The sequence below is a fragment of the Budorcas taxicolor genome, chromosome 13 (assembly GCF_023091745.1).
Source record: "Budorcas taxicolor isolate Tak-1 chromosome 13, Takin1.1, whole genome shotgun sequence".
In the NCBI taxonomy this organism is placed as follows: domain Eukaryota; kingdom Metazoa; phylum Chordata; class Mammalia; order Artiodactyla; family Bovidae; genus Budorcas; species Budorcas taxicolor.
Genome location: NC_068922.1, coordinates 53,633,941 through 53,694,888, shown reverse-complemented (window position 1 = coordinate 53,694,888; position 60,948 = coordinate 53,633,941). Strand labels below are relative to the sequence as shown.

The following is a 60,948-nucleotide window of genomic DNA, read 5'->3' as shown; positions in this document are numbered from 1 at the left end:
GAGTAGTTGGGAACCGGAGGCACAAGAAGCTCCCCCTTCCCTGAGGCCCTTTCCGCCTCCTCTGCTTGTCCACACTGGAGCAGGTGTGGCTGCACTTGTGGGCAGGGCGCAAAGCTCTTGGGCAGATGTGCATCCTGTTCTCCCAGGGACCCTTTGGAGCTGCTTCTCTCAAGGCATGTCCACTCTGGGGCAGAGACAGGGCAGAGCCCTCTGTGGGGTGGGGTCAGTCAGTCCTTCGCCTGGAAATCAGAGCCAGAGAAGCCTGGGTGATCCCTCCTTAGTTCACTGTGCCCACCCTGGGGTCATGACCTGCAGGATTTGGGGAGGTAGTCACTGTGTATGCCCTGATGCATCCAAGGCTATAACTTTCCCCGTATAAGTCTGCATGTGTGGCATGTCAACCCCTCTGTGTGGGTGTGTCTATGTGACCACGTGTGTCAAGACATCAGGGTGTCAGGGTGTGTCTGTGTCCCATGCTAGGTGGGAAAGATGCCTGTTGTATGTTAGTACCCAGGTTGTCCAGGTCTTAGTGAATGTGTGTCCAGGCCACAGGGCAACATGTGACGTCGTGTGTATTCTGTGTGGGGAGTGCACTATGCCTGGTGTTTCTGTGTGCTAGGAGGTCACAGGATGCTGGGACCCTGTGTCACTGTGTTGTACATCTGGACACAGGTGTCTGTATGTCTCTGTGTTGGTGCCTATGTGTCCAGGCTGCAGGGGCCTATTAGTATTTGTGTGTGCCTGGTTGCTGTGTGGGTACGTATGGGGGCATGTACTGTGACCCATGTGTTTCTTATGTCAGGGCATTACCTTCTGTGAGGGGCTAAGTGGGGACCCCCCCAAAAAGACAGCCATTTCAGGTCGCTGGAACCAATGAGTGGGACCTTATCTGGAATGAGGGGTTTGCAGACGTGATTAAGTTAAGGATCTTGAGATGACAAGATCATCCTGGCTTATCCACATGGGCCCTACCTCTCAAGACAAGTGTCCCTGTAGGAGAGAGATTTGACACAGAGGTGATGGGACCCCAGAATTCAGGATGGAATGGTATGTCCATAAGCCCAGGGATCCCATGGGGCAGCGCCTAGAAGCTGAGAGAGACAAGGAAGTGTTCTTTTGTGAGTCCTGGAAGGAGTGCTGCCCAAGGATTTCAGACTTGTGGCCTGTAGTACAATGAGAAAGTTTGTTTCTGTTAAGCCTCCTTGTTGTGGTCATTTGTTAAGGCAGCCCCAGGGACCTAACACACCTGTGTCTGTGTCTGGGTGCAGCCCAGACAGGCAGCCAGGGTCTTGGTTGGGGTAAACAGGTGCTCAGCCAGGGTGGGACACCACTGCCCCCTAGTGGCCCCAGCTGGAGGCAGGTGCTCAGGGCACCTCCTCCTCCCAGGCCCAGGCTTGTGCCCCCTACCAAGGCTCTGAGCAGCACCCCACATGCCTGGATGGTCTCAGTCAGACAGCACACTCCGGGCACTTGAGAACCAAGTTTATTTCTGATTCTTTTGTCAGAATATAAAAACGCAAAACAAGGAAGACAAGACAGGAGCACAGTGAGGTTGAGGGGGCAAGACAAGGAGGCAGTAGGGGAGAGAGGAAGGATCCCTGGAAAGGGTCATGTCATGATGGTATGAGGTGGCTAGGGATATTCAGGGCAGCTGGGAAGGACGAGGGGCTTCCCATGGTGGGTGCACAGGGTGGGAGGCACCAGGCCAGTTGTTCAAATTCCATGTGAGACCCGCAACAACCAACCTCCCATCCTGAGGGCAGCTCAGGGCACAGCTTAGGGGCTCATGGCTCAGCACCAACTAACCCGAGGCTTTCAGAGTCCCCTTGGGGTGTGAGTGGACAGAGGAACAAGAGGTGGGGGCTGTCGGGACCACCCTAGCTCTCCCTCTGCTCGGCTGCACCAGTCCCAAATCTGGGGCCCTCTGACCCACTGAATGGTTGCATGGGTCTCCATTCATGCTTGCATGCTGGCTGGGGCCCTCTGACCCACTGAATGGTTGCATGGGTCTCCCCTGGGTGGGCAAGGGGTGCTACTGTCAAGAGAGCTCTTGTGTGGATCCAGGTTTCCTGGAATGCCCACCCATGATTAAGCCTGAAAGGCAGTCTCCATGACCCTGGGAGGACAGAGCCATCCCACAACCTAAGGCCAGGACATAGCTGAGCCTGGTGTTGGTGCTAAGTGTGGTCCTCCTTGTGTCTGTCAGGTCTTGGGTGTGAGTCCCAGTCCCCATGAGTAGATGGAACATAGTAAGGGTTTCAGAAATGAGTGAGAGCACTTGACATGGTGCCCGGCAGGACCTGTGTTGATAACCACTCTTTAGGTGGGAACAGGGGAGGGGCACACACCAAAGGGAGCCTTGGCAGTTCATCCCACCTGTGCAGGCAGTCCTCTCAGGGCTGGGGAAGGGTGTGAACGGGGCAAGGGGGCAGACCTCTGGCCCTGGGAGAGGGCAGGGTGCCTAGAAGACGCATGACTCAGCAGGCAGTGGAGGGAGGACTTCAACGTGTGTGAAGGGAATATAAATAAACAGGCTCCCTGGGAGTCTGGGGGGATGTCCAGATCTGCTCTGGCTCCAGGTGGCTGCCCTGCATGCCGCCAGCAGCACCAGGGGGTGGGCCTTGGCTCAGGTCCTGGTAGGAAGGACCCCACCTGGTAGGCAGCCCCTGCCTACCCGCTCACCCCACTCCCAGGCAAGCCCGGAGCGCACAACCAGAGATGGTTGGCGATGGCGATGCTGGTCCCACCTGTCCACTGGGCTAGGCTTGGCCACGCAGGGTCTGAGGGGCTGCAAGGCCAGCTCTGCTTCTTCCTCACTGGGGCTCCGGTCACAGTGCTGGGGTCCGGATTTCAAGCCTAGGCAGCAGCTAGGACATGTTTCCGAAGGAAGCTAAGAGGTGGATGGGGGTAAGGAGAGTCGGGGGCCTCTGGCATTGTCCCTTTTGCCTGGATGCAGGATGGCCCTTACTGAGGTCCCGGGCCACCCTCCCGAGGTCAGTGTGCCCACCCTGCACTCCAGGGCTCCTCCAGGCCCAGTCCCCCACCCCTAGGCCTGTCTGAGCAGGTTGGCTCTCTTGGCTCCTCCCACTGACCTTGGCTGAGCAGCTGCAGGCTCCGCCCCTCCTCGCGCACCTGCAGGTGCAGCAGCTGCTGCAGCACCTCCTGCCGCTGTGCCTCCTGCGCCAGCCCCATCCGCTGCAGCTTCTCTGCGTTCAGCCGCAGCAGCGCCCGGCCTGTGAGGGAGGGAAGAGGAGAGGGGTGGAGCCCAGGTCACCATCCACGGGGCTTCAAGAGCAAAGGCAGAGACAGAGGAAAACATAGGTGGGGTGGGCAGAGACAGAGACTCGGAGATTCAAAGAGACAAGGCAAGAGAGGGAGAGAGGTGAAGGGACGGTAAGGATGAATGGAGACTGAGCAGAGCAAAGCCAGGTAACAGCAGAAACAGAGGGACTGGGCGAAACGACGACCCAGAGGAAGAAACCGAGAAAGAGGGGATGGGGGAGGAGCCCCACGCCCCTGCCACACCCTAGTCCCCACCCCCCCCAGGCACCAGTGATGGCGTGCTGAGAGAAGGCCTCCACATAGACGAGGTAGTTGTGGGGACAGTGCTTCTTGAGCCACTTGCAGACGTCCTGCTGACTCCACAGGACCACGGGCCTCGTCAGGCCACCCAGGGATGGACTCGTGTGGTATAGGCCATAGTGGTCAGAGTACAGCCGGCCCTGTGGGGAGAGGGGTGGCTGGTGGAGAGAGGTGGCGAGCAGGGCAGGTACTGAGGTGGGTATAGTGGGTGGGTGGGTATAGTGGGTGGGTGGGTACCTGGGGGGCCTCGGTGCCAGGCTGCTGCAGGAGCTTGACCGGCCGGCCGCCAGCCGCCCTCTGGCTTCGGGAGTCGTGCCACGTGAGGCTAGTACCCGGTGTCCGAGGCAGGGGGCAGGGGATGTTCTCGGCCGACACCGTGTGATCCAGGAGGGTCCGGCAGAAATTGAAGTGGGCAGTGGCTGCAGAGTAGGGGTGCCTGGTCACAGGGGTCAGGGACAGGGGCTCATCTCCCTGTGAGCTGGCTTCCCGCCGCTCAGCCCATCTTCCCTCCACTGAAGGGGAGAAGCACTTTCCCAGCTATGGGTTCACCAGTACCCACAGTCTGTGCTCTGGTTAGCTGGATGGATTTTTTTTTTTTTTAAATTTGGCTATGCTGGGACTTAGTTGCAACATGTGGGATCTAATTCCCTAACCAGGGATTGAACCTGAGCCCCCTGCATTGGGAGCACAGAGTCTTAGCCACTGCACCACCAGAGAAGTCCCTTGTTGGATTCTGTTTAATTAGAGTGAGACATGCCTGCCCGGGAGTTTCACACTCAGAGCCAGGTGAGGCACTAGCTAGGGTCAGCCCTGACCCCTCCTTGGACTGGCATAGCCACATCCAACCACGGTGTGCACACAGGACTTGCCTGCGAGGAAACGCTGGCCCGAGCACCCTGGAAGCCCCTGTGTGGTGGTGAGACCCCTATGGCTGGGCTGCCTGCCCACATTGTCAAAGGCACCCAGTCCCTGCAGCCCTCCCTGGCATTCCTTCGAGGCTCGGCCTCTTCCTGCTGTGCTCACTGGCTGTGACTCATGAACAAGAAGCTGAACTCAGGGCAAGCCCACAAGGTTCCTGTTGCCCCCTGATCCCCTGCAGGCCCCCAGCCCAGGGCAGCTCCTGGCACTCCTGCACTGGTCAGCACAGACATGCAGGCTGCAGCCACGTGCTCAGGGACCTTAGCTGACACCTGCTTTTTCTTCCCACACCAACTTAATTATACTCATCACATTTTAGTTTTATGGTCATTTCTGTGCTGGTTGCTGACACAAGTCAGGGGAGGGCAGAGCCCCTCCCAAAGCCTTGCACAGGTCTTTGGACACAGGAAGTGTCCAAAACATTGTGAATGACTGAGTGGATGGATGTATGGTATCCACAAGTCAACAGCACCCTGGGGACAGACAGAAAGCAGGGCCCAGCCTGCCCCATTTTCCAGCATCCAGGCCTTGACTCAGCAGGCAGGATGGGGATCCCAGGCCGGGGTCCTCCACCCACCCTGTCAGCAGGACGGGGTGAGAAACACTCCTTATGACAGACACGGCTCCTCACCCCACTGAGGGTTGGGCTTCGGTGATGTGCCCAGAAGGTTTCAATACTGAGGGAAACCCACATTCTTCTCCCACTCTTTCCTTCCCATTCCTGCAACTTTCTGGAACTGGATGGCCACCGGTAACTCTAAATTTGAGGTCTAGGGTCAGACAGAGGGTGTGGCCAGTGTGGCCGCTGGCTAGCCTAGGTGGGTTCTAGTAGGGAGGAAGGAGACTCATTCTAAGCCAGCATCCTGAGGGGATGGGCGCTCGGGTCTCAGGGCTTCGCCTGGTGTGGCCTCTGGGCGGGATAACCAGTTGGAAGTCCCTGCCCGCGCTGCACCTGTCTTGGGCCAGCCAGGCCCCGCCCATTTCCTCCCCACGCCGCGGGAGGGCTCTCCGTCCGTCATCCGTCGGTCGGTCAGTCCCTCCCTTCCAGCCCCAGTGTCAGAATTCCAGGAGGAAATGGGGCGGGGGCTCCCGAGCCGTCCATGGCATTGGCCCCCTCTGGGCCCCACTGCAGGGGCCGAGAGAGATTTACTCCGCGCGAAGAAAAAGGTGACCGCAGAGCGGTGCTAGCGTGGGGACAGGAGCCCCGGGGGGTTACCTCCGCCAAGGCAGGGCGCGCAGACCCCCAAGCCCTGACCGCCGCCCCCGCAACCCCCGCCCTCGACTCAGCGCGGGACAAAGACGTTGGGGACCCGGTTCGGCCGGGACGCGCCTCCTGTTCCGACCGCGGGGGCCGTTCAGAGTACGCCAGGACCCGCCCCTGTCCTTCTGGTCCTCAGAGCCCGCAGACAGCGATAGCCCCGCGCCCCGATCCAGCCCCGCTCACCATCCACATCCCGACGCTCCCCGAAGCCGGCGCGCACAGCCCCGGCACGGCCTCGCGGGGGGCTCGGCTTGGTTCTCAGCTCCGTGAACATGGGGCCCGCGAGTCCCCCGCGGGTGCACACGCCCCTCGCCGGGCGCAGGGCGGCCCTTGTGGCCGGCGGGGAACGCGCGCCGCCGCCCCGCCCCAGCCGGCCCCGCGCCTGAGCCGGTCCCCGCGCCCAGCGAGTCTGCGCGGCGAGGCACCTGCCGCCGAGCCCTGAGAGCCGGGCGCGCTCCGGGAGCTCCGAGGGGTGTCGGCGGCGCGCGGATCTGCAAGCGCGGAGGGCGGCTGCCAGGGCAAGGGGCGGCCGTGCGCACCTGGGCATGACTCCAAGAACGAGTGACTCTGTGCAGCTGCATGGCGTCCAGGCGTCCGCAGGAGCACCTGAGGCAGGGACCGAAAGGGGAAAGGGTTCTACTTTCTCCTGGGACCCTCTGCCCTCTGGGGCTACGGTCAATGGCCAGACCCACCCCTCCCTTCCATTCTATGTCAGTTTACTTACCCATTCCTTTATTCATGCATTCTGCAGACCTCTACGGAGGTCTCCCTTGGAATGGGCACTTGTTTCCCCAGAGAAGCCAGTTTGACCGTCTCAGCCCGCACCACACTGTGAACTTCAGTAGGACATCAGGGTCTCTTCCCTGCCTTCTGTTACTCTGGAATCTGACTCAGTGCCCAGGACGTGGTGTCAAAAAGGGGTTGGCTGGGGACAGACAGGAGAGAGAAACTCCCGAGGAGGCTGCAGCAGGCAGATGCATTGTGCTTGCTTCGGAACTCCAGTGAGAAGTGCTAGGTTGGGCTAGCAGCTGCCTCCTCCAGTAGAAGGCTAGACTCGTGACCAGCTTTTTGCCTGCTCTGCCAACAACCTGATGGCTCTCCCCAGGTATATGTGGGGGCCAGAGAATGTTCCACAGCCATCTCAGCAAAGGTGCACATGGACACTCAGACATGTATGCAGGACAGTTCTGCATGTCCACCTCAAATGAGTACAGATGGTCTGACTTGCATCTGTGCCTACGAACACACAAGGAATCCACCCACATGTTGTGACCACCCATGCCCACATACTGGCTTGTTCTGCTGCATTTATTTTCATCAATTAACTCTTTAGGGTCTGGGTTCTGACCCTCTCCGGAGTCACGGGGATGTTCAGGGTATAGTTGGGGTGTGGGAAGGGCCCGAATTGGGCCCAGAAATCTGAGCGTTGAGAGCCAGGGCAGTAGACTGCACATGGGGGCACAGCGATCGCCACACATACAACCCACCAAGCTCTACACAACGGCCTAGGTGTGCAGCTCGTTCAGGTGTGTTAGGCCCTGACCCAGCGCCAGGACGATTCTGAAGGGCAAAGTGTGTGGCTCAGGGAAGAAGAGGACCCTGCTAGTACAAGAAGAGATCCTGATAGTACAGGAAGGTCTCAGAAATGCATCGAGAACAGGCTGTAAGCAGGGCCGCCCCTGCTCAGTTCGGAGGTCTCACAGGGTTAGCCCAGCAAAACGAGGTTCGCCCGCGGGGCCAGGAACCGGAGTTCCCGCGCACGCGCTCTGCGTCTCCGCCCCTTAGCCGAAGCTGCCGGAAGTCTTGTTTCGTGAACTTCCGCCCGGGGAAGCCACGGTAGGCGGGGCTGCGTCGTACGGCGTTCTGCTTCCGGGGCAAGGGTGACGCAGGTGGCAATTGCTTCCTGCGGCGGAACTTAAAGATTCTGTGGTGTTTCGCTTCTGGCTGCGGCCAGGGTCTTTCACATTCTTGGCCTTTGGTGTCACCGGCGCCATGAACAAGAAGAAGAAGCCGTTCTTGGGCATGCCCGCCCCTCTCGGCTACGTGCCGGGGCTGGGCCGAGGGTGAGGCCTGGAGAGGGCCGCGCGCTGAGGGAAGGGGCCTGGGTCGGGGCGCTCGCCGACGGCGACTGGGAGGACGAGAGCAGGGATGGTCTGGAGTCAGTCTGATCCTTGTGGGAAGAACAGCGCGTTGGATCAGGGCAGACCCGAGGGAGGTTGTCTGGCCCGAGGTGGCGGGACGGTTGGAGTTGGTGCGCCGGCTCTGAGCCCGATTTCAGTCCCCAGAGTGGGTGGTAGCACCGTCTTGCCAGTCTGCAGTGGTGAGGTCGCGAGTCCCCGTCATGTAGTCGGAGCGCCATGGCTACTTTAACCCCTAGGCCATTCGGACTTCCCAGCCCTGTCTTGAGCGTGACAGATTTTCTCCCCACGAGCCGGGCTGGAGTCCTCTGTTTGGCCGCTCCCCGTGGTACCTCATTCACCTCTGAGGTGCTGCTGGTCATATTGCTGCTTCTTCAGAGTCTCTACTCCCTGAGGGTAGGGGTGGCATTGGTGAGTCTTGGGACTGCGTCCCCCAGGTCAGGTGCCTACCGTATATTGTTGAATAAATGAGCGATCATCATCCTATTTGTTTGTTACTCATTTGGTCCAGAAGACTATTGGGTTTCTCTTTTGCGAGTATTATGTCCAGCGTTATGCACGTTAGAATCTGGGGCGCACAGTGGACTTGCAGTTTAACAGGAGAGATGAGGTATTTGTGTAAATAAGTACATAAAGAGAAAGCAACCAGCCACCAACATCTGAGCCAAGTTTAGAAGGAGGATGTAAGGGTGTACAGTTGTGGCAAGGTCAAAGAAGAAACTGACCCATTGTGTTGGGCAGTTGAGAAAGAAGATGAAGTGTGGCGGAAGAAGAGGGAATTACAAGGAATCTGTGTGGGTGGAACTGCAGGAGCAGAGGGACCAGAGCCCCTGTAGGCATAAGTGAGGCAGATGCCTCAGTATACTGTGCTCAGAGCTGCTTTGAAGCAGAAGGAGAGCTACATGTGGGGGTAGCCAGGATGGGAGGAGGGATTTTGGCGGTAGAGCCTGTAGAATTTGGAGACAGATGGGAGGGTTGTTGTTCAGTTGCTCAGTCGTGTCCGACTCTTTGCCACTCTGTGGACTGCAGCACGCCAGTCTTCCCTGTCCTTCACCATCTCCCAGAGCTTGCTCAAACTCGTGTCCATTGAGTCAGTGATGCCATCCAATCATCTCATCCTCTTATCATCCCCTTCTCCTCCTGCCTTCAATTTTTCCCAGCATCAGGGTGTTTTCTAATGAGATGAGAGGGAGAAGGAAGCAAAGTTGATGCTGTTGTGCCTGGGGGAGCACTGTCACCATTGACTGAATCAACTCTGAGCAGCTGTAGGGTGGGCACAGAGGAGGAACTCTGACTGGGCCACATTGGATTGAGGACCTGGTGGATTGGGAGAGAGGGCTGATTGGCAGGCTGTTGGAAATGGGAGGCTGGGACCTAGAAGCAGGGAGGTCTGGTGCCCAGACGAATCTCGGAAACTCCTTAGGTTTTTCTCCTGAAGAGGGCAGACAGGCGGTGTGTGAGAGCAAAGCTGTATGGAGTTCACTGTCTCCGGGCTCTTTGAAGATTTCCCAGAGGAGTTAGAAAAAGGTGTCATTAGGTGACAGCTGTTAAGCGTCTTGGCACAGGATAAATGGGCGCCTTGGGGTTTCCTGCAGCGCCACTGGTTTCACCACCCGCTCAGACATCGGGCCTGCTCGGGATGCCAACGATCCTGTGGATGACCGCCATGCGCCCCCAGGCAAGAGGACTGTTGGGGACCAGATGAAGAAGAGCCAGGCTGCAGATGACGATGATGAGGATCTTAATGACACCAATTATGATGAGGTGACTTGTGTGGGACACTGTGCTGTGGGCATTTGATGAGGGGCTTGGAGTAATGGGTATATTGACTGTTTCAGCTACTCAAGGTTAGGGGACAGCGTGTACAGAGTGTGAGGGGGAGCAGGACAAATAAAACGAAATGTGCCCTTTTGTGGTTGCTTCAGAAGAGATGCACTTGCTAATATTAGAACTGTCACACTGACGTTGTATCTTGGCTGGTCTTTAAAGATGAAAATTTTTTTTCTTAAACTAATTTTTCTTATTCTTTTTTGGGGGCTGTGCTGGGTCTTCATTGCTGCACGAACTTTCTTTAGTTGTGGCAAGCAGAGGCTACTCTCCAGTTGCAGTGGGAAGGCTTCTCATGTGGTGGCTTCAGTTGTTGCAGTTCCCAGGCTCTCCAGCACAGGCTGAAGAGTTGTGCATGGGCTGCTTGCTCTGAGACCCGTGGAATCTTCCTGGATCAGGGATTAAACCCATGTCACCTGCATTGGCAGGTGGATTTCTTCACCACTGAGCCACCAGGAAAGCCCTTATGAGGGGAATTATAAGTGGAATTGCTGGTAATGTTTGTCTTCATTTGCGTTAGTTCTCATCTTTCTAGTTAATTCTTGTTTGGTCTATGAGGTTTTCTATAGATATATTACAACAGATGGTATTTTTCCTCAGAGGAAAAGGTTTTTAAAATTTTAATTTTGAATTAAAAAAATAAAAATTTAATTTTGAAATAATTTTAAAGTTATAGAGATATTTCAAAAATAGTATGGAGACTTCCTGCATATCCTTCACAGTTTCTCCTCATCTCGCTTAGAGTTGGACTGAGCGACTTCACTTTTACTTTTCACTTTCATGCATTGGAGAAGGAAATGGCAACCCACTCCAATGTTCTTGCCTGGAGAATCCCAGGGACCGGGGAGCCTGGTGGGCTGCCGTCTATGGGGTCGCACAGAGTCGGAGACGACTGAAGCGATTTAGCAGCAGCAGCAGCAGCAGTACTATTATTGTGTTTTTTTAAAATGTACTTATTTATTCTTGGTCGTGCAGCACGGCATGTGTGATCTTAGTTCCCCAACCAGGGACTGAACCAGCACCCTCTGCTTGGGGGTGCATTGGAAACCACTGGACCACCAGGGAAAGTCCTATTTTTATTTTTTTAAGTTTTTACGTATTTTTATTTTCATTTTTATTTTAAGGTATAGCTGATTTACAATACTGTATTTCTGCTGTATAGCAAAGTGATTCAGTTATACACTTATATACATTCTTTTTTATATTCTTTTCCATTATGGTTTATCCCAGGATATTGAATTTAGTTTTCTATGCACCCTAGAACTATTATTGAAACCAGGAAATTAACATCGGCAGAGCACTATTAACCTATAGATCTTACTTCAGTTCCCCTGGTTTTTCCACCTGTGTCTTAACTCCTGCCTAGGACCCGATCCAGGATCCCACCCTGCATCTTGTGTCTCCTTAGTCTCTTCTGATTGGTGTAGATACTCTCTCTTGCATGCCCTTGACAATTTTGAAGGGCAGTTATTTTGTTATCCTTCAATTTGGGTTTAACTACTTGAAAAACAGTTGTTGAGCTAGTATTTTGCAGCTAGATGTGTTCTGTTGCTGCCAGTGGGGGTTGTATTGGAGGAGAAGCTGCTCCTCTAAGAATGTTGTTTGGTTCTCAGTTTAATGGCTATGCTGGGAGTCTCTTCTCAAGTGGGCCCTATGAAAAAGATGATGAGGAAGCAGATGCTATCTATGCAGCCCTGGATAAAAGGATGGATGAAAGAAGGAAAGAGAGAAGGTAAGACAGATTATCACTCTTCACTCTGTGTTTATCTTACTTGGGGGAGAAAATGTGTTTGTTTTTAGGCTCACTGTGTAGCATGTGGGATCTTCGTTCCCCAATAGGATTGAATCTGTGACCCCTGCAGTGGAAGTGTGGAGTCCTAACCACTGGACTGCTGCAGAAGTCCGAATAAAATTTTGATTTATTTCAGACTTCGGGAAAAGTTGCAAGAATAAGACGTCTGTCTGCTCAGCTTTGAGGTTGCCTGTAGCTCGGTCTGTGACTGTTTCCCAGTAGCCTCAGGGCCTACGGACTAGAGGGAGAGTTTAGGAACTCCTTGTTTCACTTTCTGGAAATCCACAGACTTGGGCGGATTGTTCTGACTGTGCATTGGGTTTACCATCTTTGAAATGGGTATAGTGATATTGATGAGTGTATATTAAGTAATTTGGAGATTCACTAAAGATAGCAAATGACCATCAAAATCCTGGGCAGGCAGCTGTGTCTGGAGAGTCTTGTTGCTCATGTCGTTGTTAGGCTGGGCTAGTAGGAACAGACTGCAGTGAGCTGGAGGGCAAGAGGCTCAGGCGGGCTTAGGTAAGACCCACCCTCTCCCTGCCCCACACAGGGCCCTCGTGTTTTCCCTCTGGTAGCTCAGTTGGGTGTGTAACACTGATCTTGGGCTGGCATGTCTGTCCTTGTTACCTCAGTGGTAGCTTTCTGGTTCCTTGTCCTTTACTGGGGAAATTTATGCGAAGTAAACACAGGACTATAATAACTTTTATTGCTTATTAAAATAAGTTTTATTGCTTTATAAATTTTTTATATTTTTTACTACATAAAGAATGCATTCTCACTGTGGAATATTAGAACAGGCAGGTTTAAGTTTAGGTAAAAGGGTAATGTTTATTCATAAGCCTGGAAGGTGACAGGTAACATTTTGTTTACTTTTTTTTTTCTACTGCTCATTAAACATAGAGTTCTCTTACTTCTCATATGTAGAATTTTAATTTTTTGAAGATCTTATTAGAGGTGTGAACTTCTGTTTTTCAGAGAAGTTTTTTTTAATCAAGAGTATCATTATTTTTAAAATTTATATTTTAATTGGAGGAAAATTGCTTTACAATGTTGTGTTGGTTTCTGCCATACAACAATACAAAAATATGGAACACTTCGCGAATTTGCGTGTCATCATAGCACATGCATGAATGCATACGTGTGTGCTCAGTGGTGTCTGACTCTTTGCGATCCCATGGACTGTAGCTTGCCAGGCTCCTCTGTCCAGGAATTTCCCAGGCAAGAATACTAGAGTGAGTTGCCAATTCCTATTCCAGGGGATCTTCTCAACCCAGGGATCAAACTCGGGTCTCTTGTGTCTCCTGCGTCGGCAGGCAGATTCCTGACTACTGCACCCCCTGGGAAGCCCCGTCCTTATGCAGGGGCCATGCTAGTCTTCTCTCTATTGTTCCAGTTTTATTGTATGTGCTGCTGAAGTGAGCACCAAGGGAGTTTTTTTAAAAGCACATTCTTTAATGTGCCTGAGTTTATATGTCTTGTAATTAAGTGGTTTTGTGTGTTAAAGACTTGATTGCAATCTTCTGGAATTCATTTAAGAAAACCTGAGTGACATGTATACATTCAGAAGGTTGTATTAAGTAAGTTTAGGCCACGTAGCCTGCACTGTTCAGTTTGCGCATTTGCTTGGCCTGCTTCTGCAGGTGGGCTTTGCTGGGTCCTTTCAGGTCAGTTTGTCCTGGCACTGAGTGGTCCACCTTTGTTAACCTGGTAGCTGGTTATCATCGTACTGCCTTTCCCAATCAGGATAGTCAGAACCGCTTCTTGGGCACATCCCCTAGGCACACACACCCCACCCCACCCCTTTACTGAATGACTGCCCACTTCCTTAGGGTGCCTTTTGTTGCCCTGTCAGTGTTTCTGGTGGATTAGAAGTTGGAACCCAAGGTTTGATTCAAATCACATGGAATGTCATTGGCCAGAAAACCATGAGCTGTGATGATGGACTGTCTCTGGTCCACAGAGAGGTTTTTGTCTTTTCCAAGCACATCATTCGTCAGTGTATGTTCAGATTCCTATCTAACCTTACGGAGGAAAGCGTGAATCTCAGTGTTGTGAAGTCATTACCATTGGACTGGCGTCCCTCTGGTTTAGCTCACTTGGTTGACTCTTTGTCATCGTTGCCCACTGCTCTCTGTGTTCACATCAGCCTGGGCTGAGCCACCAGGAACCCATTTGGATGGGCAGCTAGGGCTGTGGTTCATCTTTCCTCCTGAGATAAGTATTGTAAGATGGTCCTACCTTTGAGATTTTATGGAATTTTAAAGCAGTAAATATACTTGTGTCATGAAGAAGGGCATGGCAACCCACTCCAGTATTCTTGCCTGGAGAATCCCCATGGACAAAGGAGGCTGGCGGGCTACAGCCCATGGGGTCACAAAGAGTCGGACATGACTGAGCAACTAAGCACAGCACATACTTGTGTCAAATGCAAGTGTTTATTGTAATAAGACAACTGTTTAGTTTTTATCAGGTAGCAAATTGAGTTATTTGTGCATGAGTCCATTGTTGCCTTAAAATAGATTTGATTTAGCTGCTTAGTGTGTGAAATTACTCTTGTTGGTGATTTAATTAGGAAGGATAATAAAGTGACTTGTTTCAGAATGGACATTCAGGATTTCTAATGTGTACACGTATTTTATTTCTAGGGAGCAAAGGGAAAAAGAAGAAATTGAGAAATATCGCATGGAGCGTCCCAAAATTCAGCAGCAGTTCTCAGATCTCAAAGTGAGCAGACGAGTGACCTGCTATTCCTCATGCCTTTTCCAGCAGAGAACAGAGCCTGTGGGGCTCAGTGATGAAGCTCTGCTCTGTGTTTTGTTCAGAGGGTGGGAGAAGGGCCCTGCATGCAGAAAGCTCCTCACCAGAGCAGGTGGGACAGAGGGCTGATTTTCTTGTAACTTTGTAGCAGTGTCATTTAGATGTCAGGTTTTCTGAGCCTGCCCTCTGGGCTTTGACAGAACAACTTACATCTGAGTGAAGCAGAGCAGATCCAACAGGTTGATTTTTCTAAGTGAAGTAGAGAAATATGTCTGCTTCAGAGCCCTTCCTTCAGGCATTGTGTTTGGGTGATAGGGGTCAGGGAGAAGGTAGTTTTTCTGGTGCCTGTGAAATTCTGCCAGAGAATTAATGTTTTGGGGGGCATGGTGTTTCCAGAGGAAACTGGCAGAAGTCACAGAAGAAGAGTGGCTAAGCATCCCTGAGGTTGGCGATGCCAGAAACAAACGCCAGCGGAATCCCCGCTATGAGAAGCTGACCCCAGTTCCCGACAGTTTCTTCGCCAAACATTTACAGACTGGAGAGAACCACACTTCAGTGGATCCCCGGCAAACTGTGAGCCTCCACAGAAACAGTGGACAGGGCTCCTTCTGTGTGGTCACACAGACCAGTGGTGGGAGCAGTGGGTGGGAGGGGCAGGGGCTGGAGTCCGTCTGACAGTTCAGATGTTAGGCTCCAGTGGAAAGACTTTGGAGAGATGAGAATGAAATGCATGAAAATGCAGGCCAGCCTTTGTCCTTGCTCCCCCAGCAATTTGGAGGCCTGAACACACCCTATCCAGGCGGACTGAACACCCCATACCCAGGTGGGATGACACCTGGGTTGATGACACCTGGCACAGGTGAGCTGGACATGAGGAAGATTGGCCAAGCCAGGAACACTCTGATGGACATGAGGCTGAGCCAGGTGAGAGTTATTTTCCTATGGATTATATTAAATAATTTTGTTTTTGCTCATTAAATTTATATACATTTGTGAAAAGTTCACCTTTTGAAGTGCTTTGTTGTGTTAAACAGACCTGTGATGTGTCCAGTTACACAGAGTGGTAGGATTCTGCCCCAGGCTGGTCCTCTGGGGTGGGTACAGGTGTGTTGCACTCGGCGCCAGCAGCAAAGGTTTGCCGCCTGGTGTGGTTCTCCTGCTCTCTCAGGGCCTGGGGTCTGTGGCAGGTAACGGGGCTGCCTGAGGAGCAGCCCAGACATGCACTCACGACAAGCCACGTGCTTAGTGTTGATGTCACTTAATGCTCTTCCCTCTTTATGTGAAAATTAAACGTGTGTGTCCCTCCCACACCTGAGTGAGTTATTGTGTCCTTATGGGGTGTGTGCTTGGTTCCTGGCTCCAGAAAACCTTGGCTGGATAAAGACCCTTTCACCTTATGACATTCTTGTCAGAAACAGTGAAGGACAATGCTTTCAAATTTAACTGTGTACAGATTAAAAACTTTTGCATGACAGAAAGCACCATAAAGTCAAAAGAATCTGCAAATGAGGAAGGAGTTGTCATCCTTATGAAAGCCAGACCCAGAGTAGTGTCTGTGTTGAAGAGAGTGAATCCGCACAGATGGATCTGCACACCCACACCGCTGGGAACACTTTGTGTTTAACGTTTTTACAGAAAAGATTCACACATATGAGAAACGTAAAAACAGCAGAGTGAACTACTCAACCATTCCTGTTGATGCAGTGTGAAATTTTTAAATTTAAATTGAGCTTTTGCTATACTTGAGTTTTTATAAAGAGCAAATATTTTATAGGAGAAAAACAGCTTACTGATCCAAAAAATTGCACATTTTTGTATTGCTAAATATGTGTTTATAGACTGGAAAGTAGTTCACTATGAGTATCATGGTTTAGTCTTTGATTGATAGATCCTTTGGGTGGTTTCTACATTTTTGTGATCACAGACTATGTTTTGATGAGCTCCTCGTGCTTCTGTCTTTGCAGATTTAGGTGAACGTTTTTTAAACGTTTTAAAAATAATATTTTTAAAGTGGCATTGTTAGGTTGGCGTATTTCCACTTAGGTGCCAAAGTGTCTCTCAAAGTCAGGATATCTTGTACTCAGCAACATGGGGGAGCTGACCTCTGTCTTTGCCTGTCTGAGGGGCAAAGCCTGTCCCCTCAAGAGCCTCCACTTACTCTGCATACTTGTACATGGTGAAAATGAGTGTCATTTATGTTCCATGGATCTAGTTTGTTGTTTATTGTCGTGTGTAAAATATGGGTATTTTTTTTAAAGAAGGCTTTATTGTAATTTTTTTGTGCTAAAATATTTTTTTAAAATAAAAATTTATAGTTTCAATTGTTGAAACTTTTTTTAGTTGTTTTTGGTTGTGTTGGGTCTTGGTTGCTGTGCGTGGGCCTTCTCTAGTTGCAGCAAACGGGGACTACTCTTCATTGTGGTGCTCAGGCGTCATTGCAGTGGCTTCTCTTGTTGCAAAGCACAGGTTCAGGTGTACAGGCTTCAGTAGTTGTGGCGCACAGGCTTAGTTGCTCCACGGCATGTGGAATCTTCCTGGACCAGGGGTCAAACCCATCTCATCAGGCAGATTCTTATCCACTGTACCACCAGGGAGGTTCCAGTTTTAACCAATTTTAAGTATATAGGTCAGGGGCATGAAGTACATCCATATTGTGCCCCATCACCACCATCATCTCAGAACTTTCTCGTCTTCCCAAACTGAGCCTCTCACTCCCCATCCCCTGGCCCACATCCTGTGTTCTGTCTGAATTGATTACTCTGGAACCTCGTGAATAGGTTCATACAGTGATTGACTGTTAGTGATTGGTTTATTTCACTTAGCTTCATTTATGTCCTCGAGGCTCATGCATGTTGTAGCAGGTATCAGGATTTTCTTCCTTTTTAAAGCTGAGTGAGGGACTGCCTTGGTGGTCCAGTGGCTAAGACTCTGAGCTGTCAATGCAGGGGGCCCAGGTTCCATCCGTAGTTAGGCAACTAGATACCACATGCCACAATTAAAGATCCTGCCTGCCATAATGAAGACTGAGGATCCCGGGTGCCACAACTAAGACCTGGTGCAGCCAAGTAAATAAATAAAAAATAAATACTAAAAAAAAAAGCTTAATGGTACTCCGTTGTATGTATGTATAAACCACATTTTGTTTACTCTTCATCTGTCATGACACTTCTACCATTTGGCAATTGTGACAGTTGCTGCTGTGAGCCTTGGTGTACCTGTTCAGGTCTCTGTTTTTACTTCCTTTCAGTATGAACTCAGAAGTGGGATTTCTGGATCATGTGTTAATTCTCGGTTTACTTCTTTGAAGAACCTCCATACCATTTTCCAGCAGGCCACCACTGTGCAAGGGCTCCAGTTTCTCTGCATCCTTGACAACACTGGTTATTTTCTGACATTTTCCTAGTAGCTGTCCTCATGGGTGTGAGGTGGTAGCTTATTGTGGTTTTCACTGGCATTTCCCTGATTCATGATGTTGAACATCTTTGAACATCTTCTCATGTGCTTGTTGGTCATTTGTATCTCTTTTTTGGAGAGATGTCTGTTCAAGTCATTGGCCCATTTTTTTTAAGAACTTGATTTTTTGGCTGTGCTGTGTGGCTTGCAGGATCTTATTTCCCCCTCCAGGGATTGAACCTGGGCCTTTGACAGTGAAAGCACTAAGACCTGACCACTGGACTGCCAGGGAGTTCCCTGGGTGGTTTGTTCTGTTGAGTTTTAAGAGTTTTCTTTGTGTTTTCGATAACAATTCTTTATCCGATCTGTCTCCTCTAAATGTTTTCTCCTGGCTGTGGCCTGTTTTCCTTCTCTTGACAGTGTCTTTCACAGAAAGAAAATTTTAATTCTGATGAAGTCCAGCTTATCAGTTCTTCCCGTCATGAATTGTGCCTTTTATGTGGTATCTAAAAAGGTCATTGCCAAACCTCAGGTCATGTCAGTTTTCTCCTATGTTATTGTCTACGAGTTTTATAGTTCTGCGTCTTGTTTAAGTCTGTAATTCCCACTCCTTTTTTTAAAACTTAAACTGCATATAGCATACTAATTTTTAATTTATTTTTAAATTAAATTAAAAAAAATTTTTTGGCTGCCTCACATGGCATATCAGGTCTTAGTCCCCTGACCAGGGATCAAACTTGTGTCCCCTGCATTGGAAGTGCAGAGTCTTAACCACTTAACCAGAGTCAGGACCACCAAGGAAATTCTGTGATTCCTTTTGAGTTAACTTTTGTAAAGAGTATAAAAATCTGTGTCTCAATTTACATTTTGTTTTTTAATTAGTTACCTTTTGGCTGTGCTCTGTCGTCGTTGCTGCTCAGGCTTTTCCTGTAGTTGCGGTGTACAGGTTTCTCGTTGAAGTGGCTTCTCTTGTCAAGCACAGGCTTTAGGATGCTCAAGCTTCAGTAGCTGTGACACATTGGCTCAGTAGTTGCAGCTCCTGGGCTCTAGAGCACAGGCTCAGTAGTTGTGGTGCACAGGCTTAGTGGAAGCATGTGGAATCTTCCCGGATCTGGGATCAAACCCAGGTCTTCTGCATTGGGGTTCTTTACCATTGAGCCACAAGGGCAGCCCTTCAGTTCGTGTTTTGCATGTGGGTGTCCACTTGTTTCATGCCATTTGTCAACAAAGATTCTTTCTACATTGTGTTGCTTTTGCTCCTCTGTCGGACATTAGTTGGCTGAACTTGTGTGGAACTATTTCTGGGTTCTCTGTTCTGTTGACCAGTTTGTCTTTTTCTCCCCATGACTACACTCTCGTCATACGTCTCTAAGTTGGGCTGTATTCTCCAAGTTTGTTCTTCTGCTTTTGTGTTGCGTTGGCTGCTCTGGATCTCTTACCTTCTCCCCATATAAACTTTAGAATCAGCTTGTCAGTATTGCAGCTAACTTGCGGGGATTTTGACTGGGGACATGTTGAATCTCCAGATCAAGGTGGGAAGAACTGACATTGTGTGACCGCACTAAGTTTTCTGACGTAAGCACGAAAACTCTCTCCATTGATTTAGTGTTTGATTTCATTCATTAAGATTTTGTAGTTTTCTTCTTATAGATCTTGTGTGTATTTATTAGATTAATTTTCTAGGTACGATTGACCCTGAACTTTGTGGGGTTTAGGGGCGTTGGCCTGTGTTCACTCAAGGACTGTCCATATGGGTGGTCCCACGGCAGTGGGTTCAGCTGGCTACAAATTGCATAGCACTCTGGTACATGCTGAGGAGGAGAATCCAATTATAAGTGGACCCATGTAGTTCAAACCTGTGGTAAGGGTACATTGTATTTCACAGTTTTGGGTACTCCTCTAAGTATTGTTGTGTTTCTACTTTTAGATTCTGAGTGTTCCCTGCTGGTGTGTGGGATAGAGATAGGTGTTAACCTTGTGTTCTGCAGCCCTGCTGTGACTACCTGTTAATTCTGGGAGGTTTTTGTTGATTCTTTCGGATATTCTATGGAGATAATCCGTTACCTGCAAATGGAGGGAGTTTGATTTTTTCCTTCTCATTGCTTAAGTTACCTGCAAACAAAGGGAGTTTTATTTCTTCTTTTGTATGACTTTTCCTTTCATCCTTTTCTTGTCTTGCTGCAATTTTGATAATTTTTTACCCAGGCTTTTGTGTGTGTGTGTGTGTGTGTGTGTGTGTATGGTTGTCATGGCAACTTTAAGACTCACAGCTTTTAAAAACAATTAATTAATTAATTTTTTGGCTGTGCCAGGTCTTAGTTGCAGCCTGTGGGATCTAACTGTCTGACCAGGGATTGAACCCGGGCCCCTGCATTGGGAGTGTGGAGTCTTAGCCACTGGACCACCAGGAAAGTCTCTTGTGACTCACAACTCAAGAGAATACTGCAGTGAATTGCTGTGTGAAAATGTAAAGAACTCTGACTTCTGGGTTTCACTCATTCTTGGTTGGCCTTATGTTCAGTTGGGTTTTCCCCCTAGGACTTTATGGTTTCCTTTTTTTAATGTAAGTTTTTGTTCTGTATAGGTGAAATTTGCTCATTATTGTTACAAACTATTGTTTGAGTCAGTTTTCTTTCTTTAAAAGTTTCTGTGTCCACTGATAGTTGGGATTATGGGAAGGGGTTTAGGGACCCTCCAAGGACTTCGTTCCAGGCATTCCTGGCTCTGTCCAACCAACTGGGCTCGGCCTGTCTTGCAGGTGTCTGACTCGGTGAGTGGGCAGACTGTGGTCGACCCCAAAGGCTATCTGACGGATTTGAATTCCATGATTCCGACCCACGGAGGGGACATCAAGTGAGTACACCGGAGGGCTGGTGGCTGGGTAGGCTCAGGTTCCTGGGAACTTATTGGATTTTATTTGAAAAATATGCAGCCAAAATGTGACTATTCTGAGAAACAGTGGAATTGATTGATTTTCCATTCAAAGTATGTGGATGTTAAATTTGTTACAGGTAACATTCAAAATCTATGTGTATGCCAAACTAGTGAGCAGTTAGCTAATTGTCTCCCATGCTTCTGACCTAGTTCTGGTGCTCAGTGCCTATGTGCATGGAGGTGCAGTAGGCTTGGGAGGGTGCCGACCAAGTTCTCACTGGTTCTGTCACCAGGGACATCTGATGTGACAGTTGGATGTTGTGTCCATGGGGGTGCCTCCTCTGGCCAGGCCCATACGCAGCACATGGCAGTCTGATCCTGTGCTTTCTTGCCTGCACAGTGACATCAAGAAGGCAAGATTGCTCCTCAAGTCTGTTCGGGAAACAAACCCTCACCACCCGCCAGCCTGGATCGCATCAGCCCGCCTGGAAGAAGTCACTGGCAAGCTGCAAGTGGCTCGGAACCTCATCATGAAAGGGACAGAGATGTGCCCCAAGGTAGGGACCCTCCCTGAGGTTGCACCACATCCTTGAGGGGCCTTGGCAGCTAGGCTGCGCCAGAGGCTGTGGAAGTGAGGTGAACTTAGAGGGGATTCTTTGCCCCCTTTTGGTTTCAAAGCTCCAGGGAGTGGGGAGGAGGGGGGAAAAGCAGGAAAGGGCTTTTCCTGCTTATTTTCACTTGGAGTGAAAACTTGACTGCCACTTGTTCAACAGATAACTTTAATGATAGAGAGCAAGACTAGTCAGCCCTTCCCCCTTCCTGATGTCAGAACCTGAAAGTGGGCCTCACCCTTAGTGGGTGTGATGATCAGCTCTAGAAAGTCCTGAGACCCTCAGAACTACAGGCTGACTGTGAAGGCTGGGGCACCCTGACAGTGGGAGGCGTCCTGTGAATTCTTCCCCCAGACATGAGCATTGATCCGAAATTCCCCAGCAGATGCATGACCGCCTGCCTGCCTGTGTGTCCCCACCTTGTCCATGGGGTGACTTCTTCCCCAGAGGGCTGGCTGTCCTCTCCTCACAGTGTGGTGATGTGTCTTTCCCATGTACAGATGTACTGTAGCCACATTCCCACGTGTGGGGGTTTCAGGGGGTGTCTGGGGCAGGCGTGCCTATGGGTCTGATAAACCCAGCCCCTCCTGTTTCTGAGACTCGTGTGTGCCCTTCAGGGGTGCCTACCACCTGGCCAGCCTGACATACCTCACCAACCTGTTCTTCTGTCCCACAGAGTGAGGATGTGTGGCTGGAGGCAGCGAGGTTGCAGCCTGGGGACACAGCCAAGGCCGTGGTGGCCCAAGCTGTCCGTCACCTCCCACAGTCCGTTAGGATTTACATCAGAGCAGCAGAGCTGGAGACAGACATCCGTGCCAAAAAGCGGGTTCTTCGTAAAGGTGAGCTTCCCTTAGGGGCCTGGCAGGAGTGGTGCTGCCGGGCTGCATCCCCGAAGGTGAAGGGGTGCCGCCTCCCTGCCCCGGTGCTAGCCAAGGGAGCTGCCTCACCACTGCTCTGCTCAGGCTCTACTGGCAGGGTTCGAGAGTGGTAGATGTTTTTCAGGCTTTATTTTGGGCTTTGTTGGTCCTGCCCTTGGACAGTCTTCAGGGAAACTTCTGGTTGCGGTGCTTGGGTTGGGACCTCACACCTGCCTCTTCCTACTACATGACCTTGCGTGGGGGCAGTTGCTCTGTGTCCCCGGTGGGCCACACTGTGGGCCCGCTGTGCCGAATGAGGGAGCTGCTTGAAGCAACTTCATGATTGCTGGCTGTCCTGTCTCTTACCCGCAGCAGGCAGGAGGTGCCACTTGGTTCTGAGTCTTTACTGCCTGGGTGGTTGCACCACAGAAGCACATTAATTAGCTCCTTCCCATCTTGTGAAGCTCCTGCAGGGCAGTGTGTTGGCTTATGTGCCATTGGCTCATGTCACTGAACGGTTTGCACATCAGGGAAACTGAGTCCACCTGGGAATCACCACCAAGACAGAGCTTCTGTGGGTAGTTTGTCTTTCGTTATTGCAGAAGTGAGCAAAGAACAGTGTTGCTCCTTGACTGGAGCTGTGGGGAGGTGCTGCTGGTGACGCTCATTCCAGATTCAGCACCTGTTGGTCGGAGGCCTGACCTGGAGTAAGCCTGTGCTGGTGGCTGGCTCCCCCTGAACTGTAACATGGGTAAAATAGGTGTATTTTATGGAATTGAGGGTAGCTTGTAGTGGGTGCTCTGAAGTGTGTGTTTGCATGAGCCATTGGAGATGCTCGGGTTGTGGACTGCAGCTTCTGATGTTTTACTCTGTGTTTGATAGGGGCCAGGTGGTGGCCACCTTGTGTGTGACCCTGAACGTGTGTGAGTATGTGTACATTCCAGTGTGTTGTCCTCTCTTGGGTCTGGTTTCTTGATTGCAGCCCTGTTGCACTTAAAATGAGGCTGGGGTGGAAAGTTAGCACCTGTCTTGGTTTATAAAAATCAGCTCATCCCTTTTTAGCCAGCAAAATAGTTCTCTAATGACAAACACAGTAAACTCTGGATAATTAGCACTATTTGTTTAGGAATGCTCTCCTGAATTTCCCCTGCCACAGTGTGATGGATGGTCAGGATGGCTTTGTGGCCACTCCCTGTTCACTCCCAGATTACCTGGGTTCACTTCCAGTTGGCTTCAGATTTGGAGAGGGAACTAGGCCTGGAAGGGGGCCAGGGGGTGTCGAGGGATTGGTTTCCAGGCTGTCTGAGATCTCAAGGGCAGTGGGCCCCCCTGTTCTCCTTTCCCTCAGGCTTCCCCAAAGTGGGGAGAGCATGGAACCCTCAGCTGGCCTCTGCCCTGCTCTGCAGGCCTGGTCCTGACTTGACCCATCATCAGAGTGTTTCCACAAACAGTGCTCTTTCTCCAGGTGCTGGGGGCACAGCTGGAGATGCCTGCTTTAGCTCCAGGGAACCCTGACGCTTCTGTGGGAAGCATCTGACGTGTTCTTCCATCAGTGACTGGGGCGGACTATGTGCTGGCCCTCTGTGTCTGCGTGAGCTCTGGGTTTCAGCTAGTGCAGCTGGTGTCCTGGTCCTGTGTTGGGAGAATTGGAGCTTCATGTGCTGCTCTGAGGCCTGAGACCTTAGGTGACTGAGGGGCATGGGGCAGGTACTTGACCTCGAACTGTGTGTTGTCATACGTGAGGACACATGGGCCCAGCTGCAGCTTCCCTTGGGCTGCACTCACGATGAAGGTGTCAGCTCCGTGTTTCTGTACTGGTCATGCAGGCCTGGAGTGTGAAGTGGCTTTGTCCCCAGACCATGGACTCTTAGCTTGCAGGCGAGCACAGGGGCGGCAGCACGTTTCCCTTGCTGGGCCTGCAGGCTCTCTAGTTTAGACTGCTCCACTCCTGCCCAGGCTGGCCCTTCCTCTCTGGCAGGCCACAGCTTCTGGTGATGACCTTGACCCAGCATGGTGGCTAGTCTCTGGGCAGTACCCCGGTGAGAGCTGGACTCCTCAGAGGTGGTCTGCTTTAGTTCCAATCCTGTGGGCTATTGATAAAGTGTCAGTGGAGGAGTTCCCAGTCTTTCCTGAGAAGTGGGGACAGCCCTGGGTGTTATGCCCATCACTGGGTGAAATTAATGACCCCCAGTCCACTGGAATGCAGTGTGACCTTGCAAAGGGGGCAGGCGAGGTGGGAGGTCTCTTTCTCTGATATCACTGCTGAGGGGCCATCCCCTTGGTAGTCTTGCTTTCTTGGGCTGCTTCCTGGTGACTGTCACTCCGGGAAGTGAGACAGCACTGCCAGGCCTCAGGGTGCTCGGGGCTGTGGTTGCAGTCTCCCCTCCCATACATGGTGGCAGCTTGGTCTCACCATAGGGGTCAGGGCTCATGTTGCCAGCTAGGCTGGTCCAGCAATACCTGGAGGCCGGAGAGCTGGGTCAGCCTCAGCCTCCATTGCATGAGAACCATGGCCACAAATCTTGGTGGAGACATTGTCCCTTGGGACAAGACCTCTGGATGGTCGAGTTCAAATGTTTGGGGACAGGGACCAGGCTCCCCCAGGCACGGTAACATGTTAACCCGGGGCTGCTTGCCTGTCAGAAGCCCTCCTGGCCCCTGGGTCCTGGCAGAGTGAGAAGCATCTCTGTCACCACATGTGGCCTCCTGAGAGGGTCCCTCATCTGGCACTAGCCAGTGCTGGACTGAGTGACTGGTGTGGTCAGGCCTTGGAAGCCCAGGGGGTGAGCCCTTGGCCGCACCTCTTTTGCAGGCTGTGGTGGCGCTGTGATCCTTGCAGAGGCCTGGGCCCCAGCCTGGGGCGTTGTCTTCCACGGCAGGTGGTTCTGGAGTGGCAGGTTGCTTTTTGTCATAGTGGGGAGGTCCCTATGAGCCCTGGACCTTGGGAACCTTTGAAACTGACTTGGGGTAGGCCCTGGGGGTCCTGGGGTATCTCCCCTCCTCCAGTCCAGTTGTCTAGAGCATCTGGGTATGTACTGCTTCCTGCTCAGGAGCCAGAGGGCTGTGTGGCTACCTGGAGCCACTGCCATCTGGTTTGGCTGTGGGAAAGGAGCACCCGTTTGCAGGGCCTGCAGCGGGGAAAAGAAGGGGTGCCCCGTTTATAGGCCTGTAAGGAAGGGGAGCTGCTTCCACTGGAGGAGGAACATGAGAGGCTGTGGGTCCACTGATGCTGCATCGTGGAATCAATCTAGTGTCTTGTTTCCCACGAGCTTGGCCCATGTGTTTTCTAGAAAGAGTTTCTTTAGGTGCTGTTCTGGCTTCCTGCCTTCATCAGCTATTAGTCACCATCACTCCTGCCAGGAGCTGCCAGAGGCCTTGCCTCGTCCTCCCCAGTGCCTTGCTGTGGAGCTTTGTGTTCAGCTGTCTAGTGTTTTGGCCTTTTTGGTAAATTGTATCTGAAGGAAGGGCTGTGCTTGTTAAACAGAGATTTGGAAGTTTCTGGACTGCAGGATATCTTGGCCTCTCCTGCTGGCCAACCCCTTCCCCACTGCACCCGGGGGTGCAGCACATGGTTCCTTCGCTCTCGTATCCCCTGGGGTGCAGGCAGGACCCTTACTCTGCCGACCTGGGCAGGCGTGGACCCCAGAGTTTTGGGCATGTTTTTTCCCCACGGTTCACACGTGGCCTGCAAGGCTGGCCCTTCCTGGGTGGCAGGTGCCTCATCTTCTGATGCTGATCTTAAAGTGTTAACAGGCGTGAGATGATGCACAGCCCTCTCTGCCACCTTGCTTGCTGATTCAGGGCATCTGTACTGGTCTCTCTGGTGTCTGTCTAGACCCAAGGGACCCATGTGAAGTCCCGGCCTGTCCCCAGGGCAGAGACCATCTGGCTGTGCTGGCAGCTGCATGCTCTGTGACAGTGTCCTGCTTTTGCTTCCCTTTTTCTGTGACCTGGTTTCTTGTTCGACCTTTCCCAGCCCTTGAGCATGTTCCAAACTCAGTTCGCTTGTGGAAGGCGGCTGTGGAGCTGGAAGAGCCAGAAGACGCTAGAATCATGCTCAGCCGAGCTGTGGAGTGCTGCCCCACCAGCGTGGAGGTGAGTCTTCCACCCCGAGGGGGCCTGAGCCTTGAGCTCACCAGGGAGAGCTCTGTGCTGAGCACTTTCCTGCAGGGAGCAGTCTTTCTGGTTCAGCTCCAGGTTTGTCAGTGGGACCTGAGGGTGAAGTGGTGGGGGGTGGGGATGCTTGTTTTCCCAGCTGGGGGTGGCTCTGCCTCAGAGCCACTTGGATTTCTTGAGTTTTAGATTTCTGGTTCATAGCATTCTCTGAAGTGACTTTTGGTCGTGGGTCTATGATGTCCAGCCTGTCTTTAATTATCTTATGTGTGTTGTGAAATTCTCCAAACAAAATTAATCTTAATTTATTTACATAAAAATAAATAGAGCCCATACACATTTTTGGTGATGAAATGTTGAGAATCAAAAGCTGGGGTGTGAGAACTCCAGGCAGCTGAACACCCGTGCCCTTTCAGTTTGTGAGGTGACAGTCCTGTCCTGTTTACCTTCTGTCCTAATACTGTGTACCTTTAACCAGTGATTGGAATGTGGGACTGAGGGCCTGTCACCTAGCCACTAGATCAGTCAGAAGTGTAACCAAACAGCTTTCGGATGAGCAGGAAGTGCTGCCGCACGTGATCCTGGGCCCTGTTTAAATGGTCCTTGAGAGCTCGTGCTGCATCCCATGGAGGGTGCCCCTGACTTGACGGGTCTCTCTTTGCAGCTCTGGCTCGCCCTGGCGAGGCTGGAGACCTACGAGAATGCCCGCAAGGTCTTAAACAAGGCCCGGGAGAACATCCCTACAGACCGCCACATCTGGATCACAGCCGCCAAACTGGAGGAGGCCAACGGGAACACGCAGATGGTGGAGAAGATCATTGACCGAGCCATCACCTCCCTGCGCGCCAATGGCGTGGAGATTAACCGTGAGCAGTGGATCCAGGTGAGGTCAGCAGGTGCTGTGGTGTCCGCTTTAAGCACGGGTGCCCTCCTGCTCGTTGGAGTCCCTTGGTGAGCCGGGACTTCAGGGTGGCCCCTGAGAGATGCGTCCTCACGCTGGCAGGCAGAGCAGGCGTGGGGTGGCCTCTTGTGTTGTCGCCTTGTGGCTTCTGTGGTGTGAAACCCTGAGCAGCTCGGGAGACTAGCGTTTTGACACGGTCAGCCCCACTTTTCCAGAAGAGAATATGGTTTAGGAGAGAATGAGCTTCAGTGCATCTGTCACTCTTCTCGGCTATGGCCAGCCAGGTCTCTGAAGGTATTCTAACCCAGCCACCAGGCCAGGTGCACTCTCCCGCCTTCTCCCGCTGCATGAGCCATTGCATGGGCAGCCAGGAAAAGTGCCTCTCTACCTGCATCCGCCTCGCTCTGTTAGCTGGAGCCCTACGGCCAGCCCCTGTGCTTCACCATTGCCTCTCAGCTTTGGAAGAGGGCCCAGAGCCTGACCCTCTCTGTCTTGTGCCCCTGCTGCCACTGTTCTGCTTACCCTCCTCCCAGTGGCCTCTCTGCTGCTCCAGGTGTCGTCGCTGAGGGCACCTCCCTCCTGCCAAGGAGAGGCTGTCGGGATGCTGTGTCCTGCTCCTGGGCCCCTGCAGCAGTACTGTTTTCTGCCCTTCCTTTGGTGGGCATATTTTAAAATTATGGGAGCAAGGCCTCATGTATACCCCTGAAGTCTCATTGTCTGGATTCAGCCCCTTTATTAATATTTGTTCAGTGCCGTCTAACCATGTCATTCCCATTTTGACATTCTCATACCTTCGTGTGGATCCAGTTTCCAGCTGGTGTCCTCTTTCTTCTGCCTGATGGACTTTGTGACCATTTTTTACAAGCAGGCTTGCTGATGTTCACTTCTTCCAGTCTTTAAATGTCTGTAAAGAGTCTTTACTTCATCTTTATTTACTTCATCTGATGAAGGAAACTTCATCACGTTTCCTCTCAGTGTGGAGCTCTAGATTGGCAGTCTTTCCTCTCAGTGTTTTTTAAAGACACGGTTCTTGCTGGCCTTGTTTCCAGTGAGACACCTGCTATCATCTTTGCTCTTCTGTACATACATCTCTTTTTAAAATTTTTTAATTAAATTTTTAAAAATGTTTCTAAATTAAAAGATTTAGAAATGCTTTTAAGAATTTTTTTATGTCATTGGTCTTGAGCAGTTTGATTGTAATTTGCTTTGTGTGGTTTTCTTCATGTTTCTTGTGTTTGGAGTTCAATGTCTTGGCTCTGTGGAGTTCCAAATTGTATTAAATTTGGAAAATTTGTGTCCCCTGTTTGTTCTGCTCAACCTCTTTCAGTTATAATTACCTGCACGTTAGGCTACTTGAGCTGTCTCGGAGCTCATGAAGAGCTACTCATTTTAAAAATCATTTTTGTTTTATTTTTAACAGTTTATTAAGCTGTAATTAACATTCTGTAAAATTTCCCCATTTAAAGTGTATAATTCAGTGAGTTTTAGTATTGTATGTTGGGTTATCTTTTAATTGTTTATTATCTGTTACTGAGTTGCAAGAATTTTTTACATAATAGGTACAAGTATGTAATCCGTTATCAGATTGTGTGATTTACAAATATTTGCAACCATTCTGTGGATTGTCTTTTCACTTTGAATGTGTTGCTTGTAGCAGAAGTGTTTTTCAATCTTAATACAGTCTGATTCATTATTTTGTTTTGTTACTTGTGCTTTAGGTGTCGTATCAAAGAAACTTTCTGTAACCTGAGGTTATGAGGGTTTGCTCCTCTGTTTTCTAAGATTTTTTTTTTTTTGGTGTTTACATTTAGGTCTGTGATCCATTTGCACTAAGAGTCGAGCTTCATGCTTTTATAAGTGCATGGCCCATCACCTGGCTCCTCTGGGTCTCCCCGCGCTGGTCTCCCCCACAGTCCAGCGCTGTGGGGAACCTGGTCCTGCTTGTGGAAGTTTACTGCCAAGTCGCTGCCCTCCACTGGGCTATGCATCTATGTTGTGCCAGCACCACTGAGTTCTGCATACTATGGCTTTGTAGGAAGCTTTCAAATCAGGAAGTGAGTCCTCCTGCTTTGTTTTTTATAGATTGTTTTGGCTGTGCTTGGTTCTTGTGTTTTCATATGAACTTTAGGATCAACTTGTCAGATCCTGCAAAATAGCCAGAGGGGATGTTGATGGACACTGCATAGAATCTGTTTGGGGACTGTTGCCTTCCTAATAGTAGTAACTCTTCCAATCCATGGGATGTCTTTCCATTCACTTAGTTCTTTTAAAACTTTTTCTAAAAAAAAACAGATTTATTTATTTAATTTGGGGAGCTCTGCTGGGTCTTTGTTGCTGTGCATGGGCTTTCTCTAGTTGTAGTGAGCGGGGGCTGCTTTTCTTTGTGGTGTGCGGTCTTCTCATTGCGGTGGCTTCTCTTATTGCACAGTATGGGCTCTAGGGCTCAGGACTTCAGTAGTTGCAACTCGGGTTCTTGAGCACAGTCTCAGCAGTGGTGCAAGGGCTTAGTTGCTCTGTGGCATGTGGGATCCTCCTGAACCAGAGGTCAGACTCGTGTACCCTGCATTGCAAGGTGGACTCTTAACCACTGGACCAAAAGTTTGATTCAGTTCAGTTCAGTCGCTCAGTCGTGTCCGACTCTTTGCGACCCCATGAATTGCAGCACGCCAGGCCTCCCTGTCCATCACCAACTCCCGGAGTTCACTCAAACTCACGTCCATCAAGTCGGTGATGCCATCCAGCCATCTCATCCTCTGTCGTTCCCTTCTCCTCCTGCCCCCAATCCCTCCCAGCATCAGTCTTTTCCAGTGAGTCAGCTCTTTGCATGAAGTAGCCAAAGTACTGGAGTTTCAGCTTTAGCATCATTCCTTCCAAAGAACACTCAGGACTGATCTCCTTTAGAATGGACTTGTTGGATCTCCTTGCAGTCCAAGGGACTCTCAAGAGTCTTCTCCAACACCACAGTTCAAAAGCATCAATTCTTGAGCGCTCAGCTTTCTTCACAGTCCAACTCTCGCATCCATACATGACCACTGGAAAAACCATAGCCTTGACTAGACAGACCTTAGTTGGCAAAGTAATGTCTCTGCTTTTCAATATGCTATCTAGGTTGGTCATAACTTTTCTTCCAAGGAGTAAGTGTCGTTTAATTCCATGGCTGCAGTCACCATCTGCAGTGATTTTGGAGCCCCAAAAAACAAAGTCTGACACTGTTTCCACTGTTTCCCCATCTATTTCCCATGAAGTGATGGGACCAGATGCCATGATCTTAGTATTCTGAATGTTGAGCTTTAAGCCAACTTTTTCACTCTCCTCTTTCAAGCCCCTAAAATTTTTTTCGATAATGTTTTAGTATACTATTATTGCACTTACTTTATGTATTCTAAAGTGTTTTATTATTTTTCATGCTGTCATAAATGGGATTTTTTTCTTAATTTCATCTTCAGGTTGTTCGTTAGTATATAGGAGTACAGTTGATTTTTAAATATTGATCTTATGTCCTGCATAATCATTTATTATAATACTTTCAGTGATTCTTTAGGATTTTCTGTATATTGAATCATGTTGTGTGCAAATACAGGTTTACTACCTTTCCAATCTGGATGCATTTTAAAATTTATTTATTTATTTATTTATTTATTTTTGGCTATGTTGGGCCTTAATTGTGGCACACAGGATCTTCCATTGCAGTGCATGGGGCTTCTAATTGTGGTACGTGGGCTCAGTAGTTGCCATGTGGCATGTGGGATCTTAGTTCCTCCACCGGGAATTAAACCTGTGTCCCCTGCATTGGAAAGCAGATTCTTAACCACTGGACCACCAAAGTCCCTGGATGCCTTTATTCCTATTTGATTGCCCTGGTTAGGGCCTCAGGACATGCTGAAGAACAATGGTGAGAGCCCGCTCTGGTTCTGGGAGACGTCTGGTCTTTCTTGTGGGTGTGATGTGAGCTCATCTGCTCACTGATGCTCTGATTCATCTTATACGACTTCTGTTGCTTTGTCCTCACGTTTCACTAATCTTTTCTTCTGTAATGTCTCATCTGCTGTGATTGAGGACATTTTTCATCTCATACCTTGCCTTTTTCACTAACAGGAATTTTAACTGTTTTAAAAACCTTCTTTGACCTGTTTCATGTTGCCACACAGCAATTTGCCACCTGTGGATCATGGTTATAATAGTTGTTCTAGTGTCCTTGTCTGGGCCCATCGAAGTTGATTTTGGTGGATGTTCTCCCCTCATTATGGATTGTTTTTCCCTGATAACCTTTTATTTGTCGCATTTTCCCTTGTTGGGTGCTGTGTGCTTTTGTGCCTCTGTGAACGTTCTGGGCTCTGGTGTTGGAGCTTGGTTCTGTTACTGAAGGTGTTCTGACCCTGTGGGTCTTGCCTCAACACTTGCTGGGTGGGACCAACCGCAGTCCGTGGGGCAGGTTGGGACTCAGCCCTCCGTAGAGGCGGCCTCTCCAGGTTTCTGCTCAGGGTCCTGTGTCTCCTGGGGGTCTCCGCTTTGGCTGGTGTGAACAGGTGCTCTCCTGGACACACTGTTCTGAGAAACGCTCCTGCTCATCCTTTTGGACAGTTCTTTCCCTCCCTCGGGTGCTGGTTTATGCTCAGTGGAGACTGGGGGGGACTCTCTGCAGACTGACTGCCCGGGCCATCTCCCTGGGCGGCTCTCCTCCCTTGTGCCAGGTGCTCTGTGCTCTGCCCCCAGCAGAGGGCCGGCCTGGGCCACCTCCTGAGCCTTTGGCCTTGGCTCTGCTCTGCCTGGGATGCTTTTCCCTTCAGAGCCAGGAAAAGGGAAGCCTGACTCAGCCTGTCGCGCCAGCCTAGGGTCTCTTGGTGACGGCAGTAGCAGGGTGCTTCTTACTCTGTTAGCCATTGCAAATGGTGTCCTGGCGCACCCATCATTTGGCATGAATGGGAATATATTCCTTAAAACACTTTGCTGGGTGAGCCTCTGTGAGTTTTGTTTTGATAGAGAGCTTGAAGTTGCCCTCTATAGAGGTTGTCCCTGCATCCATCCTGTCTCTGCCTGTGTCTCCATGTTGTGGTCTGATGTTTTTCAGCAAGCCCTGCTCTTTGCCTTTGCTGGCCCTGCCTGCCCGCCACACAGGAGGCTCAGGACACTTGGTGTCTCATCTCTGAACCATGGCTATGCTCTCTGTTCTCTGGAAGTCCAGTCCTTTTCCGCTGAACACCCTGCTCCTCTGCCTGCCTGAGCGCCTCAGTGGCTTGTCTCTCCCCAGGCTGTCTCGCTTTCCTTATGCTGGGCTCATACCTCCAGCAGGTCTTTCTCTTGGGTTAGAGCGGCTCTTCCTTTTGTCCATTTTGAATCTGGAGCCAGGCCGACGGTACGAACATGTATGACAGTATGAACATGTTAGTCCTGCTGCTTTGGAGCTTTCCTGTGGCCACCAGGTTGCCTACTCTAGCACTTGGTACACGTTAGGTGCTTCTGTGATATTTGTTAAATGGATAGGTTGGGGGTATGGAGCACTTACCTGCTGTGAGGCAGGAAAGGATCTTCACAGTGGGTGGCAGCGTCGGGGTCCTGAGGGTTCCAGCACCCTCAGGGCCCGTTCCTGCAGCCCTTTCCCTTGGGCCTAGCGTCTGTCTGCCAGGCCCCTGCAGCTCTGGGCAGTGAGTTCAGTTCTGTGCCCTCTTTCAGGATGCTGAGGAGTGTGACAAGGCTGGGAGTGTGGCCACCTGCCAGGCAGTTATGCGTGCTGTTATCGGGATTGGCATTGAGGAGGAAGACCGGAAGCACACGTGGATGGAAGATGCCGACAGCGTGAGTGTGGCTAGTGGGAGTGTGCGTTGTGGGGAATGGGGTGTGGTTTGGAAATCTTTCTGATCTGCTGATTTTTAAATGCAATCACATAAAAAAATAAATAAATGCAGTCACAACTGTAAGGAGCATAGTTCTCTATTAACTGGGGTCTCCTGCAGAGGTGGGGTGTGAGCACTCATTACCTTGACCTGGCCCAGTTCCCATCCTTTCCCAGCTCTTCACCCCTGACCTCTGGACGTCCCCTACCCCCATCTCTGCTATAACCTGCATGTCAGAAAACACCTGCATGTGAGGCATGCACTTTGAGGAGACTCCCTTGAGTAGTGGTCCAGAGACGAGATTATGGGCTCAAGATTGATAAACATATTTAAGGCTTTTAATACCTTGAATGTGGTCCTCTCTTTTTAATAGCCTTTTATTTTAAAATAATTTTAGACTTACAGAAAAGTTGCAAAACTGTGTGGAGAATTCTTTTACGCCTTTCACCTAGATGCCCCTACATTTACCGACTTCACTACACGCCTTTTGCTTCTCCATATGTGCACATGCTTGCTCACACGTGGCCTTTATTTTCCCCGAAGTGTTTGAGACCACATCACACATGTGGTGACCCTTTTCCTCTAAACACTTCAGTGTGTGTTTCTTTAAAAGGAACCTTCTCTTGTGCAACCACAGCACAGCTATCAGACTCAGGAGATCAGCGTTGATGAGGACCAGGATGTAATCTGGGGCCTTATTCAAATCTCACTGAGGGGCTTACTGAATGCCTTTTGGGTTTTGGTGGAGAAACTGCCCAGGGTCACATGTGCAGGGTCCATGGCCCTGAGTCTGGGTCGGGGAGGGACCTTTGATCTGTCATCACTGTTCATGATTCTGACTTTCTTGAGGGTACAGACCCCTTGGTGTGGTCTCCACACTGTGTCCTCAGAGCGAGTTCTCCTCTTTGCGGGATTCTGTCCTGCTGGGTGGGTGGGGGCACACTCAGCTCTGAGAGCTCAGGGGTGTATGCCAGCTTCCTCCATGGGAGGCTGCTGTGGACCTTTGTAACTCATGTTCTGTGGGGAGACCCTGAGACTCCATAAACGTGCCATTTCTCAGCAAACTCGGCCCTCTTGTTTGCATGTTGGTTAGTGCTCCTTCTGGCCTGAGTCAGTTACTACCATAAGATGTGTCAGGTGCTGGTTTTCTAAATGTCATGGCACCTGTGTTTGATGAGAGATGCTTAGTTGGACTCCTGCCGGCAGAGCTTTCCTTTTTCCCTTGTCCACTCGGGCGCTCACCTTGTCCTCTGGTCGCTGGACGCAGGCCGTGGCTACTGTCTGTCTGCAGCTCACTTGGCGTCTCATTTGTAAGTTGTGCCTTGTGAGCACTAACAACGCTCTAATGTCAACTGTCGTGGTTTAAAGGCTTTTTGTTATGTGACATTAAGACAGAAGATTGTGAAGGATGACCTAACAGTCTCCCGCAGTCTCCACCCTGGGAGTAGATCGCCAAACGGGCAGCAGAGCCCAGCTCCTTACTTATCTCATCTCTCTTGACAACATGGGGACCTCAGTGGGTATCACCCTGCAGATGTCAGATTGGGGAGCAGAACCCTCAAGCCCTCTCAGACTTTCTCCTGTTTCTGTGTTGTATCTCTGTTTGGGTTGGAGCAGGCCTGTCCTCAGCGCTATGTGGCTTGCAGGAGGAGCAGAAGCCCTTGGTGCTCAGTATTACCCCAGGGGCAGGCCGGCCCACCAACCCCCTGGAGTCCTAGCAACTCTACCACGGAAGCCCCAGAGTCTTTGTAATGGGCTTCCATGGCCTCGGTCAGGAGTCGTGGGGTGGGTACCCTTCCTGGGTTGGTGGCGCCCAGCCCCCTCACTCCTGTCCCCGTCCCCTTCACTCCTCTCCCCTTTCTCTCCATCTAGTGTGTGGCCCACAACGCCCTGGAGTGTGCCCGAGCTATCTACGCCTACGCCCTGCAGGTCTTCCCTAGCAAGAAGAGCGTGTGGCTGCGGGCTGCATACTTCGAGAAGAACCATGGTACCAGGTATGTGGCAGGCCTTCCACCCTGTTTTGCGTTTAGGCCTCTCATCCCCGTGGGTGGGCGAGAGCCTCATTGGAGCTCAGGCCTCTGCAATGAGGGGTGGACTCTCCTGTGGCAGTTGGGCCGTTCAACTAAGCTGTCTTTCTGGCACCTTTTGCGATAGCATTCCTGCTGCTGTACAGTTGAGGAGCCAAGGCACTGAAGGGCCCATCTGCCTGCAGTGAGCTGGGAGCACTGGGGTCCTAGGGCTCCCTGGGCCAGGGCTGGGGCCTGGAGGCCCCTGTCTGTGGGGCTCTGGCTTTAGCAGTGTGGGCGGTGCGGCATCTGGGTCCAGGCAGGCCTGTTTTTCATTTCAGCTCTGCTGGATTTGGGTTTGGGCTGGTTTTTGTGCTCTGAGGAGGTCCGTGACAATTTTATTTAATTGTTCTCTTTAATTGAAAAAACCTTTTGAGTCTGCCTTATTGGCTCTAAGTGCTGATTGAATTAGATGTTGCAATTCAGTCAGCAGTTAGGTGGGCAGCCTCTGCCTGGACCCTCTACTGTACCCTCTGTGTTCGGGCCTTGCTGGTCCCACCCGGGCTGCAGCTGGGAGCACGGGGCCTCTGTTGCTTTAGGTGGGCAGCCTCTGCCTGAACCCTCTACTGCACCCTCTGTGTTCAGGCCTTGCTGGTCCCACCCGGGCTGCAGCTGGGAGCACGGGGCCTCTGTTGCTTTGCTATTGTCTCATTCAGTCTTGGGCTTTTCAGGAGTCTTGTCTCCTGATGTTCCTGTCTCCGCACCCCCACCCCCAACCCCCCCACCCCCCCACCGCTAGCTGCTCTTTGTCTTGCAGTTAACTCCTTTGGGCACATTTTGAAATGACTGTGCAAGTTCACCCAACTGTCCTGTCCAGAGCAGGGCCTTGCCCGCATGTCTTCGTCCCTGGGTTCAGGGGCAGTTCCCATCCCCCGGGTCTGGCGCCTGTGGTGGGCTGAGGAAGCCGAGCCTTCTTGTTCTGGCGTCAGGCTTCTTACCACACAGAGCAACTCCATGTGCTCACTCGATCTTGCGGAGACCTGAGGAGAACATCTGTGCCGGGGGTGTGCCAGGGTGGTGGGCCACATAGGGTTGGGGCTTCATACCTGAAACCTGGGCTTCTTGCTTGATAGTGACCTAAAATAACTTCCTTCCAGAAATAAGACAGTTTCTCTGGATGCCAAAGAGTAGGTACAGGCTATAATCTTTATTGGCGGATCTGTGGTTAGAGATGAAAAGGCCCCCGGCTCCCAGACTGCGAAGTTATCGCGCCTCTGGGACACCCGGCCATAAAAGGCTCCCTTGAGAAGCTCCATCAGGCTCTGCTGTTTGAACAATGCGTGGCTTTGTAGCACCCTCCTCAGTAGTTGATTTTAGAGCCTTTATGGAGAGAAAAGATTTCCCCACACTCTCCCCATTGTAAAAGTCTGGTAAATCATTTACAGCATCGAACTTTGAAGCAGTAACTGTCTTTTCAGCGCTCGTGGCCTGGCTGCGAGTGGCCCGTGTGCTTGTGGTGACCGTCCCCCTGTCTTACAGGGAGTCACTGGAGGCCTTGCTGCAGCGGGCCGTGGCCCACTGCCCCAAAGCAGAGGTGCTATGGCTCATGGGCGCCAAGTCCAAGTGGCTGGCTGGGGACGTGCCTGCGGCGAGGAGTATCCTGGCTCTGGCCTTCCAGGTGGGTGAGGGGTGGGCTGTGGCCCGAGGGCTCCAGGGTCCTGTGCCTGCCTCCCCCAAGCCCTTCCTGCATTATTGACAGGAGCTGACCTGAGAGGCTGATCATGGTCCAACCCAGGGAGTTTGGGTGCTCTGGGAGCAGCTGGGGCCCTGAGGGGGTCTGAGAGCAGGAAAAATGGCCCGGGTGATGGATGCCTACCTCTCATTTGCTGCCATGCCGTGTGACCCTGGGCTCAGTATTCCACAACATAGACTCAGGGAGACAGGAAGGATGGGACGGCCAGCGGAGAGCCGTGTCCCCACACGTGTCCCCTCCTACATGAGTGTGAGGGTGTTTGGTGCTGCGGGAGGAAGTCCTGTCCCTGTACTTGAGCACAGGCATCTGCACTGGGTCCCACGTGGGCCGCCCGTTGCCGCCCAGGCTGTCAGTGGGTGGAGCTGTGTTTGTGGAGGGTGGCATCGTGGTTGGTGCCGGGAGCTCTGCGTTTTTCTCTGATTTTTATTGTCACATGGAACATCCTAATAGTTTTTGACAGCAAGGTTCAGTCAGCGGTTTCCAGCATGCTTTTCTGTTAACTGGAAAGACGATGTCACTCTGTGGTTTTCATCTAGGCTGGCATAGTGACTCCTGTCCCTTCCTGAGTGAATATGTGGAGGGGGCTGGCCTGGGTTTCCCTTTGCTCTCGTGTCTGTTTGGGTGCCCTGGGTGGAGGACGCCGCTGCTCTCCGGGTGGTTCTGGCCCTTCCCACCACCACCAGGCAGTGCTGCCTATGTCCTGCGCTCTTCTCTGCTTACCTGTCTCCATGGGGCTGCTTCTCAGGTTGGGGACATGGTCAGGCTGAGTGTGGCCAGCAGGTGACTGTGCTTTCAGGAGACTGGAGGGCACTGCCCATATGTCTGCTGGACTCTGGGTTGTACGTGGCCTAGTCCCAACCCTGGGAACCCTCCTCGCATAGTCTGTGATAACCCAGACATCCTTCTGTCCTTCCCACACTGACACACTGGGCGGCCAGCTCCTCATCCCCAGGCTTGGGAGCGAACAGGATTGGGTGGGTGGATCCATGCAGGTGGGACATGAGTGAACTTTTGTAGCAGGCAGAGGGTGGTGACTGGCAGCATGGCCTGAGTGCTGCAGCTGCCACACATCTGTGCCAGTGAGGCAGGCCGGCTTGTTCATGAGGAAGTCCACGTCCTGAGACTCTGTTACCGATTAGTCCAGGACATGCCTGCATCAGACTGTCCTACTGCAGAGCACGGCATGGCACGGCCCAGTGCCTGGACTGGCTGCCTCCAACCAGGGGAGCCCTTGCCCCACTCATGGCTGATGCTGCTTTTCCTCTGCAGGCCAACCCCAACAGCGAAGAGATCTGGCTGGCGGCCGTGAAGCTGGAGTCTGAGAACAACGAGTACGAGCGGGCCCGCCGGCTGCTGGCCAAGGCGCGGAGCAGTGCACCCACTGCCCGGGTAAGCGGAGACCCCTGCCCACTATTAGCAACCCCCAAGGTCATGTGCTCAAAGCTCATTTGTTCACTCTTGGCTTTAAAATGCACTGATGTATGTAGCCGCAGTTTGTCCCAAAGACATGGGGCAGCGTTCGTGCTGAGCTCTCAGTGAGGCAAATGCCAGAGCCAGGCTGAGGCTGTCTGCTCCCCAGGTCTTCATGAAGTCCGTGAAGCTGGAGTGGGTGCTGGGGAACCTTGTGGCTGCCCAGGAGCTGTGCGAGGAGGCCCTGAAGCACTATGAGGACTTCCCCAAGCTCTGGATGATGAAGGGGCAGATTGAGGAGCAGGAGGAGCTCGTGGAGAAGGCCCGGGAAGCCTACAACCAGGGGGTGAGCCTCCACCCCACATGGGGCACCTCACGTCAGATAGGAGTTGTTGCAACCTGCTTGGGCCCAGGCTCAGGGGAGCTGTGGGCTCGGGTCCAGTCTGTTCCCTCACCCAGCCTTCTGCCCCTGCCAGGCTGTATCTGCTGTGCTCAGCAGAGTACTGACTACGGCCCATGTAAGGCACAGGCTCCTGAGTCCACACCCCTGTGCACATGGCGTATGGCACAGCGTGCTCACGAAAACGCTGCATACATGTGTGTACAACACAGCCGTGTGCATAGTGACAGACCTGGGTGTGAAGTGGCTGGGTCTCTGAGGGCACATGTAACCCTGACTCAGCTTGATGTGCCGATAGCATCACAGAGACCTGCTGAGTCTTATCTCTTGTGTCTGTGGCTACAGTTGAAGAAATGTCCCCACTCCACCCCCCTGTGGCTCTTGCTTTCCCGGCTGGAGGAGAAGGTTGGGCAGTTGACCCGAGCTCGGGCCATTCTGGAGAAGTCTCGCCTGAAGAACCCAAAGAACCCCGGCCTGTGGTGAGTTCCCGTGCCCCCAGGAGCTGACTGCGCTCACACCAAGTCCGTGGTGCAGCACTTTCAGCTGAGGCTCCGTGGGAAGGTGCAGTCTGTGGGGAGTCCTGTTCGAGCTGTGAGAGTGTTCACACGAGCCTGAAGATAGTTGGACACAGTGTGGCTTGTGGTGGAATTGAGGGTGTCCAGGAACCAAGAGCTAATGAGGGGGCATTGGGGTGAATGGTGCCAAGAAAGTGGACTCTACGGAAAAGGTAATATCTGAGAGGGGCCTTGAGGGATGAATAGGAGTTTGCCAGATAAACATGGCATTCTGTCCATAGGAGGCTGTGCACATAGACTCCAGGTGTGGGGCTTCAGGGTGTCAGTGCCCTGAGGTGCCCCAGCAGCCACCAGCAGGCCTGTCTTTATCCTCCCATCTTCACTCGTACCTGGATGACCTCAGATTCCAGGTTTATGGCCGCCCATAGGCTTAAGGGTGGGGATCACCCACGTCTCCCTTCTCTGGTGGACGAGCTGCTGGGCAGCACAAACAACTCCAGCTACTGAGGCTCCTCAGGACCTTCTGCTCGTCATCAGGCTGCCAGTGGACAGTGCTCTACCCTGCCCCGGTTTCTCTCTACAGGCTGGAGTCTGTGCGGCTGGAGTACCGTGCGGGGCTGAAGAACATCGCCAGCACGCTCATGGCCAAGGCCCTGCAGGAGTGCCCCAACTCTGGTGAGCACCCACTCCAGGCTGCGGGCAGCAGGTGCCAGATTCAGGCACAAAAATTCCTCCATTATGCTTGGTCATTTAGATGATTGAACTCAAGTTTCAATGTGGGCAGTTGGACCGCATGTTCTGAGATGCTGCCATTTCTGTTTCTTTTAGAAGTTAATTTTTTACTGTTTTACCCCAAGTCTGTAAGTTAGTGCATGTGCAGTATAAATAAATTTGGAGTAAAAAAAGAGAACATGAAAATTGCTGTGAGCCCAGTACTCGGAAATCACTGCTTTTAGCTTTTTTGTATTTTTACAATTTGTATTATTGCACAAAATCAAGTCATACTGTGTATTTTGTTTTGTCCCCTTTTTTTTTACAGTTGAAAATTCTGTGAGGATTTTTCATTATCACTGAATCCTTAACAATGAACAGTTTAGTGGCATCGTAGAATTTTCTGAGTTTATGTCAGGTATATGGCCTCAGGCCAATCTCTAGGCTGGTATCAATCCCAGGTTATCTTTCTGCATAAATCCTTGGTAGCACTTTTTGTTACTTTGTTACAGTGAATTCTCAGCTGTGAAGTTAGTCAGTATGAAACCTTGGAGGCTATTAGGACTTCCAGCCTCCTCGCCCCCAGGATGATACCATGGCCTTGCCAGTGGGGCCCTGCGGCTCTGGGCCAGGGTGGAGGTTGGAGGGTATGGAGTAGGGGGGCGGCATAGGCAGCGCGGCCACGCAGGAGGCACAGGTGGGGATATCCTGAGTCTTCAAAGGCCTCCCTGTGTATGATGGCTGAGATGGGCATCTGCATGTCTGGATTTCAGGGGTCCTGTGGTCTGAAGCCATCTTCCTGGAGGCGAGGCCCCAGCGGAAGACCAAGAGTGTGGATGCCCTGAAGAAGTGTGAACATGACCCCCACGTGCTCCTGGCTGTGGCCAAGTGAGTAGTGGTCCTGGTGGCAGTGCCAGTCCTCTTGCTGGGGTCTCCAGGTCCCCAGAACAAGGCAGTCTTCCCTGGTCATGACCCTTGGGAGGGCCCCTGACCTTCCTTCCCTTGTCCTGGTTCCTTCTCAGGTTTCTGCGCTCTCTGTGTCTGGCACTTTTCAGTTTATTCCAACATGGGTCTTGGGTTGCAGGACAGACAGGCCTGCTGACACTGGTCACACGGAATTTAGGTTACAAGTGAACCTTTTTTGGTTCAGCAGCTGTAAGCAAGACAGTTGTTTCCATTGTGTTAATGCCAAAAGCCAGACTGTTTGACCTGTGTAACCCTGGGAACAATCTAGGGCCCATTGGTAAGGCTCTTGGTGTGCCTGGGGGTGTGGAGGCCACCTGTCCTTCAGGGTGTTTCCCTCAAGGACAAGAGGAGGTGGGCAGGCGACCCCCCACTGTCAGCTTGTGCAGGGTACTGGGCCCGGGGCTCCCTGGGGAGGTGTGGAGGGCCTTCAGAACCTCCTGAACCTTCTCTGTTCCCTTCTCAAAGGAGGACAGTGGCCTGAGAGGAGCGGAACCTGAGTGCCGGGTTGCGGTTGGGTGTGGTCAGGCTGGGAAGTGACTGGGTTGGGGTGGAGGGCTTGTCAGGGCCCTGCCTAGGGCAGGGGGTATGTGGGGCCAGAGGTTCCTGTGTGCTCTTGCTGGCCCAGCTGCTTCCTCAGTGCCAACACCTCCTCTCCGGCTGCTGTGGGGCTGAGGGCGCTGCGTGTGGGGCTTCCCACGAACTTCTGAGGCCCCACCTGGGTCCCCGGGGCTCCTTCCCTCTCGCCTGTGCTTCCACCTCCTGCTCCACTCCGATAGGACTGCCATAAAACCTCGTAAAAGGCTTTGTAAAGTAAACAGGTCCCTCCTTGCTGTTCCCAGGCTGGTGCTCTGTGTGCTGCTATCTGGGTTTGTGCTCTTTAAATCACACTTTATCTGACACTGAGCAATTAAGAATACCACAAGGCTTAAAAAACAATCAAGCTATCAGGCATGAAATTACTCCCTTTTGTAGCTGAGACCAGCCAAGGCAGCTGCCTGGAGGTGCCTAGTGCACATCTGCTCTGGAACTTCACTGCAGAGCTGGTGGAGCTGGCTGTCAGCGTGCCCATCATGCCCTCACTGGCACGTGGGGAAGGCTCCCAGGACCCTGACTCGGTTTCTGATGCTGTGGATCTTCTCCTGGGCCTGGATTCAGGGGTCTGTGTCTGCTTTTAGACCAGGTTTGCAGTGTGGGCTTCAGCTCCTTCTGGAGATGCCTGGTAGGACAGAATGTTCCAGAAGGTGAAGAGGAGGAGCAGGCAGAAACTTCTCTTTCCCTAATCACAGCCTTGATTGAATTTTTTGTCCGATCGGTTACTTTCATCTGCCTATGTTTTACTCAGAGGAAGATAATAATTTCTTGCTCTGTGGGTGGTTTTCTGAGAAATGCCTCAGGTGGACACTTGAAGGAAGGAGGGTTTCAGGTAGTGACCTGGAGGGGTTTCTGGGTGGCCAGGCCTCATCCGTTGGCACCCCAATGGAGCCTGAGCTCTCCAGGGAGAGGTCAAGACCAGCAGTCCCTGTGCCTGACTCTGTGCCACTGCAGCGGGTCCCCAGGCTTGAGGTCTAGCCCACTGTGGAGCCAGCTATGACCTGAGCAGGCCAGGGTTGCCCCCAGCGTGGCTCCCGCAGCCCCGGAGCACCACCAGCACTGATCTGTGTGGCCGCCTGGTCCCCTCCTGCTGCTTCTCAATAGGCTATTCTGGAGCGAGCGGAAGATCACCAAGGCCCGGGAGTGGTTCCACCGCACTGTGAAGATTGATTCGGATCTGGGGGATGCCTGGGCCTTCTTCTACAAGTTTGAGCTGCAGCATGGCACAGAGGTGAGGCGCCTGCTGCCCATGACCCCCACCCCACCAGTCCCAAACGAAGTGCTGGCGGCTGACACAGCTTCCATGGCTGCTTTCTGGCTGTAGCCTTGGAGTCTCTCAGCCTGAAATTTAGATGCTCGGGGGCATCTTTTAACAAGTTGGTTGTGATGGGCTGTGGCAGAAACAGGGCTGGAGCTGGAGGCCTGAGGGTTGTCTTTGTGTCATAGCCATCCTGTCCTGCTGGACAGAGACTTCCCAGAGCCCAGCGCCCTCGGGGTCTACCCCGCCGCCCCCACCCCGATGTGGAAGGTGGGTCCTCTTTAGGGGGCAGGTGCGGACACTGGTGTGAGGGCTGGTAGAGTGCAGTGGGAGTGGGTTGGTTCAAGCACCTGCGATCCCCACCCAGGAGCAGCGGGAGGAGGTGAGGAGGCGCTGCGAGAACGCCGAGCCCCGGCACGGGGAGCTGTGGTGCGCCACGTCCAAGGACATCGCCAACTGGCAACGGAAGATCGGGGAGATCCTGGTGCTGGTTGCAGCGCGCATCAAGAACACCTTCTGAGTGTCCTGCGCAGGGGTGGGGGTAGGGCGGGGGTGGTGGCTGTCCTGGTTGTTGATTAAAGGTTTTCTAGTAGTCGTGGGGTTTGTGGCAGCGGGTTTTCTCCAAATCCTACCCTCATGTGCTTTGACCGTCCCAGTCTGGCCCTCACACTGGATAGGGCTAGCTCTCCAGACCTGGTAAGAGCCTATGCCCTGCAGAGGAAGCACCAGCAGAGCTGGGCAACTCTCCAAGGCTTTTTGGAGATGGAGGCAGGAACTTGTGCTCTGGGTAAAAGCTGTGTGTGGAAACAGTGATGGCCCAGCTGGCCAGGGGACTCCAGTGCCTGCATGTACAGGTCTTCTCCTGCCCTGTCTGTGCCTCCTGTCCCCCAGTGGCAGGCTGTGTGCACTCCAGGAGAGTGACTTTCCTGAGTGCTGTTGGGCCTGGCCCCTGAGGTTCTACCACAGGATGGCGAAGAGGCCCTCGGCATGTGAGAGGGGGAGTTCATTTTTGCTAATTTGTAGTTAGTGATTTTTACCCTAAAGCTCTTGGACCCATTCTCTGGATGAAAATGCACTGCTTACCTGGAGACTTGAATATGCTTCCACCATGTGAGGACAGGAGATTTCCTTGGGCTCTGGATCCCTGGGTTTGTGTCCAGTTGGAAACTAGCCAGCTCTCTGGGAAGGGGGTGTGTTGGCTATGGGTGGAGGCATCTAGCTGGAGGTCAAGGGTGGTCCAGAGGCAGTGGGCGGATTGTCACTTGTGGTGACAAGAAGGGCGGCTGGCCGTTGTTCCCACACATTCTTGTAAGAAGTGATCCCAGAGGGGCTTCTCTGCCTCACGTTGGAGCTAGTCACTGACCTGTGGCTGCCAAGGGTTGGGGGCACGCCCTCCCTGTGAACACCTAGGGCGTGGGCGTCTGCCTGTAGAGGACAGACCTTGCTGGGTCCAGCCCGGGGCAGGATCAGACTGTCCCTGCATGGGCTCAGGAAGTGCTGGTGCCTCAGGGTGGTCTGAGACGAAATCCTTCCTGTCCTCCATGAGTCCAGTCTGGACAGCCGTGAGGAGGTTCCTGGGTGTTTTCACTGAGCCTCTGGAGTTTCCTTTGGTCATTTTTGGAGGAAGTGGGAGGGGTCCTGCCCATTGCCCTTCTGAGAGCTTGAAAGCCAGCCTGTCCCTCCACAGATGTGGAAACTGAGGCCCAGGCTACGGCCACAGGCAGCTGGAGCTCTCAGTTGGGTGTGGCTTCTCCTGGACATTCCTTTGACTTCAGGTCAGGTGAGACCTCCTGCAGGGCTGGAGGGTTCCAGAGCATCTGATAGCACCTGCAGATGTCTTTCTCATTTGCTTGGGGGTCGTTTTCTCAGTGCCTTGGGGTGGTGGTGAAACTGCTTTTCTTCCTGGGGAAAACATAGCTTTTCTTCCACTGACATGTTTCAGTTCCAGCTCAAGGCTGAGTTCCTTGGCTCCCCTTGTTCTGAAGCACTGCTGGAGGCAGGGCAGGATGGTGTCCACAGGGTGCCCGGCAGGGTGCTGTGGTCCAGCTCCCTGCAAGGTGGTTTGGGCGAGTGGCCATGAACTTCCCCAGCGAAAGACCCCCTTGACCCAGGAGGGATGAGCAGCAGGAGGCATCTCGGCTGAGCGCTGGGCCAGCGAGGTGCTGGGAAGTCCCCTTCCTGGGACCTGCTGGGGCAGGACCCCAGGACGTCAGGGTGGAGGAGCTGGGGGCTGGGCAGGTGAAGTTCTGCTCATATGGTCCTGCCGGCGTTCAGGTTCCTGGAAGAGACAGCACCTGCTGACCACCAAGGAAGGTCCTGGAGGAGGGTGCTGGCAGGCCCCTGCCTCTCCTGGCTCCCCTCCCCTGCCAGCTGGGCCCTACCCTGCTCCATGCCCACCTAGCACCCTACCCCTGCCTTGGTAGAGGAGATCTCCCTGGTTGATGGCTTAATCCAAGATCCACTGGATGGGAAGACAGCCCTCTAGGGCTGGGCTTCAGGGTCAGGTTAATTGAAGAAGTGATTGGATAGGGGGTGGGGAGAGGGAGGGGGAAGGCTGGGATCCTGGGCCTCCCTCCTGCTCCCTCCCTCTGCTCAGAGGAGCCAACTTCAAAAGCCTTGTCCGCCTGCCTCCGCCTGCGTCCAGGGGAGCTCTGTTGGCCGGGCTCGGAACTGGACCTGGAGTGGCAGCCGCACTCCCTACCTGAGGACCCCAGGATCATGTCCGAGGTCCCCTGGCGGGAGTGAGGGAGAGCCTGATCCTGAGAGGCCCATGGTGAGCAGCTGTGGGCCGCCGGGGTGGGAGCTGTCTTGGGCTGCCGTCCCTCAGTGCCCCCACCGGGAAATCCCCTTTGGTTCCTGTCACCGCCGCCTGGCCTGGGTGCTCCTGCCTGTCCTTCCTGGCAGCTACAGAGGGAGGGGGAGTTGCCCTCCTGTGCTGGGGCCACCCTGTCCTTGGGGGCTGAACGTCCTCAGCCTCGGGCCCTGCTCAAGGGCCAACAGGCCTTCCCAAGACCCCCTGGGCAACCAACCTACCCTACTTGGACATCCCTCCAGCACCAGTGGCTCTTGTTCTCACTATGATCTCTGGCTCTCAACAGGCAGAGGGGTGACTCTGAATTGCCCATTGTGAAACTTGTCTGAGGAGGGGGTAGTTGGAGAAGGGGCCACGGCTAATAATCGCATGTGCTCCCCCAGCTAGCACTGCCCGGTGCCTCAGGCAGAGCTCCCGTGGACACCAGCTCCAGCCCTGTGTGGTCAGGTTCTCCTACTGGGCTGGGAAGCAGAGTCAAGTTCTAGTCAAGTTCTGTGTCTGAGTCCCAGGTCTCGCTGGGTTCACATGATTAATTTCCAGCCGCTGTGTGACTCCAGCCTGGGGGCTGGGAGCCTTTCAACAAGCAGCTTTCTCTCTGATGTTTGGGCTTCTGGCGGTGGGGTGGGGGTGGTGGTGGGGTGATGGTGGCTTCTTATCCATGAGAGCCAGTTCCCTATTCTAGGTGAGGGGAGGCCTGGTGGGATGGAACATGGTCCCCTTCCTCCCTTCACCTCCAGCTTTCTCCAAGCCTTCCCCTTCTGAAGGGGTGTGGCCTTGAACTCTGAGCCCTCACCCCTGTCCTGGTTGGGCTGGGGGTGCAGAGGGACCCCAGCTCCCATGGTTCTCAGAGCTGGTAGCAAGCCACTGATGGGGGGAGCTGCCCAGCGATAGAGGGGGGCAGATTCTTCCCTCTCCTGTGGGGCATCTGGAGGTGAGCAGAGTGCCTGGGGTTGGGTGCCCAGCAGAGGAGAGCCTAGTTCTGATGGGCATGGGTCAGGGCATGGCCAGGAGCAAAGCTATATGGAGGGTACTTGTTGCTGTACCCAGACCTAGCTCAGCCCTCCAGTCTTGGTACTTGGGCAGAGCAGGGTTGTGGGTGCTAATGCTTATCTTTCCCCAAACCTGCTAGAGTAGTGGTGCCTAGAGCATTTGTTGAACTGATGGCAGTATCTCTTTTATACCAGCTCATAGAGTCCGTGTGTGTGGCGGGGAGGGGTGGGGGACCGGGTGGAGGGGAGCACATTACCCGAAGCGCTGTCGGAGGGTCGGCCCCTCCCTAGAGCCAGTATCCCTTCCAGGGGCCTCCCAAGTCCACGCTCTGGGCGCTCCTGCTGGCGCTGTTGGGGGCCGCTCCGGGCCGGGCCGGGATCCGCGCCTGCAGCGTCCCCGACGTGCTTCACCACTACCGCGCGGTTATCTTCGAGGACCTGCAGGCCGCGGTGAGGTGGACCAGGCCAAGGGTCGAAGGGGCTGGACCGGGCTTCAGACACCTCCATTTCATTCAGAAAAACCTGACTGGAGACGCGGTCTCCCGACGGCGGGGCCGAGTGGGAGTCTCATGTGGCGCCCAGAAGGTATGGAGACACTCCCACCCAAGCCCTCCAGCCCACTCCCCACCAGGCTCCTCCCCCAGTCCCTCGTGTCCTCCCCTCCCAGGAGCACAGTATTCTACTGTCCATCGTGGCCCTGGGTCGGACCCTACGTGGGGCGGTGGCCGGGGGCCGTCGTGGGGCTCTGGAGAAGGCGGCGTGGACTGTGGCGGTGCGCACTGAGGCGGTGATGCGACGCCACTGCCGGAAGCTGCGCCAGGTGCGCGTCCCCGCCCGCTCCCACGGCCGCGGCCTCCCTTCCCAGGGACCCGACACAAGCTAGTGGGGAGGAGAGGGTGGGGACCGTGCCCACGCCCTGACCGACGCGTCCCCGACAGCGGAGCTGGCGGCCGGAGACGCGCCCTTCCTGGCGTCCGGGCGGCCGGAGGCGGCTCCTGCTGCGTGCCCTGGATGCCGTCGCCACCTGCTGGGAGAAGCTGTTCGCGCTGCGCGCCGGCCACTGACAGCTCCTGGGGCTCCTAGCACCCCGAGCGCACGGAGCTGGGAAAGAGCCCCTCCCTCGCCGCGGCCCGCACTCTTCCCAGGGCTGGGATTGGAGGCAGTGCCCCTCTGGCGAGCTGGTCCCGGAAGGGATCCGCCCTCTGCTCCGAGCGAGGCCCCAATAAACTGAGCTGGTGCTGCGGCCCGGTTCCACCTCTCTTCGCCTACCAACTGTGGGGCCCGGCCGCCGCGGTCCGCACCTCGATCCACCGACACTCGAGGAGCAAGGCAGAGCCGTGGGGTGGTGCTCCCAGGCTTGACCAGCAGGGGGCGCCATGGGATGGGACCCCCCTCGGTGCTGCATGCAGCGGGGGCGGGGAGGGGGGCGGGAATGTGGAGGGGGAGATAGAGGGGATGGGGGTGGGAGACTCCTGCTGGCCCTAAAATGTAGCAGCGTATCCGTCCTGCTCCACTCTGGGATGGGGGAAGGGTGGAAATGGAGGGGAGAGGAAGGCTGAGCTTTGTGAATTCGGAGCAAAACAACCGGATAAAGGAAACGGGCCTGAAGGGAAGCGAGCTGTGGCCCTGGCTGCAAGCTGGACCAGGCCATTTCCTGCGGCCTGGGAAGTGTGGCAGCAGCCCCTCTGTGGGACTGGACAGACCATCCAGGGACCCACCGTCTTGCCCTCTGGGACTCTATGCTTGCCTGGATGGGTGGGGGTCCGATCTCTAGGACTGGAGGTCTGTGGCCCCTCCCAGATCACAGCCTTGTGGAGAAGTAGGGAGCAGGGCAGGCAGAGCACCTGGCCAAGGCGGATGCTTGGCAGGCACACCTGTCATCAGGTGGACAGGACCAGTAGGTACTGAAGCAGCCTTGCCCGGGGGCACCCTGACAGAACAGAGGCAAGCAGGAGAGATACAGACAGGTCTTGGTGCCATCAGTAGGGCACAGCTGCCCCTGATCACCCCCAGTGTTTTGGTGTAAACATGCTCAGTCTGAGCAGAGCAGCAACTACTGTCCATGGTTCATAACTAGGAAACTGAAGCAATAGGAGGTGTCAGGACTTGCCTCAAATCTCAGCCAGGAAGTGTGAGAGCTGGGATGAGAGCCAGGTCCCAAGCAGAGGGACACTCATGTGTGGGGACTTCAGGATGCATTCATTCACCTAACGGCTACCAGGCCATGAGAGCACGCTCTGGGTGTGAAGGGGGCCTGTGCAGTTAAGGTTGAAGGAGAGGCTTGGATGTGAATGGGGTGAGTTCCTGGCAACCCCAGAGTGCTGACCTGAGTCCCTGGGTGAGTCCTCATCTTGAAGTTGGGGAACGCTGATGGAGCAGCAGCTGAGGGGAGCAGTCACATGGCTGGCTCCTGCTATGTAAGCCTGGGGCTGTGGCCAGGTATCCAGGTAGGAGGGGAAAGGCCCACTTTGGTTGGAGCACAATGCTTGGGGGAGTCAGGCCTGGAGAAGGTCAGTAAGAGAGTCCGAGGATCTGGGTGCAGGGACAGGAAGGGGACAGGCCCTCCACAGAGGCTTCCCCCTCCCCTGTGACCCCTCTTCCTCAAGGGCACCTGGCTCTCAGCCCCAGCCCCAGGGCCTGTGAGGAGAGTGCTCATAACACCACTTTGGTGTGGCCTCCTGGGCAGTCATGGCTGCTGCCATGGTGGGTGGGCAACAGGTAGCCCTTCCATCCACCCATGCCTGAGGCAGGTTCCAGCAAACCCGTTTCAGGGGAGCTGGGAGGAGGGATAGAGGCCTCAGTTACAGGGCCACAATCTCCGTCTGGGTCCTGGGCCGCAACCACAGGGGCAGACAGTGTTCCTGCAGCTGGGACCTGCAGTTTCTTCCTGGGGGCTTCTGTCAGAGTTGCCCCAGTAGTGAAGGACCAGCAGACAGATAGAAAGAGACTCAATGGTGAGGTCAGGGCCATGGGTCATGGGGCCACCAAGGGCAGAGTATAGGTGGTTTGTGCAGTGGATGGGCCCCACCTTTTGTGGATGCGAGGCATCTGCCAGGCCTGTGCCCTGCCTTCCCTACCAAGGCCCCAGGCATGTGGCCTGAGCCTGGTTCTTGCACTATTTCTGGAGCACACACCTGGTGGGGTTGGGGCCTGCACCCTGTGGTGCCTTGCCCTACATGCATGCCTTCTCAAGCAGCTTCCACTGGGGTGGAGTCTGGGGCCTAGAGGGAGGGGCTGTGCAGGGTGCCAGATGGGGCTGCAGGGCACTGGCCAGGGAGCTAGACCCCCCATGCACAGTGCTGCAAGGAGGGCCCAGGCAGGCTTTGAAGGGTAGTCCGAGTCCCATAGCCTCCCCAGACTTGGAGCCTTTGAAAGAACATCTGGAACACGGACAACCAGCAAACTAGTCTCTGGATTCAGAAAACCAAGAAGTTAATCCCAACTGTGCCACTTGTGTGTTCCCCTGCCCCGCCCATGGGCCCCAGTCTCTCCCTACCTCCCAACTCTGCCCCTTCCCAGGCTGCCAGCAGACCATAGGGCTGGGGTCAGTGCCAACCCAAAGCACTGGCTCTTCTGAGAACCGCAAAGTGCTTTGCCCTGCCCGAGGCCCACTCATGGGCCCCAACAGCACCTCCCCCATGTCCCCTCCCCAACTGGCCACCACCGCAGCCCAGCTGAGCACCAGGAGGTGGTAGGAGAGACAAGTGCCTGCCATGCCAGACTTGGAACAGAGGCACCTCCCATGTTCCCGGAGCCAGGACTCCGGCAGGACGTGAGTTGGTCAGACCCTGCATCTGGCGCTGGGGGCTACCAAAGCCAGGGAGGAAACACCTGCACCAGACGCAAGGGCCCTTGGCCCTTGCCTGTGAGCCTGAGTGTTGGGTCCTCGCCTGCAGGTGTGCACGGAGGGCTGTTGCAGCCATGGTTAATGCGGAAACACAGGAGGCCCCCACTCCAGGAAGCAAAGCATATACTTATGGGGGAGGAGTGCCAGGTGTTGGCACCCATTGTCCCTGCCAGTGGCCTGTGGGACCCTGGTAGGGGGGCGCCCCAGGATAGTCCCTATCCTGCCCCCTCTCCAGGAAAAGACCTAGCTTTGTAAACAGAAACAACCAACCATCCCCCCGTCCCCAAGTTAAAACCCGGAAGAACCAACAGAGAGTGAGCACCTGCTGGGCGAAACGAGTCCTTGTTTGGGGGAAATGGGGAGGTCAGGGCCTGGGGGAGGAGGGTACTGTGCGCTGTGGGGGAGGTGGGGTGCCCTGAGGTTGGACGCTGGCCCCTGGGTCACCCACCGGGCTGGAGGGGCACAGCCTGGTTCAGTGAAGTCCTGTCGCCTCTCTCCATGGCCCGGTTGTGACAATTGTGGCTGGGAGGTGAGGCAGCCAGGGCCCCAACCAGGTGAGCAGGCCTCTACTACGCTGCCGCGCCCCCTGCCCAGCCTGCGCGAGGCGTGAGGCCAGGGGTCCGGCTGCGGCCCGAGATAAGCGCCGCACCCGTCGCCGCTTCCTGCGCTTCCTCCCAGCGCCGCCGCCGCGGGCCCCTTCCTGTTTTCTCGCGCGGGCGGGCAGGGCCGTGGGAGACGGGGCGGGGTCGTGGAGATGGGCGGGGTTGTGGGGCTAAGGGAGTTGTGTGGGGGAGGGGCGGGTTTGTGAGGCAAGGGGTGGAGTCATGGGGGGACAGGGCGGGGTCGTGGGGGAGGGGTCCTAGAGGGTGGGGCGGGGTTGTGCTGGTTGGAGCTCGACAGGGGGTGGCGATGGGGTCTTGGGAGATAAGGCAGAGGGTGGGGAGCCTTGCTGGACTTCCCTGGGAGTCTGGGTGCTTGTGCAGAGGTAGAGGGGGTGGGAGGAAGCAGAGTGGGCTGTGCTCTGAAACACAAAAGAGGAGGAACATCGGTGTTCCCATCCCTCCTCCTCCCCAGTCCTGGATCAGGAACCTCCACATACTTGGCCCAAACCCTCTGTGGACTGGACTGGAGCCTGCTCCTTAGGGCCCATCCCCAACCTGGGGCAGCAGTGGCAGTGGGCGGGCGGGTAGAGGACCAAGTCTTGGTTTTGAGGACCTGTTGGGATGGGAGGTCAGCTGCTCTGGATCCCCTCCTTTGGGGATAGCTGCTCCAGCGTATTGGGCTTCCCTGGTGGCTCAGACGGTAAACAACCTACCTGCTGTGCAGATTAATTTAAGATACTTAATCTGCTTGTTCAGATTTGGTCATTAGAGATACACATTTATGTTACCTTACTGAAAACACCTCGTGGTAAAGAATCTGCCTGCCAATGCAGGCTACCACGGTTCCATTTCTGGGTCAGCCAGATGCCCTGGAGGAGGACATGGCAACCCACTCCAGTATTCTTGCCTGGGAAATCCCATAGACAGAGAAACCTGGAAGGCTACAGTCCATGAGGTCACAAAAGAGTCGGACAGGACTTTGCAACTAAACAACAACAACATAGGTGTTGTAGGCTGTCAACTGAGTGACTGGGCTGTCTAAGGTGTTTGTCCATCAAGTGAAGAGTTAAGTCCCTCTTCACCTGCCCAGCCTAGCCTTGTTGGGAGCAGCCCTGATGCTGGCATGGTATGTGGCTGGTTGTGTTGGGGATGTTACTGAGGTTGTGGAGGTGGTGATGACCATGTCTACTGGGGAGAGGGGGTGCACTGTACCTGCTCTCAGGCATAATCCCTCCTCCTCTGGGCAGCTGGGGGGGAGGGTTCCACACCTCGGCGTAGGTCACCCCAGTGCTAGGCTGGGTCCTGGGCGTGAGAGCTGTGACTTAGCCAGGCCAGGCTGCTAGAACTTCGCGCCAGGAGCTAGGTCGCCTGGGTCTGTTCCTGGTGAGCCTGACTCAGCGGGAGCTGGGGGTGGGGACTTCCTTTCTCCTGACCCTAGGGGAAGCGGGTGGGTGGGGCCAAGAGGGGGAGGGGTGGGAAGCCTGATCCAAGTCTGGAACCACCCAGGCCCTGAGGCTGTGGTCCTGCCTAGGAGGCATGGGTCTCTAGGCCCTAGGAGACCAGTCTGCCCTGGGTCTTGCACGGTGCTCACTTGACTGCTCTCTGAAAACAGCTGCCATCTGTGTGTGTGTGTGTGTGTGTGTGTGTGTGTGTTTTCGCAGTCCTGATTCTGCTCCTGAATTCCCCCAGCCCCTGACTCCAAGGACTTGGCCCAAATTGAGACCCTGCCCCTCCTACCCTGGCAATGGAGGAGGGGCTTCTGGGGGGCAAGCTGCTTGGCTGCTCCCACTTGGGCACCCTGGGGCCCTCATTCCCACCCCCACCCCAAGGGTGAGGTGAGGAGAATGCTAGAAAACTGCTCCCTGTACAGGAGAGACAGTCAGCCTCTGTGTGTGTCCATGGGTGTCTCTGGGATGGGGGCACAGGTGAGGTGATGCCTGTGCCCAGGCAGGGGTCTCTCAGCGGTAGGAGAAGCTGGGCTGGCACTCCCTTCGCCGTGACCTGGCCAGGGAGTGGGGTGAAGATATGGGAGGGTCTGCCCTGGGGGTGAGTCAGGGGGGCAGAAGCTGCTAGACTCTGGCTACTATGGGTATGCCTCCTATAGAAACTACCCCATGGTGGGGGGCACACCTTAGCCCAGCTGACCCGGGGCTCCAGTGGATGGGTCACCTGTCCCCCAGGCCCACCCCAAGTGGGAGTCGGAGGCCATGGGAGCTGAGTGTGCACACTAATGGGTGACATGGCCTTTGTGCCTAAGCCCAGGACTCAGCATTGGTGTCTCAGAGTTCCCCCCATCCCCTGCCCCTGGCCATGACGAATGCAGCTGGACAGGACCACCCGTGTCCCTTTGGGCCTCATTCCCTGCTTTCTTCCTGTGTACCAGCACTGTCCTTGGTGTCCTGGAGGCCATTTCTGTCTGTGCCTTGACCTGCCCAGGGCTCCTCTATGTCCACATCCATCTCCTCAGTTTGTCTTTCTCTGTCCCTTTGTTTTGGAGGTCTCTGGGCCCTGCTCACAATGCGGTGGGGATGGGTGTGAAGGGGGCCCAGGTGCTGCTCCCCCATTCCACCTGCTGAGGTGTGAGGCTCATGCCAGTTTAGAGAGGTGATTCCTTGGAGGCAGGACAACAATAACAGCCCACGGCCTGTTCATCCCTTCAGACACACTCAGGTAGTGGACCCCTGTGCACCAACACCCAAGCTGACAGGGAGACACAAGTGCACAGAGTCTCAGACACACTGGGTGTCACACACAGTCATCATGGAAGGTCATGTTGAATCACATGGTCGCACTGTCACAGCATCACTGCCATGCTCAGAGCATGTGCAGACTTGCTCACATGTAGTCAGGTTCAGGCTCACGGCAGCCACGGAGCAGCCCACATTGTCGCGAGATGCCCATGTCCCAGGATGCATGTGCCATGTCAGGCAGGGTTGCCAGAGATCAGCCCCATACGCTACTGGGGGAGGACAGGCCAGGGGGACACATGACCCCTTCTCTTGGAAGACCTCTTGGAAGACCTGTGTGGCCCTGAGAAGAGTGTGGGTGTGTGGAGGACTGGTGTTGGGACCCTGTTCCAGGAAAGAATTGCCCAAGATGATTTTGCAAACTTTCCCTGAACTCATGGGCTCCCCAGTGCTGGGGGACCAAGGAGGCTGTATGGAAAGGGCATCTGGTCCTGCAGGGATGGGGCACAGGGCTAGAGTGATGGATTCCAATGTGGGAAGCTTGAGATGGGATGCCTGAGCCCCGTGCTCTGGTCATTGGCCATGTGTCACTGGAGAGCCTGCACAGCTCACCCTGGGGGGCCGCAGGGATTGGTCATGGTGCTACCGTCTCTTGGGACACCGGGTTGAGTGAGAATGATGGACTGGGGTCCAGGATATCAGGTCTGCAGACAGGCGTCAACCCCACCAGCCTCCTTCAGAAAAGAGGTGCTGTCTTGGGCAGTCACTGGACTTGAAGAAAGTTTTAAGGATGAGATGAGGATGGTGAAACCTGGGTGAGAGTGTGAGGGGATTTCTGGGTGTAGTCTGACCCTTATTAGGCCTGAGTTAAAATAGAGAGTGGCAGGGAACGGGAGCTGGGAGGATGAGGAGTGCCCACACCTCCTGCCTCCCACCAGCTGCCTGGGGTAGTGTCCTGGAGGGATGGACCCCCCAACCCCCCCAACCCCGCTGCAACAACCACAGACACTAGAGTTCGGAGGAAAGGTGAGGTGCTTTATTGTGGCCTCGCCTGGTCCAGGGGGACCCAGCTCCTGGCTCCTCCTTTACAGCAAACAAATGTTATTTAAAAAGCCCTTGCTACATTGGTGCTTTGCATCACTGAAACCCCTTGGGAGAAAAAGTTTAATTAAAACTTAAATATATTGTTTTATGAATATAAAAAAGGCAAAGTAAAAAATACAGCCTAGTTCTAGAAAATACACTGCAAGAAAAGGATTAAGCTTAGCCCCAGCAGGGTCAGCCCACACGTCCTAGGCCTGGGCTTCCCGGCCAAGCCCCAGTACGTGGGGACCCTCCCGTTGGGGTGCCCTCGACCAGGCCAAGGCCCAGCGTCGCGGGTTCCTGCGGGGCTGTGACAGGTAGCGGCAACTCCGCCTGCGAGAGAGACAGAGCCATCGCACAGTGCCCCGGGCGACCTATCCAGAGATGCAGGCGCTGTAGTAGACAGCAGAGCTGGCATCGGACAGCGCGGCGATCAGGCTGCTCTCCTCGGGGCAGGACATGGTGCGTGGGGCCAGCTTGGCCAGCGCCACGTGGTACGGGAGCCCGGCGGCGTCGGGGCGAGTCCGGCTGCAGTTGAGGTACTGGTCGAACTCGGTCAGGTCCACGTCGGCCCACAGGTCGGCGGCGGGTCCCAGCGGCTCGGCGCTCTCCAGGGGAGGGGCTTCGGGTGGCGGCGACAGAGGGCCGGGATAGGGGCCTGGGCCGGGCGCGCCCGGGGCGCTGTAGTAGAGGCCGCAAAGCTGCGCGGCGGGGCCGGGCGCGGTCCTAAGCGCCTCGGTCGGCGGCGCCCCGAAACAGCCGCCTGGGTTCCTGGGCAGCTCGGCTGGGCCGTAGGGCGCACGGAAGGCCCGCAGAGAGCAGTCCTCGGGCGCCGCGGGCGGAGGGAAGAAGGCGGCCTCGCCGGGTTCCAGGCCGTCCAGCGGTGAGCGCTCCGGTGTGGGCAGCCCCAGACCGTCGAACTCGGCGCCCAACGGCGGCAGCTCGCGGAAGATCCGGGCCGGGCCCGTAGCCGCGGGAAAGGGCTCGGGAGGCGGCGGCGGCGGCGGCGGCGCCAAGCCTGGGAGGAGGAGGCCGGACTCCAGCCGCCGGGCCTTGCGCGCCTGCTTTTTGCGGCGCGGCCGGTACTTGTAGTTGGGGTGGTCGCGCAGGTGCTGCACGCGCAGCCGCTCCGCCTCCTCCACGAAGGGCCGCTTCTCCGCCGGGCTCAGCTCCTTCCACGCCTTGCCTGCGGACCGCGGGCGCGGGTCAGCTGGGTGCCGTCGGGAGAGCTGGCAGGCTGACAGCCGAGCCCAGCGCGCGCCCCAGCGTGAGGTGCCCCGGGACCCCGCCCGCCCCCACATCCCCAGCTCCCGCCCCTGCCTCGCGGCCACTCACCCAGCATCTTGCTTAGCACCGCGTTGTGCAGGTCTGGGTTCTGCTGCGCCAGCCGCTTGCGCTCGTCCTTCGCCCACACCATGAAGGCATTCATGGGCCGCCGGATGCGCGACTCATCGGTCCCCTGGCGCTCCCCACGGCCGGCCGGGCTGAGACCATAGCGCCCCGGCTCGGGGCTACGAGGCGGGCTGCGCGGCGGACTAGGCGGCGAGGCAGGCGCGGCGGGCGCGGTGGGAACGGCGGGGACGGCGGGGAGGCCGCGCGGCTCAGCGGCGGCCCCGGGGCCCGGGGCCCATGCACAGTCGCGGCGGGCGGGCGGGTCGTCCTGTGCGCCGTAGCCGAGCGGCGATCTCTGCATTCCAGCTGGGCGCGGCCTGGGCGGAACGGAGCGCGGGGAGCGCGGAGGGTGGGCGGCGGGCACGTCGGGGTCGGACGCGCTGCGCGGGCGGGCAGGCGGTGGTGGGGACGGCAGTGGCTTCTCGCCGGGTGGGCGCCCAGATATAGCAGCGCGGGGGCCAATGGGCGGCGTGGCGGACAGGGCGGGCCGGGACGGGCCGGGGCCGCCCCCCTCCTCCCCGGGGCTCCCTTTCTTCTCCGCGGGGCGAGATTCCGCCGCGGCCTCCTCGAAGCGGCGCCCCCTGCACCCGCTCTGAAGGAGAGACCCCCCTGAGTGGGAGAGGGCGGCTGATGTGTCCCGAAGCTTAGCAGGGGGCGGCCTTGTGGGGGCTGTCAGACTTTCAGAATCAGACCCCCGGGCAGGAACTGGGGGCGGGGGCGGCTGCCTTCCCAGCAGAGTCTGACTCCAGGGGAAGTTTACCTTGGGAAAAATGCTTTGTGTCTTGAGAGAGCTGCTTTAAGTAACTCCGGGCGTCACTGCTCACTTGTCCTTCACCTACATGTGGAACTTGTAGCTCTGGGAACTTTGAGCCTCTCCCTACCCCCACCGCTCCCCAGGTCTGTTCATGGGGTTAAGGGAGATGTTCACCGTGTCCCCCACCCCACTTGCAAGCGCTGGAAAATCGGCAAACCGCAGCAGCTGAGTACCTGGAAGAGAGGGTAGATGACAGGCACCTATAGCAGAGCAAGAGAAGGGGTCCAGTGGGTGGAGCCCAGCACCTCATCCCCCTCCCCAGAGCCTGACTGACCAGTTGTAGTAGCTGGTTACCCAGTCCAGTGGGCCAGGCCAGCGCTGCTGCAGGAGTGAGGCTGGGTCAGGTGGCAGGAGGAGGGGCCTTCCCCTGGGCCATCAAACCCCTGAGGGTGTCCAGAGGAGCTGCCAGCCTCCTTGAAGTCCCTTCCCACCCCTTCCAGAGGGTGTCTGGGTTCCCAGACCCTGAGGGGTGTTCTCCAGGCAGGCTGCTCCCCTGCCCCCATGCTGAGGGTGGTTCTAAGGGGGCTGTGAGTGTGTGTGTTGGGGGTGTAGGATAAGTTTTCCCTCCTGCACATCCCCTGGCAGTCTGTGAGCTCTGTAGCTCCACTACCTCATCAGGAGCCCCATCCCATGTGTTGAGAGCTCCATGGTGTGTGACCTCAGGTGATGATGATCCTAGGTGTGGGTGGCCAGAACTCCTGGATCCTCTGTCCCTGGTAGTCCCTCTACGCCAGTCAGGGCTTATGAGGGGGCAGGTCCCCTGTGGGTCTGACAGCTCCCGTAAGCGGCTGCACCTGAGCTGTCCAGGGGAGAGGCCAGCACCCCCACAGGGGTCCTCCACCATGAGGTCAGTTGGGTGTGCATTCCATCCTCAGCGCAGGCTCTGTCATGTAGGGTTGGGTGGCTGCTATCAGGTTTCCACATCTCCCAGGCTCTGGCGCCTAATTAATGGACACTGAGCCCATGCTGATGGACTGAGGACAGTTGAGGGGGTGTCCTTGAGTCTGGGGGGAAGACTAGCTTTTCCTGGGAGGTAGGCAAGAATGAGGTCCTGAGGTTGGACGGGTGTACAGCATCTCCCAGATGTGACTGTTTCCCTTTGACCAATGTGGGTGGATTGGGGTTGGGAGAAGAGACATGTAAGGAAGATGGGGCTGAAGGATGGGTCCATGGGACCAGCATCTGGCAGAGGTGACATCGCCCTGCAGCCTTCTGGGTGTGGTCTGGGGTCAAAGGCCTGGCTCAGCCTGAGCAGCAGGAGTCTGAGCTGATCACCACTGGGCTTGGGAGGTGGCTTCTGGTTCCTCCACTCCAGCCCCTGACCATGTGGTGGATCTTCGGGTCCCTCAGGGCCCTGCCTGGCCCCCTGCAGTCCCTGAGAGCCAAGCGGCTCAAGCTGCTGGGAGCTCCGTGGCCAGAATTACCTCACCACCAGGGCTCCACACCCCAGGAGGGCTGCTTCGCCTGGCGCCAGCCACTGACCCTCCCTCTTGGCTGAGCTCCAGGACTCAGGTGTCCGGCTGTCACGTCCTGTGAGCTGGGGCTCAGCAAGGCAGGGGAGAGCCTCCTGAGGTGACCTCCACCTCATCGGGGTCAGGCTCCCTCCTCTGTGTGCTGCCTGGCAAGGCTGACATTAGCTCTGGCCCACCATCCAGATGGGAAAACAGTGGGGTGGGAGCTGCAGTCAGGGTGGCCCTGACCTTGGAGCCTCTGGGCTGGGGATACTTCCTCTGGGGCTGTGGAAGGGCTGTCATGGGTGTGACCAGTTGGGCATCAGAGGTGTGTGTCTGTGTGTGGTCTGTGTGTCAGTGTCTGTCTGCCTGGGTGTGGGGGTGAGGCTGGACTCTGCCATAGGAGATGAGGTCCTGCGGGGAGTGGAGGTCTGGCCCTGGACATCCACCAGGGGAGGAGTTCGTTCCCAAAGACTTCTCTGGCCACCAAGCTATGACCCCCAGTCCATCCACAGTCTGAAGGCGTTCCTATGTCTCCAGGACCCACCTGGTCCAAGTCTGCTGCTGCTCACTTTGGGAGGTCCTGTCTGCAGCCCCCTGTCTCCCCAGACAGGAAGTGGGATGGCGGGCAAGCTTGTTCTGTGAACGGGGGCTGGCCTGGGCAAAGTTGCTGCTGCCTTCCTGGCCCTCCATCCCCGCTCCCTCTGTCAGCCTGGACTGGACCCGTAGGCTCTGGGCAAAGCCTGCAAGGGATTCTGGGTAATCCCCTCAGTGCCTCTGAGTGGGAGATTTGTTGGGCTCTGGGGGTGGCGGACCTCCCAGGCACTGCCCGGGGCATAGACCTCACAGGCTCCTAGCCTCCCAGGCCTGGCTTGCTGCAGGAGCAGGAGTGGGGCTGGGACCAATTACTGAGTCCCTAGAGGCAGGACTTCCCTGCTCCTAGAGCGGGAGCAGGGTCCCCATCAGTTACAGGTCCAGGTGGAGAGGTCTCTGGTCTCCTGACTCCCGGGCTTTGGAGCTAGGCCACCCAGTTCAGGCCCTGCCTTGTGGTCCTGGAGGCCAGGGCTCAGGCCTGGCCCAGATCCTCCTGTTCATCCTTGAAGCTGCCCCAAAGGCTGGATGGGGGTGGGGAGACCACCCGATGGCCTAGAACCAAGTGGGCACACTCCCCATGTGCATGCACGACTCGACCAGCAGCAGGCCTAATCCTGGGGGACGCTGGAGCTCAGGCATGGGCTGGCTGGCTTGTCCAGCCCATACCTTCCTGCTCTCAGTCCTGGTGTGCAGAGGGCCATGGGGGTGCGAGGGAGCTGGTGCGGTGCTCACGCTCACAGGGCAGTGTCTCAGGAATGCCGGGGTCAGGGCACGATTTACCACTGTCACTGTCATGGGGACCTGGAAGTCCTGGTTAGAGCTGGGTGGTCTAGGGACTTAGGTGTCAGTGTGCTCGTGGGGGTGCTTGTGGGGCATGTGGGAGAATGGCACCCTTGCGGGTCCCAGGGCTGTGGTGCAGGGGTTGGGTCTGCCCCTGAGTGCTTCAGACTAGCAGGACCAAGTGGGTGGGGGGCTTCTCTGGGTTGAAGGGGACTTGTGAGTTGGGGGTGGGGGCACCTAATGTAGCCCGTGTGAGGAGTCCTCTGGGACGGTGGCTTCACCGGGCGCAAACAGGCTGTGGTTGGTCATGTTAGATCACTTTTGTGGATGTCCCAGGTGTCAGGGTCCGGCAGGGGCGCTGTGCTGGATTGGAGCTGGGGTCCCAAGCAGGGCGAGCCCTGGGGCATTGTGGCCATGGTTGTTCTCCAGTGTCCTGCATTCTGTGTGGGCCTCTGTTGGTGCTCAGCGGGGGCTCCGTGGGAACCAGGCGGGGGGGGCCGGGGGAGCCCCCAGGCTGCTCTCAGTTTCCATGGCAATAGCAGGGAGGAGCCAGGAAACACTAGCTCAGGAAGGAAGGCCACAGCTGCGAGGAGAGAGCAGAGGGCCAGCCTGGCTGAGCAGGCGCCAGACACTCTGTCTGTCCAGTTGTCCGGCACAGCTAGCCTGCCAGGCTTATTGCTCTGCCCTTGGCTCCGCCCCCATGCCAGTCAGTCCGGGCTCAGGCAGCCACAGGGAAGGAGTCTTTGCTCAGACCTTGGCGCCCCAGGCCTGGGTGATACAGGAGTGGTGCCCTGGTTCCCTGGAGACTCTTGGTGGGACAGAGATGGGCTCTCTGTGTGCCCTACCTGGGGGGCTGTGTATTGACACACTTGGGTATCCTGAGCCCCCACCCTATGACTGCCCTGCTCTGAGCTGGCCCAGCCCCTCTTCTCTCCTGCCAGGCTCTGCTGACAGTCCTCATTTGCCCTGGGAAGCATGGAAGGAGAAGCCAAGCTCTCCAGGTGGTCACTGGCCCACGGGGCCTGGTGGGCACTGCCACTGTGTGTTCTTTTCTACTGAAACCCTGGCTTTGGTAACAAGTGGCTCTGATTGTCCAACCGATTGTGACTGCCAGCTGGGCTAGAAGGCAGGCCTGTGTCTTGGGGACCAGCCGCCCCTTCTCTCTCAGGCTCAGGAGTTACCCATCCATCCACCCATTGGCTACTGACCCACCTGAAAAGGTCAGGCCCTGTTCCAGGAGATAGGAGTGTAGCCGTGAACAAAACAGACCCAAGCGCTACTTGTGGGGAGTTTCTGTTCTATAGGAGTGACAGACAATCAACAAATCCACAAAAAGTCAGAATCCAGGGTGCTAGGCTGTGGAGGAGAGAGGGGCTGTGTCAGGGTGCTCACTGCCTGTCCGTTTAGGAGGGGACTGTGGAGCCAACCC

General features: G+C 54.8%; 4 protein-coding genes and 1 pseudogene across 4 annotated transcripts; 2 read left to right on the top strand and 3 right to left on the bottom strand.

Annotated features, from left to right (window-relative positions):
• Window positions 1-2,867: 2,867 nt before the first annotated feature.
• On the bottom strand, window positions 2,868-6,035 carry SAMD10 (sterile alpha motif domain containing 10). The gene is made up of 5 exons (XM_052650885.1): window positions 5,945-6,035; window positions 3,820-4,001; window positions 3,551-3,722; window positions 3,093-3,233; window positions 2,868-2,890 (listed from the first exon to the last, which is right to left on the bottom strand). Exons 1-5 carry the CDS (start codon window positions 6,033-6,035, stop codon window positions 2,868-2,870), a joined length of 609 nt encoding a protein of 202 aa, XP_052506845.1.
• A 1,609-nt stretch (window positions 6,036-7,644) lies between these two features.
• PRPF6 (pre-mRNA processing factor 6) lies at window positions 7,645-43,016 on the top strand. The gene is made up of 21 exons (XM_052650419.1): window positions 7,645-7,824; window positions 9,495-9,663; window positions 11,340-11,458; window positions 14,167-14,245; window positions 14,675-14,851; window positions 15,047-15,202; window positions 20,430-20,524; window positions 20,946-21,102; window positions 21,833-21,995; window positions 25,990-26,108; window positions 26,791-27,009; window positions 32,698-32,820; window positions 34,731-34,852; window positions 36,404-36,542; window positions 37,887-38,006; window positions 38,197-38,373; window positions 38,773-38,906; window positions 39,526-39,617; window positions 40,427-40,541; window positions 42,315-42,441; window positions 42,836-43,016. The coding sequence occupies exons 1-21, from the start codon at window positions 7,754-7,756 to the stop codon at window positions 42,986-42,988; spliced, it is 2,826 nt and encodes a 941-aa protein (XP_052506379.1). The 5' UTR covers window positions 7,645-7,753; the 3' UTR covers window positions 42,989-43,016.
• On the bottom strand, window positions 12,870-12,944 carry LOC128058976 (uncharacterized; annotated as a pseudogene).
• A 419-nt stretch (window positions 43,017-43,435) lies between the features above and the next one.
• Window positions 43,436-47,352, top strand: C13H20orf204 (chromosome 13 C20orf204 homolog). Its single transcript, XM_052650436.1, is given in 7 exon segments — window positions 43,436-43,457; window positions 44,156-44,248; window positions 45,065-45,195; window positions 46,561-46,854; window positions 46,937-47,089; window positions 47,208-47,323; window positions 47,325-47,352. Coding segments are annotated over 7 exon segments (837 nt in total).
• A 7,075-nt stretch (window positions 47,353-54,427) lies between these two features.
• SOX18 (SRY-box transcription factor 18) lies at window positions 54,428-56,278 on the bottom strand. Its single transcript, XM_052651137.1, has 2 exons — window positions 55,824-56,278; window positions 54,428-55,674 (listed from the first exon to the last, which is right to left on the bottom strand). Exons 1-2 carry the CDS (start codon window positions 56,179-56,181, stop codon window positions 54,863-54,865), a joined length of 1,170 nt encoding a protein of 389 aa, XP_052507097.1. The 5' UTR covers window positions 56,182-56,278; the 3' UTR covers window positions 54,428-54,862.
• Between the last annotated feature and the right edge of the window lie 4,670 nt (window positions 56,279-60,948).

Bases quoted from the DNA above. Each gene is read 5' to 3' on its own strand.
- PRPF6 (XM_052650419.1), top strand. From the start codon at position 7,754: ATGAACAAGAAGAAGAAGCCGTTCTTGGGCATGCCCGCCCCTCTCGGC. The intron at 38,007-38,196 runs GTAAGCGGAGAC...TCTGCTCCCCAG, and splicing joins GCAGTGCACCCACTGCCCGG to GTCTTCATGAAGTCCGTGAA. The intron at 40,542-42,314 runs GTGAGTAGTGGT...GCTTCTCAATAG, and splicing joins GTGCTCCTGGCTGTGGCCAA to GCTATTCTGGAGCGAGCGGA.
- SOX18 (XM_052651137.1), bottom strand. From the start codon at position 56,181: ATGCAGAGATCGCCGCTCGGCTACGGCGCACAGGACGACCCGCCCGCC. The intron at 55,675-55,823 runs GTGAGTGGCCGC...CGCGGTCCGCAG, and splicing joins GGTGCTAAGCAAGATGCTGG to GCAAGGCGTGGAAGGAGCTG.
- SAMD10 (XM_052650885.1), bottom strand. From the start codon at position 6,035: ATGTTCACGGAGCTGAGAACCAAGCCGAGCCCCCCGCGAGGCCGTGCC. The intron at 4,002-5,944 runs GTGAGCGGGGCT...CCTACTCTGCAG, and splicing joins GGAGCGTCGGGATGTGGATG to CCACTGCCCACTTCAATTTC. The intron at 3,723-3,819 runs GTACCCACCCAC...CTCTCCCCACAG, and splicing joins CTGGCACCGAGGCCCCCCAG to GGCCGGCTGTACTCTGACCA.